Raw genomic sequence first — 69,977 nt, forward strand, 5'->3', positions numbered from 1 at the left:
GCCTCTTCCCAAAGGGATCCAGGGACTAAGAGCCACTCAGGTAGGGAAAAGCAGGGGGTTATATAGGGATCTCGAAGGGTGGGACAGAGCACTAGGGCCAATGGGATGAGTGCACAGGGGTGGAGTGAGGGGGAACGCCCAGTGGGATACATTCAATCTGCATATAGCAGCAAGGCATGCTGGGAGAAGCCTTTTCCCTCACCCTAACAAGGGTGGTTATAACCCGAGGGGTTTTTCCTCCAGGGGAGCGCTGTCAACTTCTTCCCTGTTGGCCCACCTGCCTCCACAGCGCGTGAGCCATTGCGGCGAGCGAAGGGGAGATGCCGGACGCGGCTGCCCACCTGCCCTTCTACTACGGCAGCATCGCGCGCGCGGAGGCCGAGGAGCACCTGAAGCTGGCGGGGATGGCGGACGGGCTGTTCCTGCTGCGGCAGTGCCTGCGCAGCCTGGGCGGCTACGTGCTGTCCATGGTGTGCGACCTGCAGTTCTACCACTACCCCATCGAGCGCCAGCTCAACGGCACCTACGCCATCCTGGGGGGCAAGGCGCACTGCGGCCCCGAGGAGCTCTGCGAGTTCTACTCCAAGGATGCCGACGGGCTCTGCTGCCCCCTGCGCAAGCCCTGCAATCGCCCCAGCGGGGTGGAGCCCCAGCCCGGCGTCTTCGACAGCATGAGGGACAACATGGTGCGGGAATACGTGCGGCAGACCTGGAAACTGGAGGTACTGGGGCTTTCCAGGGGTGGGGTGGTGTGGATTCTTTTCCCTTTCCTTCCCTTTCCCTTTCCCTTTCCCTTTCCCTTTCCCTTTCCCTTTCCTTTCCTTCTCTTTTTTTTTTTTTTTTTTTTTTTTTTTTTTTTTTTTTTTTCCAGGGTCAGAATTAATTGCGCAAGACAGTATTTCTTGTTGGGACCCAGATGTTTATTAGTTCTTATCTATTTTACAGTCTCACACACCCTGAGTTCTGCAGCACTTCACTCTAACAAACTAAAAACTGGAACCCCATCTCTCTCTACAAGGCCTTTTAAGGATAAACTGTCCAATTAAGAAATGACACCTAAATTATTTTCACTTTTAACCCAATAACCAACCACCCATGGCCCGCAATGTGGACTTTTTTATCCAATTACACAAAACCACCCATGGCCCGCAATGAAGAAGGTGGTGGAGAAGAAGGACCAGCCTCCGCCCTAAAACCTCCATCTTGCTTTATATATATTACTAGATTCTAAAACCTCACACTCTATGTTTTCCAGGCTGCAATTACACACTTCTATTCAAACTCCACAGCCACAATCCCAGTTCTATCATTCCATTTTGGAAGCCTTCTCCACGGCCTCAGGTCAGATGCAGTGTTCTCCTGGGGGTCAGTGCCTGGCAGCACAGAACGTCTGAAACACTCAGCAGCCAGGGTTCCAGCAGGGTGGGAACTGTGATCCCTGTGGTGCTGTCGTGTCCCACTTGCAGCACAGCAGAGTAAGGTTCCTCTCCTTGGAGGGTGCTGGCACTGTGAGGGGTTTGAATCCCGCTCTTTCCCAGTTTCTTCTTCACACACTGCTCTAAACATCTTCCCAAGCCTTCAGACCTATCCTTGGAACAGCTGGAGCTCACTTTGAAGGCCTTCCCCCAAGCGTCCTTCTCCTCTGCAGCCCATAGAATGCTTCCTGCCTTAGACCAGAGCTCTGATCCCAAAAGCCAACAACCCATCCCAAAAGTCAACCACCCATCTCAAACCCCAACAAACCCATCCCAAATCCCAACAAACCCATCCCAGAACTAAACAAACCCATCCCAACCCCCAACAAACCCATCCCAGATCTAAACAAACCCATCCCAAAACCCAACCACAGAGCTCCAGAGGCACATAAAGATAAGACCCCCATGCCATGGATGTGTCCCTGGCGCTGCTGGCAGCAGATTCTCCATCCCAATCCTGGGATTGGCTCATTTGGTCAGATCATGGTGCTAATAAAGCCAAGGTTTTGGGTTCCATCCCCATATGGGCCCATTTAATAATTGGACTTGATGATCCTTGTGGGTCCCTTCCAACTCAGAAGCCATATGGGCCCATTTACTTAATAATTGGACTTGATGATCCTTGTGGGTCCCTTCCAACTCAGAATATTCTGTGACTTCTGGGCACATCTCTCCATATGTGAGGTGCTTGTGCCTCCAAACATTGTGCTGAAGATGAAATTAAACCAGACTTAGACTTTTGCTCTGGTCTTTTTCACTCTTTGGAGTGGAATTTTTGCCTCTCTGGAGGGTTTTTTTTTCCAGTGAAGCTTTTACCCATGAGACCAAGGCAAGGGGCACTGGATCAGGTCTGTGTGTTATTTAAACTTAAAAATAGCTACAAACAGGTTATTGCATTTTATTGCAAAGTGGAATATCTACAATATATGCATAAATCAAAACTCTAAATGGTCCCACTGGCAGCCATTTCTTTCTGTCTGCTGCCAGCTTGGCTTCTCATACACTTTCAGGGGTCATTTTGTTGTTTCCTTGGCAGGGGCTGCCCAGGGAGGTTTGGAGATCCCATCCCTGGAGGTGTCCACTCAGTGCTCTGGGCTGAGGACAAACTGGATATGGGGCACAGCTTGGCCTCAATGATCTTGGAGATCTTTTTCAACCTAAGTAATTCTGGGATTTTATATTTTCTTTTAAGTCCTCAGAGAAATGTGGCTCAGGCAGTGTCCTTATGGAGCCTTTCTACAGAAGCTTTCTAAATTTGGCCTATTTACACCAAATGTGTTTGACAGAATGAGGTATTTTATAGGGTGAACGAGGTGTTTTGTAGGGTTTCTATAGCCGAATGAGGTGTTCTGTGCTAAATGAGGTATTTTCTAGCAGAATTCTCTCCCAGAACCGGGGATTCTGTAGGGTTTCCCCCAGAGGAGATCGGTGGCCACCTGCAGATAGCACAAAGGACATCGCCACCTCCTGGCAAAGGGACAGTAACGGTTTAACACCGACGTGGGCCCGGGGAAAGGAACTCAGGGTCCCTCCCCAGTGGCTGCCAGACTGCACCGACCTTGCCAAGTCCTGGTGCCTGTGGGTGGTGGGCAGCCAGGAGGGCAGGGGCACCAGAAAGGTCGTGCTCTCAAGAAAATCATGGAGTGATGGAATATCCTGAGCTGGAAGGGACCCTCAGGGATGCTCAGCCCAGCCCCTGTCCCTGCACAGCCACCCCAACAAGCCCACCCTGAGCACCCCTGTCCAAATGCTCCTGCAGCTCTGGCAGCCTTGGGGCCAGGACCATTCCCTGGGCAGCCTGGGCAGTGCCAGCACCCTCGGGGGCAAGAACCTTTCCCTGAGCTCCATGCCAAGCCCTGGCACAGCTCCAGCCCTTGCTGGCCTCCTGTCCCTGGCCCAGAGCAGAGCTCAGCCCCTGCCCCTCTGCCTCCCCTGGGGAGGAGCTGCAGCCCCCGAGGAGCCTCCCCTCAGTCTCCTGTGCTCCAGCTGAACGAGCCAAGTGCCCTCAGCCGCTCCTCAGAGCCTTCCCCAGCTCCGTGTCCCTCCTTTGGGCACTCTCCAACAGCTTTGGATCCTTCTGATCTCGTGGTGCCCAAAGTGCCCCCAGCCCTGGAGGTGAGGCTGCCCCAGTGCAGAGCAGAGTGGGACAGTCCCTCCCTGGCCTGGTGCCCCCCAGGACAGGGCGGCCCTTTGGGCTGCCAGGACACCGATCCAACTTGCCACCAACCAGGAACACGAGGCTGAATGACACCCCACAAGCCCAGCATTAAGATTCCCCACATAAAGGTGGTGCTTTCTCTCTTCCCTCACCAAAGTCAAAGGGCTTAGCTTGGTTTAAAGGATTAGGTCAGTTGAGATAAACCAGGAATTCTGCTCTGCAGCAGAACAGAATTCAGCTGCTCTTGGGTCTCAGTTAATCACGAGCCATTCCAAGTTTCCTGTGTCATGTGCCCCCAGTGAGCTGTGCTGAAGCCATCAGCAGAACAGCAGGATGGCAGGAGGTCTCTTTCCCTGCTCTTTCCCAGGGGGATGCCCTGGAACAGGCCATCATCAGCCAGGCTCCCCAGGTGGAGAAGCTCGTGGCCACCACAGCCCATGAGAGGATGCCCTGGTACCACGGCAACATCAGCCGGGAGGAGGCGGAACGGAGGCTCTACTCAGGGGCACAGCCTGACGGGAAATTCCTGTGAGTATCCAAACCCTGCTCCATCCTGGCATCCCTGGATTTTTGACCATTTCCCACCCCGCTGCCCTGCTGTTACTGGTTTCACGGGACAGAGGAAGTGTAGCTGAATTTTCTCAGAGTGGTTACAGATATTTCAGAGGTGGGCTGAGCCCCAAATCTGTTCTTCCTCACACGGGGCACCACTGTGTGGATTCTTTGGGGGTTTTCCTTCTGTTAAGGTGGGGATTAAGTGTGTGAGAAAGTATTTTTTGTTTGGACTTAGAAGTTTATTAGTTCTTATTTATATTATAATTTCATAAACTGAGTTTTGTAGTACTTAACAAGCTTAAAATGGAGGTGTATCTATCTCTATACAAGGCCTTTTAAGGATAAACTGTCCAATTAAGAAATGACACCTAAATTATTTTTACTTTTAACTTAATAACTAACTACTCATTACTTGTAATGTGGACTTTTTGTTTAATTACATAATACTACTCAAACTCATTAAGAAGAAAGTGAAGAAGAAGGATTAGCTTCTGCTTTAAACCTTCTATCTTGCTTTATATATATTACTATATTCTAAAACCTTCAACTCTAAGTTTCCCAGCCTGTGATATCACACACTTCTATTCAAACTCCACACCCACAATCCCAGTTCTATGATTCCATTTTGGAAGCCTTCTCCACAGCCTCAGGTCAAATGCAATGTTCTCCTGGGGGTCAGTGCCTGGCAGCACAGAAAGTCTGAAATTCTCAGCAGCCAGGGTTCCAACATCTGTCCTGCCATGAAGAATCAGTCTAGAGTTTTATTTGTTTCTCATATTTCAATAGCTCTATAAAGTTTGGTTGCTGCTGCACAGGATGAGGGGGAAGATATTAAACACTGACAGGCTGGCAATGTAAGGCCCAGAAAACACAGGAGAAAGTTTTGCTCTGCATCTCTGCCCTGATGAGACAGCCTTAAAATAATTTAATTCCCTCCTGGATGAGTTAAGGAAAGAAAGAATTAGCTGGAGAACAGTTCATCAGGAGCTGGAGCGATAGGACAAGTGGGAATGGTTTGAAACTAAGAGTAGGTTTAGATGGGATCTTGGGCAGGAATTGTTCCCTGTGAGGGTGGGCAGGCCCTGGCACAGGGTGCCCAGAGCAGCTGTGGCTGCCCCTGGATCCCTGGCAGTGCCCAAGGCCAGGCTGGACAGGGCTTGGAGCAGCCTGGCACAGTGGAAGGAACTGGCACTGGGTGACCTTTAAAGTCTTTTCAAACCAAAATGATTTTGAGATTCTCTGGTTCTATGAGAGGGGCAAAAAACTGGAGGTGAAGGGTCCCTCCTCAGCCTCTGCAGAGGGTGTTGGGAGGGTGACAATTCCAATGAACCCAGCTTTAGGCTTTTGGTCAGGTCTGCCTTAATCTTTGGAGTGGAGTTTTGGCCTCTGTGGAGGTTTTTGCCTTAATGGAGTGGTTTTTTGCCTGAAGTAGCAGGTACTGGATCAGGTCTGTTATTTAAACTTAAAAACAGCTTCAGACAGCCTCTTGCATTTTATTTTGGACTGGAATATATATAATTTATATATAATATAGATAACTTTATATGTAATATGTAATATGTAATAAATATATAATATAAAACATATAATTAACATATAATATATAATATATAATATAAATTTTAAACAGGGATGCAGGAACACCTCTCCATGTACACATGCCCACTCACCACTGACAATCCTCAGAGTAAAACCAAGAGCTGCTTTCAATACTTTATTAATAATTTTCCTTCCTGCTAGGCTGAGAGAAAAGAAGGAGAACCGTGCCTATGCCCTGTCCCTGGTCTATGGCAAGACCGTGTATCACTACCGGGTGGATCATGATAAATCTGGGAAATATTCCATTCCTGAGGGCACCAAATTCGACACACTCTGGCAGGTACCAAGAAATTGAGGCACCTTTTCCTTGCTTTGAAGCTTCACCAAATCCCTCAAAATCATCAGGATAAATAAACCACTCTAATGCAATTTTTTTTAGTGTCAGAGAGTCAGGAATGATTTCATTCCTGGCCAGGGTTTGTGTGCATGGCTGACAAAATTCTGGCCCTCCACACAGACCCCAATCCAAAACGTTGTTTCTTGATTATAGATTTATATTTATATAAAATTATATAAAATATAAATATCTATTTTTATACATAAATAGATAATATATTTATTCATACATTTATACAGTTATTACATAATTATATATTTTTATATTAAATTATATATTTTATATAAAATATATTTATAGAAAATTATTTTATTTATTATACTTATTTATACAGAAAAATAAATGAATGTTCATTGGTTCTAAATGACATCATAACACCATGGTTGTGGTTTGATCCCCACCACTTAATAATTAATAATCATCACTATTGATCCTCAGGGGTCCTTTCCAACTCAGAATATTCCATGATTCTGTGCTAATTTTCTTTAATTAATTAGTATTCTATCCTCTATTGATTATTAATTTCCCTTTTTCTGCTAATTAGACCACATTTTTAATCTTTTTAAAACTAAAAAATATTTTTTCTTTTTTTTCTATAGCAGGGACTCTCCAATGTTTAAACTGAATCTTTTTTAGTCTCTTCTTTTTCTTCTTCTTTCTCCAAAGTCTCCTTGTGGTCCATAAATTCTGCATTCCAGGTGTCCAACCTCAATCCCTCTTCCTCTCCCAGGCTTTATTCATTGGGGTATAGCAGAGTTAGTTTATCAAAACTTAAAATTCCAGCAATTTTCCCCAGCTGTGCTCCTGCAAAAGTAGCTCATGACAACCTTGTTCTATGCTGGCTGAGAGTAATTGCAGAATAACACAATATTTATAATTAATACATATATTTGTTGGGATTAATTAATTAAAACCAGTCATTTAAGAGTTAAACCATTAACTAAAATTATGCAGGGAGTGGATGCCAGAGCTTCCTCCTGGCTAGAGCTGTCTGAGGGACAACAACCCCACTTTTGCTGAATTTTCTGAAATCCCAGAGCTGTTTTCACTTGGAATTTTATTGAAAACAAAGATTTTGGGGTATTTTATGGTGGCAGAGCAGTGCCAGGCTCCCAAATGCAGCTGAAATCTGAGCCAGCCAGGAGGAGAAGGGAAAGCCTGGTGTCCCTGGGCTGGGCTGGGCTGGCTGTCCCCAGGCTGAGTGATGTCCCCTCTGTGCTGGATGCAGTGGTGCTGCCACCCAAAACTGCCTGGGATCCACAGAACAAACCCCAGAATGCCTCTGGGAAAAAGGATCTGCTTTATCTTAGGATTTATCCCACACAGCAGGGCCCAAACCCCTTCCTGGCTGGCACAACAATCCCACTGCACTGAACATGCCCTGCTCAGACTGCAGATTTTGTCTTCCTTGGGCCTTATCGAATTCCCCAAGTTCTTCCCAGCTCTGGCCCAGGGATGCAATCACACTCTGGGACATCCCTAAGTGCACACACAGAAGACAGAAACAGTCTGGTCCCTGACTGCCATAAATCTGAGTGGATTCATTGCCTTAAGCCACAAAAGATAGTAGTAATAATAATAATAATAATAATAATAATAATAATAATAATAATAATAATTACTAGTATATTAACAATATATATTATATTATTGATATATTTATATAATATATATAATATAATAATAACATGAAATTACTGTTTTATATAATATATATAATATTAAGATATAATATATATTATCTATAATATATAAATGTATTACTTATATATCACAATATTAATATAAATACATATTCTATATTATATATTATAAGATATAATATATATTATATTATAATATCTATTATATTATATTACAATTTTTTTTTTTTTCTCCTCACAATAATCTCTTTTTCCTTCCATCCCCTTCCCAGTTGGTGGAGTACTTAAAACTCAAACCAGATGGGCTGATTTTCTACCTGAGGGAAGCCTGCCCCAACCCCAACATGCCAGGTGAGCTGACACCTCTCAGTGCCACTCCTGGCCTTGGTTTGACATCAACTGGTGCCAGGTGGAGCAGTGCCAGCCCAAATTTCCCTTCCTGTGCCCAGCCCTGGTGGGGGCAGTGACCCTCTGCCAAATGGGGCCAGTGTCCCGTGGTGTTGTCACTTGCCAGGTTGGCCTGAGGTGGCCCAAAGTGGGGGGAGTCAGTGGCCAAATGGATTTGGCGCCCAACGGATGGATTTGAAGCGTGACCTGCTTTTTAGGCAGCAGGAAAATCTGTGTCCTGCAAGGCTGGGCCCTGCTGGCTCTCTGAACACTCAAAACCAGGGGCCACTTTGGGTCCACGTGTCACAAATGTCACTTGAGACCCGGGCCTGTCCTGGGGCACAGCTCAGCCAGTCTCTGCCCCTGAACCCATGGGGTTCTCCAGTGCTGGCACTTTACCTGAGAAAATTTGGGAATAACAGCCAGATCCAGACACATTTCCACAACTTTTTAGGCTAAAGCTGGGGAAATTTTCCTTTGGGGGTTGGCGGGGATGGGATCAGACCCACAGGGTCCTTCAAGGACCGATGCTCTTTCCCTGCTTGGAGCAAACTGCTGATAACAAACTGCTGATAACAAATTCCTGACAACAAATTCCTAATAACAAATCCTCTCTCTTGTTTTGCAGCCTCTGCAGCACCAGCTCCACCCACCCACCCCTCCGTGAGTGTAAGTTTGGGGGAGGCTTTGTTTCATTGGGAACTCAGTGGTTTTGATATTGCTGCATTTCAAGCTTGGCTGATCAAACCCTGCTCTTCAAACCCTGCTTTTGTCTAAAAGCTCGGGAACTGCACTGGACTTTATTAAGCCCAGCTGGGATGTTGTTCCCTTTCCAGCTTGGATGGGGGTGGGGAATAGTTGGGCACAGCCCTTGGTAGAGCTGAGAAGGGTTTCCATTCATCCAGAGCTCCTTGCAACATGTGGGCCTGTCCTTGGGGAGCCCTCCATCCCTGCCCTGCTGGCCAGGCAGCAGCGAGGAAGCCGTGCTGGGATTCTGGGAATGCTCAGCCCTGCTGCTCCCACTGGCCCCCAGCCAGGGCTTTGTGCTCACCCTGCCCGGGGGAATGTCCCTGCTCAGCCCCTGAGTGCTGGGCTGGGCTGAAAGCAGAGGATTTGGGGATCCCAGGGGCGCTGAGCGAGGCCTGAGGGCTCACCCATCACCTCAGCGGGCTTTCAGAACCCACAGTGGCCTCCAGGGTGCTGGGCACTGCCCAGGCTCCTCAGCTGTTGAAGAGTGCCCAAAGGAGGGACACGGAGCTGGGGAAGGCTCTGAGGAGCGGCTCAGTTCTTCCCAAGCTCTTCTTCCAGCTCAGGGGTTCTGTGGCTCTGGCATTCCAAGCTGTGCCACCCTGTGGCTCTGCTCTGGGACAGTGGCTGCACAGTGTCCCTGTGTGCTCACAAGGCCACTTTTCCTGTGCTGGCTGCGACCTGAGCTGCCTCCCCTTCCTGGCTCACTGCAAACTGAGTCCTGGCTGGGATGGGGACAGCAGAGGGGACAGAGAGCCCTCACCTTGCACAGTCCTGGAGAGGATGCTGTGCTCAGGGTCCCTGGCCCCAATCCCTGCTGGAAGTGGACTGGAACAGGAAAGTTGCCTCCAGACCACTCCAGTGTCAGCCCACCTCAGAGGGATCACCAGCTGGGGCTGTGTTGGAGTGCAGTTTCCCTGTCCCTTTCCCCTCCATTTGCAACTGAATCAATTTCTCCTTTATCCACTTTCTCCTCATTTCTTTTCCAGAGAAACCTGGGCCCTCTCAATGCAGATGGATACACCCCAGACCCTGTTGGTGAGCACCTACAGAGCCCTCTCCTCCTCACAGGGGACAGGACTGGGATATTCCAGGAGCCCACAGGTTCCCTGGAGCCCTGCTACAAAGTCCCTTTCTTACAAAAGCACCCAGGAGCACCCCAGACATTTTGGGGCCCTGCACCCACACTGGGCTCCCAGGAAATCAAGCCCTACCCCATGCCTTGCCTTACCCAGGAAGTAAAGCCCTGTTCTATCCCCATTTTTCACTAAAATTTACATTTTTCACTAAAATTTACATTTTTTGGTGGATTCAGCTGAATTTCAGTGGGGTAAAGCCCTGCCAAGGCTGGCAGGGCAGTTGTGTGGAGTGGCAATGCTCAGACCCCTCTCCTCATCCCACCTCTTTCAGCAACCAGGACTGTATCAATGAAGGATGACCCCCAGCCAGAGGAATAATGTGCAATGACTCCAAGATTCAAAAGGCTGAACAATTGCTTTGTTCAAAGCAATTGAACAAATTAAACTATACTATATTATAGTATATATTAAGCTATACTATATTATATTACACTCTATACTATACTAAACTATACTACTAAAGAAAAATCCATGACCCTCACCAGACAGTGACGACACAGCTTTGGCCTAATTGGTCAATCAATCCAAACAACCATCACCAGAGTCCAATCAACAAATTACTTTGGGGAAACAATCTCCATAACCCATTCCACATGTGCCAAACAACAGCAGCAGCAAATAGAAATAAGAATTGTTTTCTCTTCTTTATCTGAGCTTTCTCTCTGTGTTCCCTGGGAGAAATCCTGGGAAGGTTTTGCCTGTTGCTCTCTGTGAAGAGAGCTGTGGCCACAGGACTGGGAGGGGCCCCGGGTTGTGAAAGGAAGGGAGATGCCCAGGAGGGACCAGAAATGCTGGATTTGAAGGTGAATTGGCCAAAAAGAGCAGAGAAACCCTTCCCAATCCATGAGGGACAGTGGGATGGGGAAGGGCAGGTTTATAACCTAGTGCTCCTCTTGGGAAGGGGCAGGAAAATCCCGCCTGCTGCCCATGGATACCAGCGTCTATGAGAGCCCCTACAGCGACCCCGAGGAGCTGAAGGACAAGAAGCTGTTCCTGAAGAGGGATCACCTGATGATTGATGAGGTGGAGCTGGGTGCAGGAAACTTTGGCTGTGTCAAGAAGGGAGTTTACAAAATGAGGAAGTGAGTGAGGGTGCTGGGGAAGGGGGAGGAGAGGGACCTGGCTGGGCTTGAGGTGTCCCCAGCTGTCCTGTTGGTCACTAGATGGGCCCCAAAGTGACAATGGAGGGGATTAGATGTGATCTGGGAGGTCAGGGGTGATGGATGTGATGGTTGAGGTACCACCCCTGGAAGTGTTCAGAAGATGAGCAGGTTTTGTGGTGGGGTTTAGTGGGAATGGTGGTGTTCAGTCAGGGGTTGGACTTGATGGTCTTGCAGGTCTTTTCCAACCCCAACAATCCCAGGATATTATGGCATGAAGCTGTAATTCCATGGCTTCCCATGGATTTTCACTGACAGCTGCATTGCCCTGGGTGTGTAATTCCACATTCCCAGGCACAGAGTTGCCACTTCCAAAGGGACTTGCTGGGCTCAGAGGAAAACTCCACATTCCTGAGGTCACCTCTGTCTTTGTCAGGCCAAAGCAGTGACACTGAAGAGTAGTGCCACCCTTGGCTCTGTTGCTGGTTGTCTGTGATGGTCGTTACCTACTTGTGCCTCAGTTTCCTCCTGGAAACATGACACTGATGACCCAGATCTCAGTGTGGGAGGGGAGGTGCCTCCAGATCAGGGATGACAACTTCAGGCTACACCCACAAGGGTGAGGTGACCTTTCCTCTCCATTCTGGGACATTCTGGGATGGCTGTGCTCAGCCCATCCCACGGCTGTTCCCCCTTGCAGGAAGCAGATCGACGTGGCCATCAAGGTGCTGAAGAGCAACAACGAGAAGACAGTGAAGGATGAGATGATGAAGGAAGCACAGATCATGCACCAGCTGGACAACCCCTACATTGTGAGAATGATCGGGGTGTGCGAGGCCGAGTCGCTGATGCTCGTGATGGAGATGGCTTCTGGAGGGCCCCTCAACAGGTTCTTGGCTTCCAAGAAGTGAGTGTTGGATAAAACGTGGCTGATTTTCTGTGTTTCTTCTCAAAATCTACTTCAAAAGCCCACCCTTGTGTCACCATTGATCAGAGATGACACGTAGTCAGATCAGAAGGCAAAGTGGCAAAAAAGCCTTGTTTAGTTCATCCTATCTTTTATAGCTTAGTTTGCTACAGGTGGACCTGATTGGTCGTTTAATCAATACAATTCATATGATTGCTTACAAGTAGGTGTCTTGTTAATTAGCCAATCTTATGAGAAAAACCAGAAAAACAGATTAATAGAAAAACACCACCTGCAGGTTGTTTTTAATATTTGGCTGTCATTGTTTATCTCCAGTTCCCTAAGTCTTTCCAGGCCGATTCTGGGAAAACTTATCTAGCTTTCTCCCTCTGACCAGGCTGTCACATCCACATCCTTGTAGGTGCAGGAAAGCTGAAAAGATCAGAAAGAAATCTTTCATGTGAGGCTCCAGGGGCTGATGCTTCTGAGCAGAGATCTCCATGCTCATTCTGCCTTGCAGCTGGAAAAGTCAGAGGAGACCACAGCAGGTCCTTTATGACTGAGACCTCCTTTCACCCTCCCCAGGGATGAGATTACAACAAGCAACATCGTGGAGCTGATGCACCAGGTGTCCATGGGCATGAAGTACCTGGAGGAGAAGAACTTTGTCCACAGGGACCTGGCAGCAAGGAATGTCCTGCTGGTCAACCAGCACTATGCCAAGATCAGTGACTTTGGGCTCTCCAAGGCTCTGGGAGCTGATGACAGCTACTACAAGGTGGGTGTGAGCACAGCAAAGGGTCTGGAGCAGGAGCCCTCCTGGCTGGGAGAATGAGACCCCCAGAGACCTTGAGGATCTGGGCTGTTCATGGACCCCTGTGCAGAACACCAGGCTCTGCCTCACTGCTGTGACATCAAAGGGGCTTTGCAGAGCTCTGGTGACAAGGAGGATGCAGAGGCAGCCAGGGGGATGAGAGTAGCCAGAGAGAAGAAGTGATGAAGAGTGAGCCAGGGCTGATCTTCCCAGCACTACTCAAGTAAAGGAGAGACCCAACCTGGAATTCTGTGTCCAGCTCGGGGGTCCCCAGCACAAGAAAGACAAGGACCTCTTGGAATGAGTCCAGACAAGGCCACTAAATTGGTCACAGGGCTGGAGCCCCTCTGCTCTGGAGCCAGGCTGGCAGAGCTGGGGGTGCTCACCTGGACAAGAGAAGGCTCCAGGGAGAGCTCAGAGCCCCTTGCAGGGCCTGAAGGGGCTCCAGGAGAGCTGCAGAGGGACTGGGGACAAGGCCTGGAGGGACAGGACACAGGGAATGGCTGCCACTGCCAGAGGGCAGGGCTGGATGGGATATTGGGCAGGAATTGTTCCCTGGCAGGGTGGGCAGGCCCTGGCACAGGGGGCCCAGAGCAGCTGTGGCTGCCCCTGGATCCCTGGCAGTGCCCAAGGCCAGGCTGGACAGGGCTGGGAGCAGCCTGGGACAGTGGGAGGTGTCCCTGCCATGGCAGGGGTGGCACTGGATGGGCTTTAAGGTCCCTTCCAGCCCAAACCATTCCATGATTCCATGGTTTAACTGAGTCCTGGGGGCGGGTGGCACTGTGGGCATTCAGCACCTGCACAACAGGACAGCAGGGCCTGGACTGGGCTTAGGAGCTCCCATTTCAGGTGATTTTTTCAGCAATGAGAGATTTGACACAAACACCCAGCAGAACTGAGGTGCAGCTCCCATCACTCCATGTCTCAGGCTGCAAATGTCCCTCCTTGCTCTGCTGCAGGCCAGGACAGCAGGGAAGTGGCCCTTGAAGTGGTACGCCCCTGAGTGCATCCTCTTCCACAAGTTCTCCAGCAAGAGCGATGTCTGGAGCTACGGTGTGACCATGTGGGAGGCCTTCAGCTTCGGGCAGAAACCCTACAAGGTGAGGCAGAGCTGGGTCTGTCACCCATGGGTGTCACAGCCCCGCTCCACTTTGGGAAAGGCACAAATGAGGGTGGATCCTGCAGCTTTCATTTTAAGACAGAAGATCCTGCAGTGTTCATTTTAAGAGAGAAGAAATAGAAAACAAATGGAATTAATTTGGGTTTGAGTCAAAGCAGAGTTTTTTGATCCTTCTCTTTGATCTTTCTGCTCACTTGAGAGATAAAAAAAACACTTCTCATCCACTGCTGGGCCCGTGCTTGGGTGGGGTGGGCAAGCTGAGTGGGATGGAATTAGTAGGACAGGAGGGATGGGGTGAGTAGGGTGGGTGAGATGGGATCTGCATGTGGGTGGGATGGAATTGACGGGATGGACAGGATGGGATCTGCAGAATGCATGGGATGGGATGGGATGGGATGGGATCTGCAGGTGGCCTGGCCACAGCATGGGACACCAGTTCTGGCTGCTGAGGTGGGAACAGTCACTGCCAGGTGTGGGGGATATGGGACCAAAGCTCCACCCCAAGCCCAGCTCTAACCCATCTCCTCTAGCCCTGCTGCCAGCTCTGAACACATTAATCCCCTTCCCCTTGCTCCCATCCCAGAAAATGAAGGGCCCTGAGGTGATCAGCTTCATAGAGCAGGGCAAGCGCATGGACTGTCCCCAGGAGTGCCCAGCAGAGATGTACTCCCTGATGCAGCAGTGCTGGACATACAGGTGAGCATTTCACCACGGTGTCAGCTCCACCAGAGTCACCAAATCCCAGAATGGGATTGGAAATTTGGGTTGGAGAAGATCTTAAAGCCCATCCAGTCCAACACCCTGCCATGGGCAGGAACACCTTCACCACACTGTTTACATGCTGACAACAAAAAGCAAATGGTGTCTCCTGCCTTTGTTTGTGATGATTCCCCAGCCCAAGATGATTTTTTTATCAGACCCCCCCATCTGCCTGTGCCAATCCTGGAAGATCCCCAAGGCTCGGTGTCTTTGACCCTCTCTGTCCCTGAAAAGTCTCAGCTGCCTCCTGAGCCCTGGCACAGCAGGCTGCTGCTCTCCCCCAGGGTCTCTGTGTGTCCTCTCAGCACATCAGGCCAGCTTTGTCCTCTCTGATGACTTTATTTGCTTCTCTCTGCCCTTGCAGATGGGAAGAACGTCCAGGATTTGTGGCTGTGGAAAACACCATCCGCTCCTACTACTACAGCATTGCTGCCAAGCCCGAAAATGGGCCAGACACAGGGGACAGGCCTAAAGCAGCTCTTCCTTGAGACTCCTTCTCTGCTCCTCCACCTGCCCTGAATGGACCTGGAAAGGCTCTTTGTGAAGTTTTGCTTTAATCTCTCAAACTCTCCTCAGCAGCTGCGGAACTGAGGATGAGGAAGACGTTGGTGTCCCCACGGACAGAGACACCTGGCTGTGCCCCCCAGCTCCTCCAGCCTGACGCAGCCCAGGAGCACAGACTGAGTCCTTCCCACCCAGTTCCAAAGTTGTCCTAAGACCCCAGAGCTTTGCACCTCCCAGTCTCACTGAGGATGAACTGTGTTGGCTCCAGAAAATCTGGATTTTTCCAGATGCCTTAACAAACAATGCTTTCCCAGGAAGCCACCAAGTGCACGTTGGGGTTTGCATGGGGTGGGACACAGCACAGGGAGCCACCTGTGGTGGCCTTTTCCCTTTGAATTAGGGCAAGAAGCATCTGGTTTGCAACTGGGATGGGGAGGAGCGGTGGGACAGAGCTGATCCCAGTGGTTTGTACCCCTGCAACCCTGGCCAGCACAGAGCAGGTGTCATCCAGCCCTCCAAGGTGGCTCCCAAACAATTCCAGGACCAATCCCTCAGCTCCTGGATCTCACCTGGCCCCTCTGTGCTGATAAAGTGTTGTTTTTCAAGCTTAAAAACTGGTCATCCTATAAATAAACTATTCCATGTTCTGAACATTCCATGGCTTGGATCACTGAACTTTGAGAAATGCTGGCAATGCTTCAGGCTTGTTACCAAAAACCCCCAAACCCATTGGGATAACAGAATCCTCCAATGCTGCATTTTTAGTGTTAGAAAATTGCTTTATTCTCAGCTCTGGGTGTGGATGGGGCTGACAAAATCCCAGCCTCCACACAGCCCCCGATCCAAAACCTCCTCACCTTTTTATACATTTTTAGCAAACAAAGCAGTGAATGTTCATTGCAGCATATCAAGGTTAGCTCAACAAACTTTACAGTTTTAGTTGTTTTTCCAGCCTGTGTTCCCACAAAATGAGCTTTGCTATATGCTAAGAGTAATTTAAGAATAACACATTGTCTATAATTAATATATTCGTTATGATTAACAACTAAAGCTTATTTTAATAATTTTATCATTTCCAACAGGCTGACAAGAAAATAAATGTAATTTCTCTCTATTAAGCCAGGATGTCCCTCCTTGATGCTCCCCTTGCTCAATCTGGCAAACTTTGGGCTGGTTTTGCTGCACAGCTGGAAGGTTTTTGACATGTTTTCTTGCAAAAATAAAAAGATTGCTCAGCTGGGTCTGCAGTGGATCCCAGCTGCCCCCAGTACCGAGGTGGGGGCTGTGCTGCAGAGGACAGAGAGATCTGAAGGCTGGGACAGCGGAGGAAGGAGGAGGTGGGAGCCCTGCGACGAAGAGAACACGAATTTATCTCTCACCATCTCCTGGTAGTTAAAGCCACAGAGCAGCTCCCCCCCAGAACCTTGTCCTGGGGGAAAACAAACAGCCTCAGGCCAAGGCTTAGCCAAAAGCCTCGGTGAGAGTGGGATTTGGGCTGAAAACAAAGTTCTGGGGAGCATTTAGATAATTAACCTTATCAACATCTGAATTAACCTCTATCCCAGCAGTCACTGAGCCAGGTTTGGTGACATACAAGTCCTACATTTCCTTGCTTAGACAGAAGCCTCCAGATCCACCAACTCTTCACATGGTATTTTCTCTTTCAACCCCATCAACTTGTCCAGAATGTTGAACTCTGGGTATATTATCCCTCCCAGCAGAGAGGAAAACAGTTATCCAGGAGAACCTGCCTTGTTCCTCTTTGTTCAGTCACTTAGTGCAGAGACAGGAAAAAATTCTCCTCTCTGTCCTGTTTTCCTCCCAGAGAAAGCAGCTCTTTAGCTGGAAAAGAGAAGGCTCAATGTGTTTACTACTTGAAAGCCACTGCCAAAACATTTTGTTTAGACTTTGTTTTCAAAACAAATCCATTTTCTGGTTTGAAATGGTTTCTTGCAATAAATTTTCAGTTCACTGGACACTGCTTTTTAATTTTTTTTTTAATTTTTTTAACAGGAAAGGAAAGCACCAGAGAAGTATTCCCAGAGAAACTTCTGCTTTAGCTGGAGACAGCTTTGAGTTTATCCACACCCTAACAGACAGGACATAAATCCCTTGGGATTATTCCAGAGAAACAGGGGAAAGGGTTTATCCTGCCTGGGCTGGGGATGGTTTGGGTTGGAAGCTGTCTGTTCCAAGAGCATTGGAAAATACCAGGAGTTGCTGGAAGGGAAAAAAGGAGTGAGACAAGGAGGACCTGAAATCACAGGGCTCCTGTGAATCTTTGTGATTCCTGCTTTTGGGATGTGCAGGGTCTGACAGTCACCCCTGGTGAGAATTTCCTTGGAATTGAGGCCCTGATCATCTCCACTCTGCCATTCCAGAGGGACTCAGCCCCCTCAGTGGGAACATCTCCAGGTCTCCAGGCTCTGCAACCTCTCTCTCCCATCCACAGCAGGGATTTATCCAGCCCTGCCTCTCTCCCTGCTGCAGGTGGAACACCCTGCTGGACCTGCAGCCCCTTCCCTCTCTGATCCCAGGGGTCTGGGCTTGGAGAAGAGCTGTGTCACTGATAAAGGCAGCAGCTGGAGAGCACAGACTCGGAGCTGGTGCTCTTCCAGAAACTTCCCCTAACCTTTCTTTTCCTTTTCCTTTTCCTTTTCCTTTTCCTTTTCCTTTTCCTTTTCCTTTCCTTTTTCCTTTCCTCCCCTCCCCTCATCCATCTAGCTATTTTACCCAAATCTTTGGAATTTTCCACTCTCTGTGTTGTGAGGGTTGGGATGAACTTCCCTTCCTGAGCACCCACAGCGGTAAAGTGACCGTGCTGGCACCCATCTGATCATCACTGTTGACACCTCATCACATCCCCCAGCCTGATCTAGCTCATCCCAACCCATCTTATCACCAGCACACCTATCTTATCACCAGCACACCTATCTTATCACCAGGACCCCTATCCTATCATCAGAACAAGCTGGTTATCAGTTGTACACAGCACAAGCACAAAGTGACCTTTCCATCCCTCTCAGGTTTTGTTCAGCAGCACAAAAATGGGACCAAAACCAGCTCTGGGCTCCCTGACTTCTGTTTCAGAGCCCTGAGGAATTCACTGAACCCACAGACAGGAGATTTTCCTAGTAATTTTCCCTTCACCCACTGGGCTGTTCCCTCCTTGGCCAGCAGTGAATGTCTGGCAACCATGAAGGCACAGAGCGCTTTGGGTCTGCCAAAAATGCACCTCCAAATCTCACATCTCTCCATGGAATTCAGGTGAACCTCTGATCCTACACTGTCCCCTCCTCACCCTGCAGGACAGGAGATCCTGTTCCTAAATCCATCAGAAGGACGTGAGGCAGGGAGGGTCTGACTTCTCAGGGGTTGTCAGTGGCCTGGAAGAAAATCTCCCATCCACCTTTGTTTGTTTTCCTACTTTCCCTCCCTTTTTATATTCCAAGGCTTTTCTAGCTCAGAGCAGCCAAACCACACCCAACACAACCAGTGCATCCATGGACTGAGCCATGGCTACCTCTGCTCTGCTCCCAGGAGATCCCACCTGGAATTCTCTGCACGGTTCTGGTGCTCCCAGCATGAGAAGGACACAGAACTGTCCTTGGAACCAGTCCAGAGGAAGCCACAGAGCTGACAAGGGGACTGGAGCACCTCTGGGTGATGGGGACACACTGGGACACTGCTGGCAGGTCCTGCAGCGAGCCAGGAGGTGCAGGGAGCATCGATGACACCCATGTCACAAAGACAGGTTATTTGTGTCCCTAACTGCCACCAGCCAGCAGAGACAGTGTCAGTGGTTTCAGCAGCTGATTCTCTGGGCTGGTTCTTGGGGCCATCACCAATGAGCTTTGGCCACTGGATGTGCCCAGGGGACAGGGCCTGGTGTCCCCCTGGCCTCCTCAAGGCCTCTGCTCTGCTGAGGAGGCACTTTTGGGGCCTTGTTCTTACAACCTGGAGGATTTGTGGGTACCCAGGAATTTGGCTCTTGATCCGAGGTCCCCTTGGGTCTCATCCTGCTTCTCTCCTCCACTTCTGGGCTCTCCCCTCTGTGACCTTCAAGTCTTCCTCCTGTGACCTCCAACTCTCCCTACCTGTGACCTCCAACTCTCCCTATCTGTCATCTCCAACTCTCCCTACCTGTGACCTCCAACCCTCCCTCCTCTGACCTTCAGCTCTCCCTCCTCTGACCCCCAGCCTGGCTTTGTGACTCTGGGCCAGCCTGAGGGATCCTCAAACTGAGCAGGGTGTCAACAGGTTAAAAAATGCCTTCAATAAATAAATTTTGCTGTTGAATCAATTGATTAAATTAATCTACAAAGTCATTGCTGACAGAACTGCTTCTCTTTGCTGCCCTGGCTCATCCATCAGCTGGGAAATGCTGTGGCCACAGCTCCAGGGTGTGTGTGGGGGATTGAGCTGGCAGGGCTTGAGGGCCCATCTGAGGACCTGGCCAGGCCTTGCTTTGTTTCCACCAAAAGCTCTGATGGCATAAAAACTTTCCCCAGAACTCTTCGGTTGGGCCTTGTCAGCGTTCTCAGGTGGAAAACTCTTCTGCTGGAAAATTCCTGTCCAACCCAAGTCATTTATTCCTGGGGTCAGGGAGTGGGTGTAGAGCACGGTCCTGGCAGGGCTGTGGCACTCCCCACATCCTTTGATGTGATGGAAACAGGGATGTGGTGGAGCAGATCCTTCCCCTGACCTACAAAATCCACGTGCCACATCATCCTGGGCAAGATTTTGGCCATGTGCCACTGAATTTTGGGTACAGACTGGAATGACAAATAGTCAACAGCCCTTGACCTAAAAAAGAATTTAAAAATCCTGTAGAGGTGAGAAGCATCTGAGGTGTGTTGATATCTCCTTATCTTCTCCCAGGGATGGGATGAGAGGAAATGGCCTCAAGCTGCTCCAGGTGAGGTTTAGATTGAATATTAGGTGGAATTTCTTCCATGGAAAGGTGGTCAGGCACTGGAAGGGTCTGCCCAGGGCAGAGGTGGAGTCTCCATCCCTGCAAGTGCTCAAAAAACCTTTGAGTGTGGCACTTGGGGACACAGATTAGTGGTGCTGTTGGGTTGACGTTGGACTTGATGATCTTGAAAGTCTTTTCCAAACTTAATTCCATGATCCTCTGTGTAATTCTGTGATCCTCTGATTTATCCCTCTGCCTTTCTTGCTCCCAGAGCTGTGATTCCAGAAATTCACAGTTAATCCTTTGGGAAATGGCCTCTTTGTTGCACAGCAACGCCTCAATGTAAAAGAAACATTTACATTAATAAATATTAATAAATTAATAAATGATTTAATAACTAATTTGGTAATTTGCAGGTTTTAATACATTTTGCTCTACTGTAGCAAATCTCACAGAAAATGATGAATTTATTTGCTGTTAAGAAGCACCTTAATAGCAGAGACACCTTCAGGAAGGAACTCAAGGTGTCTGTGGTAAAAATGTAAGGGAATCACAAAAATAAGGGACTGACAGAAATAAGGGAATCACAAAATCTCCTATCTTGCTCCAGCTTTTTAAATTGAAAATTTAGCTGGTAGATGTTCACCAAATTAAAAGGAAAAATAAAAATACTGATTGGAAAAAAAAAGTGGTTGCAATGATTAATAAAAGATAAAACATCTCCTCCAACCAATGGAAAAGGAGAAAATATTTTGTTTCATGTGTTTTTCTTCTACAAAGAAGAGAAAAAAAGGATGGAAAAAGTGTCTGATGCACCAAAACTGGGTTAAAAACAGACGCAGGAAGGCAGATATCGAATTCTGCCAGCAGATCCCCAAATTCAGCACCCATTTTCCTAAATGTGAAGCAGCAAACACTCAGCAAAGAGGAAAAAATACTGTAGAGAAGTCTGAGAGCTGCTATTTAGGGCAGCCTGTTTAACACCCCAGGGCTGTGCTGGCACAGTCAGAAAAATCACAACTGAACTGACACTGGGAGGAGCTGCAAAGACACAGCAAAGGTGGAAAAGAGACAGAGCAGCTGCTGAGAAAGAGCAGAAATAATGACACGGACTCAGGTACTGAAAGTGGAACAAAAGGAGGAATTTTTGGGGTAGAATATAAAAATCCACTCACAGACAGAGTAGGGAATTGAGCGAAGGGCAGTGGAGCCTCTGCACAGGGAATATTTCAGAGATTATTCCAAATATAAACTACAGGAAGTAGGTTTTAAAGGGAATATTGAATTTTATTTTGCCATGTTTACTTCTGATTTCATGTCAAATCATCTGGTTTATCTCTGTTATTTCAACTTTAGAAATGAACAAAAAAATCTGTCCTCTAGGATTTCTTAATTGGCTTTTCTAATCCAAGGGTTTGGTTGTAGCCCCTAATCAAGAATTCTTCATTAGGATTTAGGGATTTTTGACTTCTTTTCTCTGGTAGTAGAACAGGCAAAGGCCTTTCCCCTGAACTGGGTCACATTTGCCTCCAAATCCAACCTGTTTTGCTCTCAGGGATCAGAGCCCATAGAGGATGGAGAAATCCAGCTGGACAGGGTAGAAATGAGAGCTCACTCTGCTGGAGAAGGACACTCCTTCCACAGTTGTCCCTTTGTCCCTGGGACCAAGATGGAGCAAGAGGCCCCAACACAGCCCCAGGCTCAGGAAAACCAATGTAAGGGAAAATCAGGTTCACAAGCAGAGTTAAATGGAGAGGGAATGAAGTGATGGGAATTTGTGGAGGTCATTCTTCCCAGCAAGTCAATGGAAGGAGGATGTCAGTGTTCCTTTGGAGCAGTTTCCAAAGGACAATGTCACTTACGGCAGATTTAATCCTCTTTTTCCCTTCTGGTTTTTTTGGGTTGGAGCCTTCAGAGTGGGGAATGACATCCCTGGGGCTGCTGAGAATAGTCAGGTGTGTCCTGGTGTGTGGAGGAAAGGTTTTGTGTGTCTGAAGTCACACAGGGCTGCGTGTCCTGCACACAGGGACAGAGCTGGGACTCTGCTGGCATGACTGGTTATTATGGAATCATGGAATGGTTTGGGCTGGAAGGGACCTTAAAGTTTATCCCATTCCATGGGATACCATGGCAGGGACACCTTCCACTGTCGCAGGCTGCTCCAAACTCCCTCCAGCCTGGCCTTGGGCACTGCCAGGGATCCAGGGGCAGCCACAGCTGCTCTGGGCACCCTGTGCCAAGGGCCTGCCCACCCTCACACTGTTTGTGCCCCTTCCTGCAGCACCTTCATTCCTGTTTCCCCAAACCCACAACATCCCTTCTGCTGGGGAACAGCCAAGGGGACTCTCTGGGAATCCTGTGGGTAGGAATAACCCAGGGGAAAACCCTCTGCTCCCAAAGCTGCTGCAGTCAGGGAGCCACGGGGCTCTTGTGCTGCCCCAGTCCCTGTCCAGAGGTGGAAGGGAATCATCCTCCAGTGAGTAACCACAGAGTAAAGTGCTGGCACGGCCCAGCCCTGGGGTGACACTGCAGATGTCACTGTGGTTTCATCCCAGGAGCTGCTGCCAGCCCTCAAACAATGGCTCAGGCATGACAGAAGGGAACAGGGAGCTTTCCAGCCCCTCAGGCCAGCTATTCCCCAGGGATGGGTCCTGCCAAAATCCTGAGCAGACTGTGCATGCCAGCAAATCCATCCCAATTCCAAACCCCTCCAATGTGGAAGAGGTTTTACAGCCACTTCTGGGAGCCAGAGAGAAGTTTGATATGAGGATCCATGTTTACCCTGAAAGAATTTTCTACCAAGGTCATTGACAAAGAAACCAAGAAAGAAAGAAGGATGAATAAGAGAAACCTGCAACTATTCCAACAAGCACTTTGTTTGTCTCCCATGACCAGTGAGTAAAGTCTAAACTTAGGAGTGTTGTAGGAATATACAAAAAGCATGCATGCTCTAATAAAAACAGTTTAAAGCCTTCTGAAAATGGAGTGTGTTGCTTTGTATTATCTCTGTCTCAACTACAACACTCTGAGAGCACAGGAGTGGGAACCCAGCTCAGTGTTGGATCATCCCTGCAGCCCTAACCCAAATCCCCTTCCCCAGCTGTGTGGATGTTGAAGGTCCCCCTCCAGTTCTGGCTGAGTTTCCTTTTCTCCTATAGCAGCAACTTCCAGAGTTTTTCTTACAGAACAGGCTTTGCTTCATTTAGGATAAAATGCTATTAAAGCCCTGCAGGAATTGGCAGGATGGGCTGAGGAGCTGCAGACAGGCTCTATTCTTCTGGGCAGCTGGGGTGGGTGAGCACTGAAAATGCCATTGTGGCATTTCCTAGTCCCTCCCAAAACACAAATAATGCCTTCTTAACTCAGTGAAATGTTACAATAAAGGTAAAAAATTATAAAGCCCAGCTGAGCTGAACTCAAGCTGGTGGCAGAGCGGTGATTTGGTTTTGCAGGTTCAGGGCAAAGATGGTGAAGGAAGGTGAAGGTGTGGAGAAGAACAGAGGGAGGAAAGCCCCTGGTGCTGGGCTGTGGTGGGCCCTGTGGGCACTGAGTGAGCTGAGGGTTTGAAGATGAGGTTCAGATGCCACATCTCAGCAGGAAAGGTGAGACCTTGTCATAGCTGAGACAGAGACAATACAAAGCAGCACACTCCATTTTCAGAAGGCTTCAAACTGTTTTTATTAGAGCACGCATGCTTTTTATACATTCCTACAAAACTCATAAGTTTAGACTTTACTCACTGGTCAGGAAAGACAATAAAGTGCTCATTAGAATAGACATTTCCAGGTTTCTCTTATTTCTCCTTCTTTCTTTCTTGGTTTCTGTGTCAATGACCTTGGTAGAAAATTCTTTCAGGGTAAACATGGATCCTCATATCAAACTTCTCTCTGGCTCCCAGAAGTGGCTGTAAAACCTCTTCCACAAGACCTGCCCTTGACAAGGAGCATCTGAGCCCTGCCTTGAGTTAGGAGGGGAAACAGAGCAGGACCAAACGATCTGAACCACAAAAATCCCCTGGGGGAGGTGGGAGATGTTTCTGCAGAGAAAATCTGGTGGTGCCACCACTTTGTGGAGCTGCTTTGAAATTCTCAGCTCCTGGCAATGATTTTGTCAACAGAAAACAGAAAAACTGTTTTGGGTTTGGAGAATTTTTCTTTGCAGCCTTTGGAGGGTTTCTTCAAACAATACATCTGGGAAGTAAAGGGTATTTTGGGTTTTTTTTGGCTGTGATGTTTTGATTGTCCAAGCTGGAAACCACTGGGAGAGGGAGAACAACTGAGGGTGGTTCCCCAACTGCTGTTACGAAATTCAGTTTGAATTGAAAATTGAGGATTGCTGTGGAAAAATCTCCTTGGTGAAAATTCACATTTCTGTGGAAAACCTGTTTTGAACAAATTTTTTTTTTTTTCATTACAGACTGCCCAGTGATGAAGTTACCTGATCCCTGAAAATCTGAAATGCAGGAAATCTCCTTTTACAGCTGGATGTCATGGGCTCATCCCTGTTCCCTGCACTTCCGTAAAATCACTGTATTTCCTTAAAAATGCTTTTTATTCCTCTTTTCACAACAATCCATTTTAAATGTTGAATTTCAACTCCAGTTTTTGGAACCAGCAAGGATCTTTATGTCACAATCTCATTCTTCCACACATAAAAACCATTTCTTGCAAAACTGGCATTTTCTGAAGGAAAATTTCTATATTGCCAGACCAAAAAATACTCAAAAAAAACCCAAAGCCAAAACAAACCAAACCACCCTTAAAGCATTACATTAAATTATACTGTATTGTTTTATATTATATTACAAATAAAAATATGACAGGATGTGTTTCTTCTTCTCAAGATAAAAATCTAAAATAGATCAGAACCTTGCAGAAGTTTGTTTCTCTCCATCCATGAGAAGGGCAATCTTACAGGATCTTTCCAAATGGAGAAACCTTTTAGGAAGAGATATCTAAAATTCAGTGCAACCACGAGTCTCCCAATTCCCATTTTTGGGAGCAGTAAGAGAGAACAGTTACCTCTAGAGCCCAGCCCTGATTTCCTGGGAAAAAGGATTCTCTCTCTTCCTTACTCACACTCATCCTGTCAGAACCAGTGTAAAATAAAACAGAATAAAGTAAAATAACAAAGAATCAGCCGACACCCATGGCTGTGAATGAAACTGGAATCTCTGCAGAGATTTGGATCAGGTATTGGGCAGGAATTGTTCCCTGGGAGGGTGGGCAGGCCCTGGCACAGGGTGCCCAGAGCAGCTGTGGCTGCCCCTGTGATGAAGCTCCTTGTGAAGGCTGCCCTAGAACAGAGACTGGACAGAGATAAAGAATAAAACAGGGATTTATTAAAAGGCCTCAATGGATCCACCTTGGGCAGCACAAGAGCCCAGCCAGGGCTGCACCCAAGATGAACCAAAATGGTCACAAAATGCACGAGCGCTCACAAGGTCTCTCACTTTGATCAGTTCTGCTCCATTTGCAGATTGGAGTTCATTGCCCAATTCCAGCTCCAGCCCATGCAGTCCCATCCTTGTTTTTCTCTCTTCATTCTACATTGTTTGTGCTCTTGTGCCTGAGATTTGGACCATCTGTCCTTGGTCCCCAGCTAGAGCAGGAATTGTTTTGTCTCCCTGCTCTGTGCAGAGCTCACCATGCCCTGATATGGACCCAGACCCACACACTAAAGCAGCACAGAATCTGAAAAATAGAAAAGCTCAAACCTGAGGCATCACCTGGATCCCTGGCAGTGCCCAAGGCCAGGCTGGACCGGGCTTGGAGCAGCCTGGGACAGTGGAAGGTGTCCCTGCCATGGCACTGCATCGGCATTAAGGTCCCTCCAACCCAAACCATCCCACGATTCTATGATCAATCCAGGGAGGCTGATCATTATTACCTGGCAGATTTTTCCTTGCTGCTCCTGCCCTGGCAGCACCAGGATCTTCTCAGTTATTTTATATCCTGCAGGAATGCAGGGATGGAAGAGCTGTCAGAAGTGTAAAACCTGTGCACACCTGAGGACAAGGAGCTGGCTCTGCTGAGTGCTGGGTGCAGTGCAGAGAAGAAATCCCCCCGGGGCTTTGCTGCCCCTTTCCCTCTTTGTGCCCCTGCCAGGACCCTCTGACACCTGCTGGGCACCAAACAGGACCTGGGCTGCACCCAGAGTGGGCTGGAAAAAAAAAGTGGAATATTTCATACTTGGTTTGAATAGTCCCAGTTGCAGAGGAAGTTTTTATTCACAGAATCATGGAATGGTTTGGGTTGGGAGGGAACTTAGGGATCATCCAGTGCCACCCCTGCCATGGCAGGGACACTTCAACTGTCCCAGGCTGCTCCAAGCCCTGTCCAGCCTGGCCTTGGGCATTGCCAGGGATCCAGGGGCAGCCACAGCTGCTCTGGACCAGGGAGAAGTGCTGTGACCCTGTGAGCTGAGGAATTCAGAGGGGGAATTTAATTAATTGAAATCAATTCATCAAGTGGGGCTGTCTTTAGCGCAGATTTGCTGTGTTCCAACAGTTCATTTGTCAACAATGAAACATCTCAAAACCTCAACCAACCCTATTTGTTCATGCCACTCTGTGTTCCCAATCTTGCTTAAATTAAAACTCAAATTGAGATTTATTTTATTTTTATGGCTGCATCCACCAAACCCTTCTCACCTTCCTCCTCTTCCTCTCCGTGTCCCACCCCATGGCGGTCCCGTGCCACCCTCAGGGTGCCGCTGTCACCTCCCTGGGGGCTCCTCACCCTCTCGTAGGTGACTCCAACCCGGCACAGAGTCCTCCCCTCGCCGCCTGCTGCCTGCAGATGTTGACGGGAAGCTCGAAAGCAGCGCGGCTGCTGCAGGAGCCACCTGCCACCCCCGCTCTGTCCCCGCGTGTCACCGCCTCTTACGTAACGCGACATCGCTGCAGCTTCCCCGCGGCTGCTCGTGCAGAAACAAACAACAACAACCAAAAAGTGATTTAAAAAAAAAAAAAAAAGAAAAAAAGCCAAAAAAGGACCCAAGGCCATGTGTGGGGGTGCGGGGCTGTCACAGGGGCGGGAGGTGAGGGACACTTGGGGACACGTCCCCGTCTCGCCCTGCCCGGGTGGTTGCAGGGCTTGGTGGCATCCTCGAGGTAAGTCCTGCCAGGTGGGGCTGGGGAGTTCCTGGGATTGGGGCTTTTCCAGGTGGGGGAAAGGAGGAAACCACTCCTGGGTTTGTCCCCAGAGCCCCGGGGCTCTGCTGGGATGGGGCTGGCTCGTGGCAGGAAAATCGCTGCTTTTCAAATGTTTAAAAATGTTTTAAAATTTGAAAATATTAAAATTATATTTATATTTATATTTTACATGGTATATTTTTAATATTATATTTTATATTTTATATATTTTATATTTTATATTTTAATGTTTTATTCAATATTTAAATACTGACATTTCATATTTTTCATATTTTTCTTTCTTTTAAAATATATTTCTATTATCCCCGCGCTTTTTCCTTTCCATATTTTGAAGACTTTTTCTAACCTCTTTTTTTTCTTTTCTTCTTTCTCACGTCTTTCTTTTTTTTCCTCTTTCCTTTTTTCTCTTTACTTTTCCACCCTCCTTTTCTCTCTCCCCCCTCTTTTTATTAGCTCTTTGCATTCTCTGCTTTTCCCCACCTGTCCCTGAATTTCTGTCTCTAAACTGGCACCCAGCACCCCCCTTCCCTGCTGACACCTGGATGCACAAATATTCACTGTTCTGCCATGTCCAATATCTCCCTCCCTAATTCCTTTTCCCATCCTCAGATGGAAATGCTGATATTTGTAGATTTTTTTGTATTATTCCATTTTGTTTTCCTCATTGTCAAAGTTGGACACATTTGCTGCCTCTTCTTTCCACTGTGCTTATTTGAGCAGCCAGCATTGTTTCGGATTTCAAGGAATTTGGACATTAAATAATTAAAATAATTAAACAATTAAAGAATTACTCTGTTGATAAAAAACCTGCAAAAATTACATTTTTTGGGTCTTCCCAGACTAAAAAGTCTTAACTGGGCAGCTACCCAAAGGTTGGAGCCTTTAGTTCCACAGGTGACAAAAGCCCTTGGTTGTAGCAGAGGGAATAAAAGACTTAAATTTTTAAAATATATAAATTTTATTAATTCTAGGCCATTCTACAGTAGAATTTGATTGTGCTCTGGCTTCTCACTGGCTGGATTTATTGGGGGCAGCCAAGGATTTGTTGGGATAAAGGAAATATGGTTCCTAAGAGTCCAACATGCCAGTTATCCTTATTAGAGCCCTGTTCATAATAATTTTTGCAATAATTAATTATAGGGTGACTTCCATGCCAGCACAAGTGGAAGAACCTGCAGATATGAGGCAGAAAATATGGATTTCTCCAATTTCTGGCATTTCTGGTTGCCAAATGCAGCAGGTTTCACTTCAAAAACACTGCTTTCAAAATTCAGGCGTCTTTAAGGTGCCTCAGAACTTCAGTTCTCTTAGAAAGAGTCTAAACCCTCAACTGTGCCCAGAAAATATTCCAATCCAATCTGAATTTCTTTACAGTGTGCCCTTAAAAGTTAAATTCAAATGATACTGGGGTAGGAAATCAAATGTGAAGAACTTTTGGTTTTGTTTTGTTTTGTTTGTGGGGTCGGGTTTTTGCTGTTGTTTTCTGCCCGTCAGGTTTTTAAGGCTCCACATTTTTCTTTAATCAAAAGGTAAGATTTCTATAATGAGGCACATTAAGCTCACAGAGGCTTCCAGAAAAACAGCAGATATTGGGAAAATCTTATAAATTCCAGATATTTTTCCTGAGCAGCTGTAAAACGTCTTCGAAACAACGACACTGGGTCCCAGCCCTGCTCTTGGGGTTCCTGCTCTGATTTATCCTGAGGCAGAAACCTCTAGAACACAGGCCCAATTTCTGCTGTTCACAAACTTTTTCTCACTCTAATGAATTAATTAATAATTGATCTTCCAGCTTGCCTTGGCTGTAGGGGTGTTTTCACTGGATTTGTTTGAGGGGGGCTCTTACTGTGCTACCACACCAGTGTGGCCTCATCAGCTGAGGGTGAAGTGTCCCCTTAAATTTGGATTTTGGGGAGTTGGGGACTCATCCCAACTCCTGCGGGTCCCTCAGACCTAAAAGATGGGGTGGGTGAATTTTTTTTGGTGAATAACATGCCCTGAGTCTGCTGAAATTGGCGCCAGGTGACAGCTCCCTCCTTTTCCAAAGCTGTGCAATAATTCAGGTAATTGAGTCAGGGGATATGTAATTAATAACAGAAAAACAGGTAAGGGGTGATTAATGGCAGAAAATCAGGTAAGGTGGAGTTAAGAGCAGATTTTGCCTTTGTGTCTTGAAATGAAAAAGTATCTTTATTTTCTTGTGGAGTCAAGAAACTCCTCCTGCTTCCACCTTGTGCATTTTTACTGTGATTCTTAATATTGCAGTAACTGGAATATTGCAAAGATTGGAATAAGCAGGGGATGGAAGAGAGAGTTCATTGTTTTTTGCATTTTTCTGTGATGGCCTGGCTGTTTATTTCTGCTGTTTGGGTGCAAACCTGGAAGGAGTTGAGCAGCTTTAGTGGAAACACTCCAGATTTAGCTGGAGTGCACTTTCAGACAAAACCCAAATACTAATTTAGAGCCTTGACTTTATTTAGCCAGCATTTTGAGACTGATAAAGCCCTGATAAGGATTTTGCTGCCTTGGGCACAGAGGAACCAAGATTTGGGGTTGAAATGAGCGGTTTCAGCTTTCGTGGGTTGCCAGCAGCTCTGTGTGTTACGGAAACTCAGCAGCACTGACTGTGCCTGAAAAATCTTCAGAAGTTTCATTTATTTCCTGTGATAGCAGAGTGAAAGGGAAACCTCTGAGAGAAAATCTTGATATTAGCAATTAATGAGTGAGAGATGTGGTCAGGCTGGGCTGAGTGTGCCTTTGGTACGTGCACCAGTGGAGGAGGCCTGGCAGCCTCCAGGCCAGGCTGGTGGGGATGATTTGCTTCCTTTCAAAAGGAAAAATAAAACTTTGAGAGCACTTCAGGTCCTGTGATAGGATTTCTGCAAAAGAACTCAAGGATTGGAGTGTTCCTGCTGGGAAATTGTCATAAAATCACAGAATCTCAGACTGGTTTGTATTGAAAGGGACCTTAAAGCCCATCCAGTGCCACCCCTGCTATGTCAGGGACACCTTCACCATCCCAGGTTGCTCCAAGCCCTGTGCAACCTGGCCTTGGGCACTTCTAGGAATCCAGGGGCAGCCACAGTTTGTAACTATAAGGAGACAATGACAAAGATGCCATGTGCAGAAATTCGTGATCCTTGAGTTGCTCCAGTCCCCATCTGCTGAATATTCTGCACATCTCAGTGGGAATGGTCTGGAACATACGGGGAAGCAATGAAGGGAGTTTTATTTAGGTCCTGCAGAAACTCTTGCAAATGGGACCCTCTAGCCTTGAGTTCTGGAAGTGCTTCTGCTGGCTTAGGCACAGGAGAAGACTGGGAGAAAGAGAGGGAGAGCTGGACTTGGTTTCAGTTTGTCTCCTCAAAGCTAAATAATTTCTTAGGGCTGGGTTTGCAAAATCCCATGGGATCCACTGCCTGTGTGTGTCTCTGGGGCTCAGGGATAAAGTCAGAGCCTGGTTCAGTTTGGTAAATCAGAAGTAATTTACAGCTGCTGCTCTGAGGAACCACACAAGGAGCAGGAGGATGGGGATCCTAGAAGTTTCATGGGTCGTACAAAATATTTTGGGTTGGGCATTGTGAAAGAGACTAATGGAAAGATGAAAGAAGGAATTGGGAATATCAAATGTAGGAGTAGGCTCTTTCCTGACTTGTGATTGCTGGATAGATTTGGAAAATGAGGGGAAGTCCTTGTTTTTATAAGGATTTGTTCTGCTTTTCCTCTGGAAGTGTTGTCATGGACTTGGTGACAGTGGCACCTTTTCAGCTGCTGCAGAGCAGGGGGATTTTGTCATTTGCAAATGATAAAAAATGACCAAAAGGACAGAATTCCACTCTGCTTTTAAAATAGGGATTTCTTGTGCCCTCAAGACCTGCTGGCCACGTATGGTTGCACCTCCAAAAGAGTAGAAATGTGGTCAATTATTTCCTGATGGGTCTTGACTTCTGAATTGGAGTTCTTGGGATTTCCAAGACAGAATCCCCTGAGTTGTCAAGGCCGATGGCAGTTCTTGCTTGAGCCAGCATTTCTGGCCTTATCTCAGGGAAAAAAACTCTTAGGCTGTGCATAATTTAACTTTCAGTTTAGGCCTCCTGGATTTCAGGACCTGCAGTGACGTTCTGTGGGGAGGAAGGGACTTACCTTGGGCTCGTGGCCGCCTCTCACTTCTTCCTCCTGCCGAGGCATCACCGTAACCTGTGGGGCAACCTTCAGATAATAATGAGCTTTATCTCTGCCCATCGATCTTTATTCTTTAAAAAACCCTATTGTGACAGCAGTTTTGGTCACATTCAGTATGAAGCAGATGGAATTTTCCATCCCTCTGGGTAGGCAGAGAAGGGAGGAGGGCGGAAGCCGGGCTGCACTTGCCGCGCATCGCTTGTGGGCATCCAACTGCTCCTCCAAGGAGCTCCTTCAGCTCCTGGGCTCCTTCTCTTCTCCTCCCATCGTGAGAGTGAAGATCCAGTGCCAGGAAAAGCTTTCCTGCAGTGTCATCAAGGTAAATGCAGCCACACCCTGCAGGTTCCTTCTGCAGCCTCAGAGTGGCTGCTGGAAATATCCAGGAATTGTCAAGTTTATCCCTGCCCTCTGTGAGGGGCACAAAGGCTTTGTGTGCTCTTTCCTTTCTCACAGATGATATCAGAGATGATATTATAGATGATATTTTGAAGGAGATGGGTCTGATATGGAGGGGCTGCTCCTGCAGCCTGGTCTCTGTGATTGTGCTCGAGTGCGATCTCAGTGAGGGGCAGTGTCAGGAGTTCCTGGCCAGGTTGGGTTGGTTGGCATTAGTCAGCTGAGGGGAATTCCAGCCTCTCTCAGCAGTGTTTGATGTGAATGAAAGAGCTCAGATATCTCAAATAAATGGCCAGGGGAAAAAGAATAATTCCATTATTCGTGTTCTGTGTTCCAGGGCCAGGGTCCAACAAATGGGTGCTGAAGTTGAAGGAGCAACTAAAGATGCTTGTAAAATGCTCCATAGTGTCCAGATTGTTTTTTCTGACATAATTGGCTTCCAAGGAGAATTTTAGTTCTTTAAAAAAATAAGCATTAATTATATGAAAGTACCGAGATCTGAATTGTTTTGAGTTTTTATAGAATCACAGAATGATGGAATGGTTTGGGCTGGAAGGGACCTTAAATTCCATCTCGTTCCACCCCTGCCGTGGCAGGGACGCCTTCCACTGTGCCAGACTGCACCAAACCCTGTCCAGCCTGGCCTTGGGCACGGCCAGGGATCCAGGGGCAGCCACAGCTGCTCTGGGCACCCTGTGCCAGGGCCTGCCCACCCTCACAGGGAACAATTCCTGCCCATTTTCCCATCCAGCCCTGCCCTCTGGCAGTGGGAGCCATTCCCTGTGTCCTGTCCATCCATCCCTTGGAAATATTATCTCTCCATCTTTCTTGGAGCTCCTTCATGTCCTGGAAGGCCACTATTAGTTTACCTTCTCTTCTCCAGGCTGAACATTCCCATTTCTGTCAGCCTTTCCTCCCAGAGCTGCTCCACCCCTCTGATCATCCTGGTACCTTCTCTGGACTCACTCCAGCAGCTCCAGGTCCATCCCATCCTGGAGACTCCAGAGTCATTTCAGTTTTTGGCTGAAACACTTGAATCTCTGATTCCACTACTTCTAAACTGCCCCAGAATCAATACTATCCATCCAAACGGTGAAATAAAACGGAGGAATAAAAAAGATTTCTTGAAAGTCCTTTCCCAGAAGAAAAAAAAACAACCCACATTTATGAATATCTTGCATTGAACCAGGGTGGGAACGGTCAGATTTCTTGGGCAGAGAAGCAACTGAAATGGAGCAAACACTGTGAAAAGTTCATTATTTTCTGATTCTGTGATTATTCAGCAGCTCTCACTGAGGCATTTGCAGACCAAGAAATGCAAAACTTGGCCACTTGTAAATGTTCAGCAGCACCTTGGGGCTTTTCAGCATTTTGCAGCCTTATGGTCTGTCACAGACCCACAGTCAAATTTAGAGGTCAGATTGTTCCAGCCTGAGGAATATCTGAGCAGCTTTTGAGGCTTCTTACCCCGAGCAAAGCAGCCTCAGAGCTGTGGGCTTGGACCACAGGGCCTGGGGAATCAAGGAAGCAGCTGCTTTGGTATCTTATGGTGGCTTCCCTGGGTTCCCAGGCTTTAAACTCTCTTACCTCAAGACCAAAAAGACAAAATTAATTGTACTGAGTTTCCAACAAACAACCTGTTGTGATTAGGCTGTGGAGATGCTGGTTTAATAGCTTAGAGCTTAAAATTTTAGCACATCAGGAAGTTCATCGTGTCCTTTTGACTTGGAATCTGTAGAGGAAAAGGTGATTTTGGGAATTTCAGCATCCATGGTTGTAATAGTAATAATAATGAATAGTAATTGTAATTTGATCCGGAGAATCCTTCTGGGATCTTGAAATCTAAACTTCCAAGAAAGGAATGCAAAGCTTGAGTGATTTTAGAAAAGCTGAAGGTGAAAATGCCTAATTTTGGAAATTAAATGCCCTGCAATCCATTGCCAGGCCTGCAGCAATATGTAACACTTGGAACCAACAATCATTTGGTGTTTTCAAAATAGACATGCAGCAAATTGGGGCTTTGCCACACTGGGGTTGTTTCTGAGTCAGTTTTGGTTTGAGTTTGAGTTTAAAGCTTCCAGTCCTTCGGCAGTGGCTGCCACAGGTCATTGGGTTCTGTTTTTTGCTCCTTTTGTGCCTCTTTTCATGGCCATACCACGTTATTTCCCACTGAGATATAAGAAGTGAGTAATAGGTGTTCCTCAACAACTCCTGTTAACCACTGTGCTGTGTGAATGTCAAATGCTCAGGAATATGAGTAATTAGAGTGGAGCTCTTTTATCTTGAACAGGCTGGGAGCTTTAAAGAGCACCCTGAGATACCACCAAACCACAGGGTTAATTTTTTTCTTACTACTCAGGTGAAGAAGCAGCAGCAGCAGCAGGGATAAAAACTTGTTTGCTGCTTGCAGTGTTTGCACAGCACACTGTCCTCAGGAGAAGTTTTCAGAGGTTTCTGATGTAAATCAGCAACTGGGCCTCATCTTATCACTGTAAGTTCTCATATCAGTGAAAAATATCAGAGTTATCTCATTTTATCAGAGCAAATTCTCAATAAGTCCTGTGGGTTTGATATTGATGTGCTGGAGTGACTTGAGATTAAGAGTTGAATTTTGATTTAGTTTAGGATGAGATAATTTAAAAGATAAAAATTAGGCAGCTCTCAAGCTCCTTTATATTGATTAGAAGCAAGGGCAACTTGGCTCAAACTGTGAGATTTAAACCCCAGATTCCAGATTCTGAGACCAGTTTAATAAAGGTAAATTCCACTGATGTTCCCATGGATTGGTGCTTATATATCCAGGTGGTGAAGCCAGTGGGATCAGGAAATTGGGAATGAAAATTTGATCCAAAGATTATCTGTGGGGCAGTGAATTTCATAATGGAATTGGGTGTTTTATGAAAAACCACTGGAAGTTTCCTTCCCTCTGCTTGTTAAAATCTGAATTTTCACTTCAGAGCCAAGACTAGAAATCTCCAACACAGGGAAGTTCTGCCAAGTCACTCTGTGCCCTTTTATATTACATTGATTGTCCTATTTAATTAAAATATATGTAGGCTTATGCTTGGATTTTTATTTTTGATGTTTTAGTGATGAATGCTCCTCTTGGCTGTGCTTTTAAATGAGATTTCAAACACCAAATTTTTATTGATTGTTGTAGATGTAATCATTTTATATAAGAATAAACAGGTGCAAAAATTTAAGAAAAATTTTGCAATTTAAAGAAGCCATCGAAAGATGTAGCAAAATTTAGAGTTACACATTAAAAATGGGGGAAACTGAGAGTAATAATAAAATAATAAAACAGGGATTGAATTTTGTATTTGATCCATGTCATCCTTTCTAAGCCCACTGTAAAAACCATGACTGTGATTCAGTTGTATATCAATAACCACTCGCTGCTGAACAAGGCTTGATCTTTGTCCTTTTTTTGCTGACTACATTGTCCTGAGGCAAAGAACTCCAAATTTTAGTTGTTCTGTATGAAGATTCCCTTTGTTTCTTTGTGATCCACTATGTGACAATCTCAGTTAATTTTCTTTACTCCTGAAAAATAATGAGTTAAAATTTTTGTTTGGAGAAACTGTTCTGGTTGCCCTTCGCAGGGTTTTAGTTTTACTGCGTCCTTGAAACAAAAAGAATAATCTGAGGGTTGAGGGCTTGCCTTGGGCTTGAAGCAAAGGGAGATTTAGAAGCTGATTTCGGGGCGGTTTGATTGTGTATCAGCTCAGGGCGCAGCACTGAATCAGTTCCGCTGAGATACTGAGTTTTTCCTGGAGGGTTTTGCACACTCTTCTGGAAAGTCCAACTCATCAGAGTCCCTTCTGATCTGTGGCTCAGGGGGGAGATAAGGGAAAGAAGGGGAGATAGCGCTGAACCCTACAAGGGCCTTCTTTTAGTGGGAGGAAAAGTTTTTACCAAAAATGAGGATCTTTTGAGCAGGGCGGCAGAGAGCAAATGCAAACCCTTGAGTACAGCATGTCCTCACCCTCACAGAGGTGCACATTAAACCAGGGCACTGCACATTTAGCCCTTCCCAGCTGATCAGAGGCATCGCAGAAGTGATTAGGATGGGTTTTACTGCTTATCTTCACGCATTTAACAGTCTTGATATAAAAAACAAACCTTGCTTTCGGCCTGCTCAGAGGTGAAGCACAAAGGCTGCTCTCTAGGGAAGCAGAGCTTCTGAGAGAAGCTCTGTCTGAACAGAACCAGCAGATTTAGTGCAAAAAAGAGGTGAAAACCAAAGAAACAGCATAATTTTTCAAATATTTTGGTGCTTTCTGTCCGGGATGCAGATAACACAGAGCTCGGCCTATATTCAAGCAAGACACTGGTAAATCTCTTTCATACATCCAGCTGCAGAAACAACAGGCACCAAAGCACCTTAGAAACTCTTGGTTGCATAATTCACCTGACCAAATTGCTCTAATGTCACTGTAAATATTAATATTTCCACTGGGCCCTGTGGGGACGGGCTCGGTGTCACTTTGTGCTCTCCGCTGGTGCAGGCCACGCTCGCTAGTAGCCCCGAGGCTCGTGTGGGCATTGGTGTGAATTTGTGGGCTGCAGATAAAAATAACAGGTAGAGGTGAGACTCTGTGGCCTAAACCCTGATGCTTTCACACACTGGCCCAGCTCAGGCTTCATTCCTTGACCTTAAAAGGCCAGATCCTGCCTATGATAAGAGCTTCTTCCCCTACCTCCCACTTCACACCCAGCCTCCTTCCCGGCCTTCCCCACCTCCAAGGAAGTGGAAATGTTTGATTCTTCCCTTTCCTCCTGGGTTCAACCCTCATTGCTCACTATTTCACGTCCATGTGCCTCAAGTGTTGAGTTCTGAAGGAAATTCCCACCTTGGCACCCTTGCTTGGAGTGTGAGGGGTTGGATTCATGTGGGAAAAGTTAAAAAAAATTGATTTTCAGGAAGGTTCTTTGCTCAAGCTCTGTCTCACAAATGCCTGTTTTGGGTTCCTTTCCCCCCCATGCTTCCCAGGCTGACTGAACAGGGAATATTGGGAACAGTAATCCTGAAATTTCCCATAGGATCCCCTTGTGATGGGCACCAGGAGCAAAGGAAGGATGGTGAGAGAACAACCTGCTCTGCCCACTGTGGGAGAGGAGTTTACTCAGTGAAAAAAACATCTGCAGGTCTTTGACTCATTCAACAAACAACTCATGTCACCTCCAAACCTGAAACACTCCTGCTAAGTGATTAAGCCCTGAAAAAACTGCATTTCTGCCTCCTGACACTGTGAAAAAGCACAAATCCATTTGCTGAAAGTCTCCTTTTGATGCTTTTAGGTCAGCAGTAATTTTGATCGCAAGCTGGAGGAATTACCCCAAACTTATTCATGCTAAAGGACATTCTTTGTTTTGGTCTGTTTTTGTTCATTATGCTCAGAACCTTTGTGTACTCTTTGAGATCTCCAGGGTTTAGGGAGAAATTAAAATAAATGTATTCCAAATGTATTTAATTACAAAATCCCACTGATTTGTGCAGAGACCACTTTGGTGGGACTTATCCTGTTTAAACCAGAAGAAAACTCTGGTCACACTGGACAAACTGGGAGAGTGAATAGATGTGGATTGGTCTGATTTGCAGGTCTGAGTTGTGCAGAGGTCACTGGTAATTACAACTGGCCAGTTCTGAAGGTTTCTTAACCTGCATAAATAAAGATTTCATCTACAAGCAGTGGAACACTGAATCAAAGGCCTTGAACAACATTTTAGGGTCAGTGCTCACCTTTCTGCTGTACAATATTTGTGTAACTCTGTGTATGTTTGACGGAGTTAATTTAATCCATTCTCACATTGTTTGATCCTCAAAATCCTCCAGAGATCTTTCCTGCTTCATTTGTTGGGTTCTTGGGATACCTTAAAAAGAGATCTGATTTTCTGAAATATCTTTAAATGGACACTGAGTAGATTAAGCTGGGATATTGGGCAGGAATTGTTCCCTGGCAGGGTGGGCAGGCCCTGGCACAGGGTGCCCAGAGCAGCTGTGGCTGCCCCTGGATCCCTGGCAGTGCCCAAGGCCAGGCTGGACATGAACAGAATTTTAGGGTCAGTGCTCACCTTTCTGCTGTACAATATTTGTGTAACTCTGTGTATGTTTGATGTAGTTAATTTAATCCATTCTCACATTGTTTGATCCTCAAAATCCTCCAGATGGAAAGCAGGAAAGATCTTTTGGGTTCTTGGGATACCTTAAAAAGAGATCTGATTTTCTGAAATATCTTTAAATGGACACTGAGTAGATTAAGCTGGGATATTGGGCAGGAATTGTTCCCTGGCAGGGTGGGCAGGCCCTGGCACAGGGTGCCCAGAGCAGCTGTGGCTGCCCCTGGATCCCTGGCAGTGCCCAAGGCCAGGATGGACACTGGGGCTTGGAGCAGCTTGGGACAGTGGGAGGTGTCCCTGCCATGGCAGGGCTGGCACTGGATGGGCTTTGAGATCCCTTCCACACAAATCATTCCGTGATAGCAAAGATGTTCTGTAACCCTGCTTCAGCACCTACCCCAAATCCGTGACTGAGGTAAATCAGTTCTTCTCCCTGTGCCTTCCTTATCTCCCAAGCAGAGCTAACGACTCTTATTTCTGCTGTAAGGCAGCTTGAGATGAGTAGGAGATCACTACTAATTTTTATCATCTTGATTGAAGTTACTTAGATAAAATGTGACAGTTCACTGATGAAATGTGTGGGTTTTCTCAGTCATGCACAGTTTTTGGACATCCTGGGTAAGATGTGATTGATTGATTGATTGATTGATTAATTGATTGATTGATATGCTAACACATCAGAACCTGAATATTTTGAAAATATTACAGAATCTGAGTATTTTGAAAAGGTGGCTCCAAGACGAGAGAAATAGGTGGGAGAAGCTGTCCTCATTCACGTGTGTGTCACAGAGTGTCTTGGTTTGAAAAGACAGGTATCTGCTATGGAAGGAAGGAGCCTGCCTTGAAATGGAAAATGTAAACCCCCTTCCTCTGAATTATTGCAATTTTGAAATTAAGGGGCTCTCAGGCAAAGATATAGGAGTAGTAATAACAGTTCTTTATTACAGAAGAAAATTTTTACAAAGGTAAAAAATGCAGTAATACAAAACAACACTGACAGATTCAGAATAGGAGCTGACAAGCTGTGTGTGAGGGTGGTGGCACAGCCCCATCCCACGGTGGCTCCGCCCTCCTGCAGTGCCAGCTGTGGTTCTGCTGGAGCAGGGATCCTGCACAAGGCTGGAGTTTTCCTCTGAAGCTCCAGGGCTGCTGGAGATGGGCCTGCTCTTCCTCTGGGAATGCAGGGCAGAAGAAAGCTGCTCCTCTGGGAATGCAGTGGGCAAAGGCTGCTGGGGTGTTCCAGGCTCAGATTGTATCCAGGTAGGAATGCTTGGCTCCTGCCCTGGGCAGAGCATCTCCCCATGGGATGCTGGAATTTGATCAGCCCTGCAGGGACACTCAGTGGCCATGGACAGCAGAGATCTCCTGGAGGGAGGGTTGGCTGTGGGAGAGATAAAGAAAACTGCCCCATGAACAGAAGGGAACTGCCCCACCTCTAACAGATAGGAATAGAATACACACCCCATTTCCAACCTAAGACACAGAGACAAAAAAGAACCCCATTCCGATATTAATTTACCCAATGGCACTAATTAACAGCACCATTAGAGGTAACTAATGAATGTTCTCATTCCAACAGAACCCCAGCTGCCTTCTCCACCACCATGGAGAACTTCCTGGCCCCTCAGAGCGAGCTGCTGCTGCGGCGGGGCCGGGCCCAGCTGCTCCTGGGGAAGGCGGGCGGACACTCCCGGCGGAAGAGGGAATTCATGCCGGACGACAAGAAGGACACCATGTACTGGGAGAAGAGGCGCAAGAACAACGAGGCCGCCAAGCGCTCGCGGGAGAAGCGGCGCCTCAACGACGTGGCCATGGAGAGCCAGCTGGCAGCGCTGATCCGCGAGAACGCCGTGCTCAGGACCGAGCTGCTGTCCCTCAAGCTGCGCTTCGGGCTCCTCAGCCCCGCACCCAGCCCCTACCAGAGCCGCCCCCTCGGGCTCTACCTCAGGGGGCACCGGGCAGCCTCACCCCTGCTGGGTGTGGAGCCCTTTGCTGGTGACTCCTGCTGCCCTGCCCAGAAGAGTTTTGTGCCCAAGGTGCTAGAACCGGCTGAGTTTCCTTGCAAAACCTTCAACCCCTCCACAAACATCCTTGACTGCGGCTCCAAACCCGCTCCCATGGACGCACGTGGCCTCCAGCAACCCAAAAGATTTGAGGAATCCTTCAGCCCCAAAAGGTTTGATGCATCCTTCAGCCCCACAGTTTGCTCCCCATTCCTCAGCTACCCCTTCCCAGACAAACACCCCTTCCCCTGCCCTTGGCTGGGCAGCGCCTGCTTCTTGTGCCCATCGCCTGGCATGGCTGAGGTCAGGAAGGAGAGCAGCACCGTGGTGTCGGATGAAGATGACGAGCAACAAGTGCCCAAAACTTCTCCTGTGCCTTCCCGCAGCCTGCCCTGCCCCTCGGAAGAGCAGCTGAAGGGCCGGAGCTTTGCTGCCCTCCCGCACAAGCTCCGGATTAAGAGCAAAGCCCTGGGCACTCTGGAGGAGACTGGGCTGGACTCACACTGAGGCAGCACAGGAACAGCTGCTGTGGGGCCAGAGTGAGACATTCCAAGGGAACAAAGGGTTTGGAAGGACAAGGTGAGAGGGAAATCTCTTTTTGTCCAAAGATGGACATAATTTTCCCTGCTCTGTGTAGATGCTGAGGGAGTTTCTGGGGCTGCATCACTACAGCACAACTGCAGCTGGCCAGGACCCTGTGGTCACCCCCTGGTCTCACTGGTGGCTCTGCTACCACAGCAAGCTCAAACTGGAGGTGTGAAGGGGCAGGAAGAGGCCAAAACAGGGGAGATGGTCACACAATGTGACACCACTACATCTGGTGGAGTTATCAACTACTGTAGTGACCTTTGCTTCATCACCGCCTTCATCCTCACCAACGTGCCTGAAGTCAGAATTACCTGACACAGGAAACAAGTTTCAGACCCCTCAGCTGTCTGGAGAAAATAGAAAGGGGTTGTGACTCTGGGAATGTGGATTTACACTGACAAGAAATGAAAGCAGGACCTCCTGCACTATATTCCAGTTTACCATCATTTATCTCCAGAGAGAACAAAGTCTTTCTCTGTCTCCAGACATGCTGTGGTCCAGAAGAGTTCATTTATCTTTGCAACTGTTATTATGGAAGACAAAATATTATTTTATTATTATTATTGAAATACAAAAATATTTTAGTTTTGCTTATTTCTTTAAAAAAGGCATTTTCAAACCTGATCTTTGTGTATTTGGCAACCCATTATCAAACAGGCACAAGCTGCACATGGTGTTTGTATTCCTGCATCTGCTGGGACCCAGTCCCTGTCCATCCTGACTTCTGCCTGCTTGTCCTTTGGGAAAGCCTCAGGGAGAGCAGCCTCCTGCAGGGCTCTGGAGCCTGCTTGGAACTGTTCCTCAGTTTTCAAGCCAAAGAGAATTCTCAGGGATGCACTCCAGGTACAGCTGTGACTTCCTCTCCTCAGATCTTTCCTGCTTTGTCTCTTTTCCCAAGAAAAGGATGATCCTGCAGTTCTGATGGTGCTGTGTCTGTCAGCCCCAAACATTTTTTGACATGTTGGGCAAGACCGATCCAATCTGATGATTCCATCAGCCCCAGTCTGATGGAAGAAGATCTCAAAGTGAAAAAACAACTTCAAGCTGTTTTCCTCTGCCCCAACCACACATTTTCAGTCTGTGTCCCATGTTCCAAAAGACAGAAGAGCTCCAGGGCTCTGCTGGGAACCAGAGCTGACAGTAGAGCTCAATATCCCGGCTCAGATCCCCTGAGAGTCTCCACCTCACAAGGTCCAGCTCAAGGGATTCTCCTGTTCCTTTGTGTGTCTGTCCCTCTGTCCCCTCAGGTGAGACCCCAGAGCTGCCCCAGCCCTGGGGCCCCGCACAGGGAGGAGCTGGCGCTGCTGCAGAAAATCCAGAGGAATCACAGGATGATCAGAGGGATGGAGCAGCTCTGCTGGGAGTAAAGGCTGGGAGGGCTGGGATTCAGAAAAAACCCTGGGATGACCTCACTGTGGCCTTCCAGGGCCTGAAGGAGCCTGCAGGAAACATGGAAAGAGACAATTCACAAGGACATGGGAATGGCTTCCACTGCCAGAGGGCAGAGCTGGATGGGATATTGGGCAGGAATTGTTCCCTGGCACGGTGGGCAGGCCCTGGCACAGGGTGCCCAGAGCAGCTGTGGCTGCCCCTGGATCCCTGGCAGTGCCCAAGGCCAGGTTGGACAGGGCTGGGAGTGACCTGGGAGAGTGGGAGGTGTCCCTGCCATGGCAGGGGTGGCACTGCGTGGGCTTTAAGGTCTCTCCAACCCAAACCATCCCATGATCCATGAAAATTTTAGGCTCTGGAAAATAAGGACAATTGACAAGAGTGTTTTTCTAGGAATAATTTCATAGCCAATGAAGGAATGCAACAATAATAGGACCTTGCAAAAGGACAGCCCACACTGCCTGACAGAGGATGGAACAATCCCTCAAACTGGTTTGGAAAAGAGGGCACTGAGTGGGAGCCCTCCACAAGGGATCTGAACTGGAGGGGGGACCAACAGGTACCAAATAAAACTCTGTTTGCAAGAGCTGCAAAAGGTGTCTTGGTTTGACTGTTGGGACTGGATCTGCATCTTTGCCCCTCAGGAGAAGCCAGCATGATAAATCCATCCAGTGAGAACAAGTGGGAACAAGCACAGAGCTGTGGGCACTCATTCCTCTGTCCACAGAGCTGTTTTTCTTCTGTCAGTGCCCAAGTTCCCACAGCAGGACCCCAGCTCCCAGCACAGACCCTCCAGCACTGGGATGTAGGGCTCTGTCCCGGCTCACCACTGTTTATAGGGACACCCCACAAGGGCCAGGATTAGTGCAGAGAAATGGGCAGAGCTTCTGGCACAGCTGCCAGGACACAAGGGGGGCTCTCCTGTACCCCTGGCATGAGGGGAAACCAGAGCTGCAGCCACTGTTCAGGGTGAAACACGAGGCAGTGATGCTCTGCAGATTAAAGGAAACCACACGTGGTTCCATTTCCTGCCCCATTCCGGCTGTCCCCTCTTCCCCTCACAAGTGGCAGGGACAGCCCACAGAAAGGAGGAGGCACAGAAACGATTTTACTGAAAGAAATCACCTCCCTCCTATTCCTGCTGTTCCCAGTCCCGGGGGGAATCAGGATTTTTCCCTGCTGGGCTGGCTCTGTGTGCTTGCCAAGAATTTGGGATGCAGCAAGGGGGTGGGAGAGAGCTCAGTTTAATCTGTAGGATGGATTTGAAGTTCACATGTTGCCTCCAGGACTTGCTGTCCCTCCTAACCCTGCTGCACCCCCTAATCCTGCTCTCCCTCCTAACCCTGCTGTCCATCCTAACCCTACTGCACATTCTAATTCTACTGTCTCTCCTAATCCTGCCGTCTCTCAGTCTCTCCTAACCCTCCTCTCCTAATCCCTCCTGCCTTCGGCCCAGTGATTGAACCCAGAGAAATTTAACCCTGCAAGTGCCCAAAGGTGATTTTTTTGTGGGGTGTTAAGAATGCTGAAGAAATGAGTAACATTTCCTGTCTGCTGTGTCCCTGGTCTCACACAAACCAGAGGCCAAACCCAGTTTGGAGTTGGGGCTGGTGGCACTGGGAGCTGTTGGGTACCTGTGGAGGCAGTGGGAGGCTGGGACAGCAGCAGGAAAAGCAGCAGAAGATGCCAGCCCTGGTCCCACATCTGTTCCCACCCCTGCTCCCCTCTTTCCTGTGCTCGAGGTTTTCCTTTCCTCCCCTCCAGGGTCACTCACCTGGAGGAGATGCAGGTGGAGATGGTTCTTCCCCTCCTTCCACGCCTTCACTGCTCCTTTGCTGCTTTGCCCTAGAAAATTTCCTGCATGGAGAATATCCATCCATCTATCCACCCATCTATCCATCCATCCATCCATCCATCCATCCATCCATCCATCCATCCATCCCCATCCGTTATCCCATGTTCCACATCCAGTAATATCCTCAGGAAAGAGCCATTGTACCAATTCTGAGGCTGGGCTGGAAGTGAGCTGAGCTATTCCTGCCTCTGCTTAGGCTTAGTTAATTCTTTAATTAGTCTTTGTTCCAAAGTCATTTCAGGCAGTTTTCAAGCTGATTAATTACTGGGCTGTGCATTATAGAATAAAAATTCCTCTGTGTATCCTAAGAGGGGGAGACAAGGGAGATATTTCCTCTTTGGAAAATGATTCCAGTATTTTTTGTCTGCCAGGACAGGGAGGTTCTGCCTTTGCCTGGCAGGAGGTACCTGAGAGGGACATGCTGCAGACACCTAAATGTATTTCCAGGGACATGGAGAATGGGAGCAGGAGAAAATTGCTCAGTGCTTTCACACCTCAGAACGAGCTGGCACCCAGGGAAAGTGGACAGAGGCTCTGCAAAAACTGCAGATGGAGGGATTTTTCTCGTGCAGCTCGTGACTCAACCCTGCAGCAAGGGACCATGGGGGTCAAAAAAAACAAGGAGAGGATTTCAGGAAGGATTCATTTGCCAGGAGGAACTGGAGACTGAGCTGGGGGAGACTGGCTCAGGGGAGCTGGGGGTGGGTGATGCTGCCTGCTGCTGCTCTCCCTGGGGTTTGCTGAGCACCTCCCAGCTTTGGGGACAAGTCCAGCTGGAGCCAAAGCCTCATCCAAATGCTTCTCCATGCCTGTGCCTCAGAAAAGGGAATTTCTCTGTCGCCAGAAACAGTGAACTCCAAAAACCCCAACAAATCCCACCCATTTCAGGCACTGTGTGTCACACACTGCAGAGCTGGGCTGGGAGATGAGAAAAGAGCCCTCCCTTCAGAGTGTGAGTTAATGCTGACCTTTAGCTTAGGCTCAGGCCCCAAACTGAATCATTGCTGAGGCACAAAACGTCAGCAATGACTTGTGGAAAGAGGTGCTGCCCTCACAGTGCCATGCTCACATACAGGGGAACCCCTGGGACAGCAAAGCTGATTCAAAAATAAATTTTAAATTTAATTTTGGTTCTATTTCTAGCTTTATAAAATAATATGAAGGGAAAATTCCAAACCATACTGTACAAGCAGCATTAACTATCTGAAAATGAGCTGCACTCTGCATTGCATCCTGGCCCCTCTCACCCAGGAGAGCAGACACTGTTCAGATCAAACTGAATTTCCCCATTCCCATCCCAGAGAATCCTTTCCATTTAATGTTTCATCACTCCTAGAAGCATTTCTAGAGAAGTGGGTTGGTCTTTTTGTGGAAAAGAAAATAATCATCATGCCCTGGGTTGGTGTTTGCACCGTCAAGTCCCAGGGAAGCTCGGCAGGGTCAGGCCTGACCTGCAGCTCAGGGAGAGCTCTTGGGGTCCCTGCAGGGCAGAGGGTTGGGGTTCTTCCCAAATCCAGCCTGGGGGGTTTGCAGAGGGAAGGGGCTGGTTGAGCAGGAGTGGGGAGGAAATGCAGCATCATTTCTCTGAGTGATGCTGCATTTGACCCTGGCGTGAGCCACAGCCTCTGGACTGGGGTTTAGGCTGGGCTTTGCTGTTTCCTACACAGAGATCGTGTGGGGTTTGGCTGAGGACTGCCCACAGGCAGCTTTTCTGCCCCTTATCTCCTGCTGGCCTTATCAGCTGCTCCCTGCCTGCTGGGCCAGCTCTGCTGGTCCTGTCCCTTTCCTGCTGAGCCTTGTCCCCCACTATATCTCCCTCGTCTTGAAGGAATTTAATAAACTAAGTTGTTAATCTTCATTTACTTCATTTACTTAATGAAGTAAACAATTAATACTATTTCTCTTACACTGACCAATTTGTTAACTAACATTCAAAGTGTAAGACATACAGCTCTACAAAACAAAACTATTAATTTTCTTTTCTTAGTACATAGACACAAATATAAAGACTTTGGTAAAATATATTGTATGAATCTCTGCAACCATTCAGTATCTATACATAAGAACATACAGCAATTACAAGGAAATATAACCAAACTCAAAGTCAAAAGAGATCATCATTAAATAATCTATTTGATTAACTAAGCCTTACACCAATTTAAAGAAAACTTTAAAGAATAAACATATATGTACTAATTGTCATCATAGTTATCATAATATTTATACCTTATCTACTTCAGTGTATCCAACAGAAGTTCAACAAAACAGTCAAAACAGTATTCATAATTCAAACAAGAGGGAGAGATGTGATATATATATATACCTTTCAATCATATTTCAAACAAGATGGGGAGACAGAGAGATAGATAGATAGATAGATAGATAGATAGATAGATAGACAGACAGATATTATATATATTCTCCTTCACACCCTCCCCATTTGAAAATCCCCTCCTTTGTGCAAATTGGTCCCAGTTCCCTGCCTGGCTCAGTCACCCCAGGACTGATCAGGCACTGTCTGGAAAAGTGTTGGGAAAAGCTGGGGTTTGGAGGGTATACTAAAGGTATTTAGAGGGGGTTTTAAGGGTAGTGGAGGATTTTTATGTGCCCACCCATATCCCTGTTGTTGGAAGGGACAGAACTTGAGGATCAGCACCTCTGGAGCTGCTGAGTGCAGAGGAAATTGCACAGGGCAATGTTTTTGTGCCTGTTGGACTTCCAGGGCTGGAGATGTGCACAACCGTGGAACTCTTGGCCTGATTTATCCAATGGGGATTTTGTGATGATAAACCTCAAAATGTCTGTGAGGTCCATCTGTCCTTCCACAGCAGGGTCAGGCTGGGACGGAGCTGAGGTCACCCCCTGACCATCCCCTGGGATGACCTCAGCCTCCTGTGTCCCCTCAACTGCAGCTCCATCCTTTGGCTTACAAAAAGGAAAAAGCAGATTTTGCAATTTGGTGCAAAAAGCTGGGAGTTGCTGCCTAAATTCCTTATTCCCCCAAATCCTTTTCCATGTGCAGTCATTCACAGCAAGGTGTTGGGATGAAGGGATTATTTGGGCTATTTTGGGTGCAGGACACACAGATTTATGGAGCTGCCTTCCAGCTTCAATCTTTCTCTTATCACATCTTAAAACTTCCTGTTGCAGAAAACAAAGAGAAACAGAGAGGTCTCTCCAGGAACCTGCTGAATACTGCAACCAAGTTATTCATCCCAGGCCAGGTTTGTGGTCTCAGTTCTCCTGAAGACCACAAGCTCTCATTTCTCACAGCTTTACTCAAACCTGATGAGCGTTAAAACATCAGAGGGAGCAACTCCCCGACCTCAAAACTGTTCAGAGAGCAGCACTCCAGGGCGAATTGAGCTGGCCTGGTTCTGATTTTGTTCTTTTCAGGTACTGAAAATCGTCACAGCTGGGAGGTGTTCGGGCTGGGTGGGGCAAAGGAACAGCTAAAAACTGCTCCCAGCTCAACCTTGGTCCCCAAACCTCTCACAAGGTGGCCCAAGTGTCCCCACCCAATTTCTCGTCAGCCCTGGTGCAGCCCGGGCTCGCTGGAGCAGACACAGCCCCAGTGCCCTGCTCAGGAGTGGTTTTTTCCTGACTTTCCCCCTCTCTGTTTTGCAGGAGGTTGTGGTAGAGCTGTGCTGAGCTCCCCAGACCTCGCTCAGGATTGTGTAGTCTTTACTTCTGCTTTTTTTTTTCTGCCCAAACTCCCTCAGTTATTGATGGCTTGGCCTGAAATGTGACCCAAGTCTACCTACAACCCCAAATTCACTTTTATGGGTAAAAGTCCCCCAAGTCTCTCCAGAATTCTTGGTTTACTGTCTTTAAACCTGGGAATTGTTTGCTCTTCCTGCTGGTTTATCCCTCCCTTTCCACAGACCCAGAGCTCCAGGGCTGGCTCAGCCCTGGTGCATGCAGAGATCAACACCCCCCCCCACATCTGGTGCACAGCTGGAAGGGTCACAGAGGTGTGGGGGACAATTGGATGCTTGAGGGTTGGATTTTAAGGGACTTTAAGGTCCCTTCCAACTTTTCTATGTGCAAGTGCTGCTCTGGCCCAACAAAGCCCAGCTTTTGGGAAGTCAAGCTTTATTCTCTGCACCCTGGGAGAAAGGGAAGTGCTGCCCAGGCAGAGGGGAAGATTTTCCTTACAGATGGAGCAGTGGCAAGAGGTGTGAGAAGTTTGTTGTGTCTCTGAGCAGGAGAGACACCCCCATGTTCCCCACAGCCACCAAACCCTGCAGAGGAGGCTCTGCTGGTCAGGAATTTGAGCTCCAGGATTGTCCCTTCCCATGGCAGGGATGCCCTGATCTTCCCTCTGCTCTGCCATCTCTGTTTGGTTCCCATGTCAGAAATTCTGAATATTGCTGACACAAAATCGCTGCTTCAGCTGCCAGAGGTTGCTCTTCTGGAAGAGATCAGAGGAAAAAAATTAAGGCTGTTATTGATCCCCCCAGATTTCCTCCGGAATGCAGCCACAGGATGTCAGAGCAGCCATCCAGATGTGGCCTCCTGGTCACCTCCAGCTCCAGATGTGCTGCCTCTGCTCTCTTTGCTCCCCAGCTGAAGGGCAGGAAAATCCTTCCTAGGAAGTTTTCCTGCTCTTCAGCAATTAGAGCTGCCCAGGGAATTCCTTTTTTCCTCCCTGGCAGGTGAAAGAGGCATGATCTGATCCTGCTTTTCCTATTGTCAGCATTTCCCTCCCTCCACCCTGCTGAATGTCAAAGATTTTGATTTTAAGTTGCACTTTTGGGTCTTATTTCTGTGACCAAAATGAAAGGAGAGGAATCTCTGTATTGGAATTTACTTGAAAAAATTGGGGGTTTTCTTCAGGATGAAATAACCTTTCTAGGAAATGTTTGGAGGTGATGGGCATGATTTTATTAATTCCCTAATGCCCTTGGAGCAAATGGAAATGCATCCATGGGAGACACAGCTGAGTGGCACCAGGACTCATCCCCAGTCTGATCTGCTCCCACAAATTAGACAAAATTAGAAAGTTTTAATACAACACAAGCAATTTTCCTACATGTTCCTGCATTTCCCTGTGGCATAAACAATTTTCCTGAATTCCTCAGTGTTTGAGAGTTGTGGGTAAAAAAAGCTTGAAAATGAGGAGAAAAAGGAAGAGCAAAACACAAATCCAGAGGGGAATGGAAATGCTGTTGCATTATTTATGCCATGCCTTGAAGGAACAGGGGCAATATAATCCTTTTTGGTGAGCACCACTGTGAAATCTCAAATTTCAGCATGGAAGAGAAGTAGGGGAGTTGTGTTTGAGCCCTGAAATTCTGCACAACTGCACAGGGACAGAAAAAGAGCCCTGGTGGCCACAGGTCTGTCACTCAATGATTCATTGTGGGAGCAGCACAACCACAGGGCTGAAGTTCCTGAGCCCCTCACTGTGGGAACAAGGACTCTCCCAGCCAAACTGGGCAGAATCTGGGAGATTTCAGTTAAAAGCTGCTGTTTTCTCAGTGGTTGGAGGATGCTGGTGGTGCTCAAAGGATGTTGAGTGTGGCTGCCCTGGGGAGGGGCTGAGGTGGGACCTGTCACAGCACCTCACTGACCACATCCCCACAGCTTGGATGTCACCTGGGAGATCGGATTCACCTCCTGTAAACACTCTGGGGTTGGGTTTCATTTAGTACCATTTATTATCTATGATTATTTCATTTCTGAATCTCAATCCAAGCCCAGTTGCCCCTTGCAGTTCACTGCTCTTCAGCCTTTGCTGCCAAAGTTCAGAAGCCAAGCTGGATTTAGGCGGCAAATATTGATGCTCTGCCCTGCCTGGGGCTATGAAATCAAGCACTGTAAGATTGAAATTATTTAATTTTTAATAATCTTTTTGACCCAAATCCTAACGAGCTGGGGATTGCTCCATTGGGTGGGACAGGGGAGTCTTTGGGGACATTTGGTGACAAGTGCTGGGAGCTGAGCCTCTCACAGCAGCTTCCTCTATCATTTTCTGAGACACTTGGCCCTAAAGCAGCAGTTGAGAACTCTCAGTGAGTCAGGCACTTTCATCAGAAAAAACCCTATTTTTGTTCTTAATGCCTTTGAAGCAGAGGCTGCAACTTCAGCATTAAATTTGATCACTAAATCCTCTAATTCCAAACAAACAGGGAGCTGGATGCCCAGAGAGTGGGAGTGGGAGGATGAGGAGCAGCACAGAGATTCCTCTCGGCCCGGGGGGTTTGCACATCCCCCTCCACCCCTGCTCCTCCCTCGGGAAGCAGAGCTGGGATATGAGAAGTTGCACAATTCCCTTCGGTATCCCTGGTGTGAGAAATGATACTCACTTCCAAAAATGTAAAAGGTTTATTAAAACCTTATCAAAAATACAACAGAAGACTGAATAGAGAAAATATTACGGCGCCAGGAGCAGAGGATTTTTCCCACCATGTGCTCACCCACATAATGGAGGTTTTGCCTTTTAACCTTTTAGCTCCTCCCAAAGTTCTGTCCATTGGCTCCTTCTTCACTGTCCAGTGGAGGAGATCACTTCCTTAAACCTCAATTGGAGGTCAGGTGCTGCCATGGTAACAATCCCACCCTCCCAAATATCCCAACCCCAGGCCCCCCCCTGAGAACAACACAAGGCGGGGTAAAACACAACTATAAATCTATAAAACTTCTCTTAACACGTATACAGGATATTTGCCTTTTAATTGTGAGAGTCAAGTATCACATTACTCATCTATCACACAGGGATCCTCCACCTGGGGTTTTCTCCACCTTCCCCAAGCACCTTTTGTCCTTCCCCAGGCTCAGCCCCCTGGTCCTGCCTGGCCCTGGGGAGCTGCTGGCTGCAGGAGAAGGCTCAGCCTCATCCCACTTCTCCTGAATTGCTGCAGGTTTGGTACAGGATGTGAACAGGAACTTTCATTTCCCCTGAACAGGGGCGCTCCGACTGGGTGGAAAATTGGGGCAGAGGCTCCCAGTAGCCACCCCCAGCTGGTGCTGGAGCCTGACTGGGAGAAGCCTGTCCCCCAGTGATTCAACCCCAAGAGATTTAACCCTGGAGATGCCTAAAAGTGACTTTTTGTGGGGTGTTCAGAATGCTGAAGAAATGAGCAACATTTCCTGGACAGGACAGCCTGTGGGTCACAGAGCCCTTGTTCTCCAGACCTGCCTCAGCCCCTGAACTGGAAACAATGGGAAAGTTGGGATGCCAGAAGAGTTAAAATAATCCACAGAATCCCAGGATATCCTGAGCTGGAAGGGACCCTCAGGGATCAAATCCAGCCCCTGTCCCTGCCCAGCCACCCCAACAAGCCCACCCTGAGCACCCCTGGCAGCGCTGTCCAAACGCTCCTGCAGCTCTGGCAGCCTTGGGGCCGGGACCATTCCCTGGGCAGCCTGGGCAGTGCCAGCACCCTCAGGGGCAAGAACCTTTCCCTGAGCTCCATGCCAAGCCCTGGCACAGCTCCAGCCCTTCCTGGCCTCCTGTCCCTGCTCACACCAGAGCTGGGGAGCTTCAGCTCCAGCCACATCTCCGGGAGAATTGGCCCAGGAAGGACAAGAAATGAGGCTGATGTCCAAGTCCTGGGTGCCACAGGGAGATTTTGGTGCTGGAAAACCTGTGGCAGCACAGGGATGGGGCGTGGGGCGTGTGGATGGAGCAGCTCCTGGCATGTGACAGCCACAGGCCCTCAATGGGGAAACTCGAGTGGTTTTAGCAAGTGGGGAGCATGGGGAGGAAAAAACCTTGAAAATGAGGAGAAAAAGGAACAGCAAAACACAAACCCAGAAGGGAATGGAAATGCATTATTTATGCCATGCCTTGAAGGAACAGGGGCAATATAATCCTTTTTGGTGAGCACCACTGTGAAATCTCAAATTTCAGCATGGAAAAGAAGTAAGGGGAGTTGTGTTTGAGCCCCAAAATTCTGTACAACTTCACAGGGACAGAAAAAGAGCCCCAGAGTCCGTGAGTGAAAGGGAAGAAAGTGGAAATGCTGCATTTAAAGGTTAACACTTGTCCTGGGAGAGAGGAGGTGAGTGTCTGTGCTCTGAAACAGCAGCTGCTGACGCCGGTGTCTCACAGCTCTTTCTTAAAAGACCTATTATGTCCCTTTTTTTTCCACTGCAGTTGCTCACAGCCCTGTTGAGGAGGGAGCCTGATGTGCATCATTGTGAGATCTCCGGTCGTCACCACCTTCCCAGTGCGGTAACATTAATTCACACCTCCCACACACTCTGCCTTTCTCTAATACAGCAGCAACAACCTGGCATGGAGAGTGAGATTACAGCAGAAAAAGACTTTCCACTGAATTACCTCAGTGTTTTGAGTGACCTCAAAAATCACACCATGCCTTTGTCCCCACTCTCTCCCGTCCCTGTTGGACTGGGGGTTTTGCATCCTACTAAAAACATACCCAGTGTATCTGTGAGTGAGGAGTGAAGGGCTCTGAGCGCCGAGAGTGCCCCTGGCCCTGCAGGCTCTGAACCAGGAGGTGCTGCAGGGGGACGTGTTTAGGGTGTGTTTGCTTTTTATCACCAAAAAGGACTCCGAGTAACCTGGGAGCTGCTGTCAGCTCAGAGCTGGACCAGTCCCTGCGGCACAAAGGTGCTGCTGTCCCTGATTGAAGCTGAGCACCAGCCCCTGGCATCCTGCTGGCCTGTGCCAATCCCCCAGCCCCTAACATCCTGCTGGGCTGTGCCCAGCTCCCCCAACCCCTGGCATCCTACTGGGCTGTGCCCATGTCCCCAAATTCCCATCTGTACAATGTCACCCATTGATGTGCAGGGACCCAGAGCACTGCTGGAACCCTGGCTGCTGGGAATTTCAGACTTTCTGTGCTGCCAGGCACTGACCCCCAGGAGAACACTGCATTTGACCTGAGGCTGTGGAGAAGGCTTCCAAAATGGAATGATAGAGCTGGGATTGTGGCTGTGGAGTTCGAATAGAAGTGTGTGATATCACAGGCTGGGAAACTTAGAGTTTAGGGGTTTAGAATATAGTAGTAGATATAAAGCAAGATGGAGGTTTTAGGGCGGAGGTTGGTCCTTCTTCTTCACCTTCTTCTCCTTCTTCTTCTTCTCCTTTTTCTTCTTCTCCTTCTTCTTCTCCTTCTTCTTCACCTTCTTCTTCATGGGTTGGGTGGTTTTGTGTAATTGGATAAAAAAGTCCACATTGTGGGCCATGGGTTGTTGGTTGTTGGGTTAAAAGTGAAAATAATTTAGGTGTCATTTCTTAATTGGAGAGTTTATCCTTAAAAGGCCTTGTAGAGAGAGATGGGGCTCCATTTTTAGTTTGTTAGAGTGCAGTGCTGTAGAACTCTGGGTTTGTGAAACTGTGACGTAGATCAGAACTAATAAACATCTGAGTCCCAACAAGAAATACCATCCTGTGATTTAATCCCAACCCTAGCAAAAAGAAGTTAAGACTCAACAGAGCACCAGGTGGGTGTTTCTGTGCAGGTTTCACCACAGGAGCTGCCCCAGTGCTGGCACAGGGGACAGGGCACCAGGCACAGAGGTCTGGGAGGGCTCTGACTCTGCTTTAATTCACAGTCCCCGTAGCAATCACTGCTGCCATGAAAGCTCTTCCCAAACTCCCAAAGGAGCCATCCTTTTCCATGGGAAAGGCAAGATAAAGAGCTGGTGGAGGTGTTTGATCACCTGCAGTGCTGGCAGTGCCCAGGCAGCCACAGGGGATGTGACAGAGTGGGCAGAGCAGCTGCTCCAAGAGCACTCCCAGCTCGTGGGGATGGAGAGGAGAAAGCAGAGATGAACTCCCTGCTCCTGCCTCCATCCCCACAGTGCACTGGGGGTGGATCCAGGGAAAGGAGCTGCTGCAGCTGCAGCAGAAGGAAAAAAGGGGATTTGCAGGGCTGCAGCTGTGCCAGCTGTGCTGTGGCTGCAGCTGTGCCCGCTCAGGGCTGTGGTCACAGCAGGGATGACCAAGGCACAAGAAGAGCCTGGACCATGATAAGCCTTTACCAGAAAAAGGAAGAGCCTGAAAAACAAAGGTGTGATTCCTCAGCTGACACCAGGGATGCACAGTAACACCCTGGCGTGTGCCTGGTCCCCTGCAGCTCACAGGAAATAAATTGCAGCTCTTTGCTCCACGGGGCTGTGGTTTGTGTGACAGTGTCACAGCTCAGCCACGGGGACAGCCCTGGGCAGGCAGCACCAGGGGCTGTGTGGGGCTGTGTCACCGTCACATTTTCTGGAAAAATCCCTTTGTCAGGATTCTCTCCTGGGAAGCTGAGAAGCCTCAGAGAAAAATGAAAACAATAATTATGTCATTTGCTTCTCCGGTGTTTTACTGCTTTGGAATGTGGTTTGGACATTGTTTACCAACAGGTGCATGCTTCATTGGTTTCATGTGAATTGTTTTTACTTAATGACCAGTCACTGTCGAGCTTTGTCAGAGTTCTGGAGAGAATCACCAGTTTTTCATTATTATCTTTTAGCCTTCTGTCTGTATCCTTTCTGTATTCTTTAGTATAGTTTAGTATAGTTTTAGTATAGCATTCTTTAATATAATATAGATAATAAAATAATTAATTAGCCTTCTAAGAACATGGGGTCAGATTCCTTCCTTTCCTTCCAACAGTAGGGGTCTCAGAAAATACCACAGGGCTGGATGTGGCTCTGGGGGATCCCAGGAGCTGCTGCTTCCTCCAGAGAGCTCACATTGGGGTTGGCTTTGTAAGGAGAGAATAACTGCTTTTCTCTGGAAGTTTCAGGGGGAATGAAGTGATCACTTGAAGTCTATTTGAGAACTGAACACTCTTTGCTAGTCAGAAATCCCTGGGAAAGTATCCTGCCAGATGCCTCCAGCATCCCTGACCCCTCCTCCCCGCATCCCTCTGGCCTCCCTCCCGCATCCCTCCCACATTCCTGCAGCCTCCCCTCTGCCCTCTGCCCTGTCCCTGTGACACCCCTGCCCCATCCCACGGCCCTGCCACAATTCCCTGCAGTGCCCAAGGCCTTTCCTGGCTCCTGGGCCAGCTCTGGGAATGCTTCCCGTGCTCTGGAAGAGGTGTCCAGCTGCTGTGGAGCTGCCAGGGTCACCCCAGAGTCTGCGTGCTCCTGGGCCATTGGAGCAGGGCAGGGACTGGGGAGCCCCATCCCAGTGTCCCTGCAGGGCTGGGCCAGCACAATTCCCTAGGCCAGCACAATTCCCTGGGGCAGGAGCACATCCCCTGGGGTTGGAATCCCCCATGGAATCCACTGGGAGTGGGGTGTCCCCAAGGGCCCTGTGACATCACCTGGGTCCGGGTGGGGTCAGTGGCAGCCCTGCCCTGGCAACCCCGGTGTTGTGGGGTCCCTGGGGGCACCTCTGCCCTGCCCCAGAGGGGTCTCACTCCCTGCAGGGAGCAGCACGTCCCCTGAGATCCTGCTGGACACTGTCCAGGGGCTGCACTGACCGCCCACTGCCACCAAGTGGCCCTGCCTGAGTCACAGGTACCACCTTGCTGGGGGATTGGCATGGCTGAGCTGCCCCGGCTGAGCACAGGTAGGTGTTCCATGGGCTGCTTGGCATCGTAGAGGTGGCACGAAACTTTGCAGGTGGCACCAAGCCATGCAGGTGACACCAAACCCTGCAGGTGACTCCAAGCCATGGAGCTGACATCAAACCCTGCAGAGGACACCAAACCCTGCAGGTGGCACCAAATCCTACAGGTGACACCAAGCCATGCAGGTGGCACCAAACCCTGCAGGGTACATCAAACTCTTCAAGTGACACCAAGCCATGGAAGTGACACCAAGCCATGCAGGTGACACCAAAGCTTGCCAGTAAATTCAGTGGTTGCCACTGACAAAATGATGTATTTGCTGCTAAAACAGGCAGTTCCCAAATTAAATTCCTGGCTGGGCATGGTGGAGATCTCCTGGCTGCCGATGAGGCTCCCAGTGGGGAAATGCCAATGAGAAACAATTAGATTAATTAACTATTTAGAGGAAGGACTGAGGGGGGTGAGCAGGAAGGATGAGCTCTTGCCTATGGAGCTGTAAATTCCAGCTGGGGCTGGGTGGTCTGGACCCTGCTCTGGACAAGCAGCTCAGGTTGCCCCTGTTCTCTGTGTGAAAGGTGGGACAGGATGGACTTGTGGCCCTGGGAAGTGGTGCTGGGCTGGTGCTGAGAGCAGGAGGTGGCAGACGTGTCTGAGTGTGTGATTCCCTGAAGGGGGGCAGGTGCTGAGGCCCTTCCAACTCTCCCAGTGCAAGCCAGCTTTTCATCTTCACTCGTGGCTTTTTGAGAGTGAGAAACTCCCCAGGGGAGAGGGGAACCAGGGGGAAGGAAACTGAGGCACAGCAGGGACAGTCAGCTGAAGATCCAGGGCTGCCAAGGCAGGAGCTGCTGCTCTGATGGCACAAAGCTGTGCCAGGGCTTGGCATGGAGCTCAGGGAAAGGTTCTTGCCCCCGAGGGTGCTGGCACTGCCCAGGCTGCCCAGGGAATGGTCCCGGCCCCAAGGCTGCCAGAGCTGCAGGAGCGTTTGGACAGCGCTGCCAGGGGTGCTCAGGGTGGGCTTGTTGGGGTGGCTGTGCAGGGACAGGGGCTGGGCTGAGCATCCCTGGGGGTCTAATTCTGGATTTTATGACTTTCTTATAAAATCTTCCTGGATTTTGTGATTCTCAGCCCTGCTTGGTCACTCAGCTTTTCTTGGCCAGACTGGGAGCTGGGAATTCCTTCCCCCTCCCAACGTCCCTGTCACTGGGTGGCAGCCACGCTCAGGACACTCAGGGTGACAGGGACACTGCAGAGGTGTTTTGCAAGAGCTCCGAGAGCTTTTAATCGATGTTTGCTGACATAATTGGTGCTCCAAGCCCTTTGTTGGAGCTAGCAAACAGATTCTAATCCTCTGCAGAGAACTCTGAGCCGGGGTGAACTGGTTGGACCTGCCCTGGAGGAGCTTGGCTTTGAAAGCAAAACCCACTTTGGTTGCGTGGAAACGTTGCCTGCAGTGGGAGGATTAATGACTAATCGTGGGTTTTGTTAATTCTAATTGAATGCTTTCACTTTCAGGGAGTTCTTTTAATTATAGGATCAAATAGTTGCAGAGAAACAGCCCTGAGTCTTGTGCTCCATGGAAACTGGGGCATGAATTGAGGGTTTTGGGGCAATTCTGGCTGGGTGAGAGGGGCAGGAAAAGGTGCTGAACTCTAAAAACAGATCCTGTGCTGTGGAGTGGGAGCTGAGGAGCAAAACCTCCAGGATTTCTGCAGAGTTTCTGATTTGGGATGATAAAAATGCTACAGAGGAAGCACAACTTCATGGCAGTAAAACATGGCATTTATTGAACTGAAATCAGCAGCAATCTCAAAAAACACAGCCTAGATGTGTCACACTCAGATTTAACAAGGTATCTTTACATCATAACGTTATAATTATAAATAGATGAAATATTCAAATTAATTTAAGGTATTTACATTTTTCAAGCTCAGTGGTGAAAAAGCTAAAATCTAGGTGGGATTTCTAAGTCTACAACAGTCAGTCCCCAAAAATCTCTAAATTAGTATAATTTTTTTCAGAAAACTGACATTAACACTGAAGGGCTTTGCAAACTGCAGCTCCTGGTAGTTTTTATTTTCCTTTGGTTGTGTAACATTTATATAAAATTTATATTTCTATAAAACACTGCAGTGCTTAAAAAAAATATTTTCCTCAGCACCTGCACTGTTGGCAGTTTCCTGGAGTATGAAAAGAATCATGGCAATAGTGCAAAGATTTGTCTCAAGGTGAGAGAAAACGCTGAAATAATTTATAAAAGAAATATTTTCTATGTTTTATAGCTATTTTTCCTTCATCAGTGGACGAAAAGGTCTGGGAAGACCAAGATGAGGTGTCAGTGAACCTTCCCTGTGCTGGGGTGGGGGAAGTACAACCCATACAGGCCCTGCTGCACCTGGTACAGGTGGGACTTTCTCCTCAGGCAGGAGAGGACCTGGTGGGAAAAGAACAAAAATTAATGGGAAAATAACAAAATTAATGGGAAAAGACCAAAATAATGGGGAAATAACAAAATTAATGGGAAAAAAAAGAACAAAAATTAATGGGAAAATAACAAAATTAATGGCAAAAAACACTGAATCCATGCTCTGCCCATCATTAGGTGTCCCCAAATCACACTGCCAGGTGGGAAGGGAGGGATTTGGGGAATAAAAATCCCAAAATTCCTAAAGCTGTGAGGCAGCTCTGCAGCAGAGGGGTTTCCTCCCCTAAATCCTGCTGGCTGTAATTTTGTCTCCTGAACCTCCCTGCTCTCTGTAGGTTTAGCTCTTCTCCTCAGCTGGTGCAAAGCAATGTTTTCAAGCAGTGCTTTTAAGGTGTTGTTCCCCATCAAAACACCACCAGAGGTGGGAAGAGGATCTGCTCTGCCTTTTCCAAGGATTTGCAGCTGGAGCATGGCCCTGCCAGGCTGTAGCAGTCTGTGGGTTAAAAGCACTGAAATAATTTATAATTTATATTTATTGTAGTTAAAAAGCACAAAAGTCTCAGTGTTCTCACAGGCTGTTAAAAATGTTGGGTTTGGCACTCCCTCACCTGGAGCCTGCTCATCCTGCAGGTGTTTGGAGAGGGAAGAGGTTTAGGAAATCCTGCAGAGGATTCCCTGTTTCCACCTGTGGATTCCCTAATTCCTGCTCCTTGCCTTGGTGTTGGGCTCGCCTTTATGTTTTTCCCTCTGCAAAAACCCAGTGCCAGCCACCATCCTGCTGCTTTTCTAGAAGGAAAATTCTGCTTCCTTTTCTAAAAATCTGCTCAGCTGACTCTAAATTCCCTTCCCCATTCCCAGTGCTCGGAAGAGCTGGAAGAAAGTGAAGGATTTGGGGTGGTTTTTGCTGTTTCCAGGCACTGGTCCCACTGGGATCCTTGGGAATGTGTCTGTTTGTCCCTCCTGTGGCTCTGCAGGAGTGAAGGGACAGGTGGGACAGCAAAGGGGACACTCACCAGGAAGCACAACAAGAGGAGGAGGACGAAGCCCAGCAGGGTGAAAAGGCAGATGAGGATGATGGCCCAGAACTGAAGCTCTGAAAAGGGAAAAAAAAAGGAGAACATCAGGTTTAGAGACTCTTCCATGTGGGATTGTGAGAGGGAGATCTCACCCTGGCAAAACTCAGAAGTGCTGAACACCCTGTAGGTCAGGGCAAATTACAGAAATTTGGGGAAATGGAGTGAGGGTTCAGGGATCCACAACTTTAAATGTTACTGCAGGGAGCAGAATGCCCCTGATTCCAGGGATGCCCCTGATTCCAGGGATGTTCAGAGTGACAAAGTTCTGGGATGCTGAGAGTGACAAAGTTCTGTCTTAACTGCTTCTGGACTCCTCTGGGGACAGGGACAGGGCTGTCAGCAAAAGCTGTAGGTTTTTTTACCAGAGTGTTTGTGGTGCATGGGAAAGGAACAGTTCAGGGTATTTTTCTTCTCTCTCCTGTTTGCTGTTAGTTCTGGGGTTGTAGCTAAGCTAAACCATATCTGGTCTAGTCTTTTTTTAGAAATACTGCAGTTATCAAAATTTATTGGTGCCAGAGTTTTCAAACAGTTCCCAAACTGCTGCTTTTGCCTGTCCTTCAGTTCCATTCCCCTCAAGCTGGTGGCACCTGATGTTTGCTACCAAGAGCCTTGGATTTTTGGTCTTTTCCATGGGTTTAGTCCCATTCCAAGATATCTGATGCTAATTTATTACAGCTGAAGTATTTACCAGGGTTCAGTTATTTATTAGAGCTCAAGTATTCAGTGGCTGTCGGGTCAATCCTTGCCAAAAAAAACCACTTACCAGATCTTTTGGACTCTGGTTCATCTGTCTTGAGTGGAGAGTAACCTGGAAATGAGGAGTGGGACAGATGAGGAATTGAACTCTGGAGCTGATTTAAACAAAATTAGGAAGAATTCCCCAGAATGTCCCTCCAGGAACTCTCACCTTCCACCACCAGACTCTGCTCCTCCAGCTTGTAGCTGGGGCCCAGCCTGGTGAAGCCCTGGGTCAGGAGTTTCAGCTCCTCAAACACCTCCTGCTCTTGTAAAGTCCCTGAGAGGGGACCCCGGGTGAACTTGCAGGTTGAGGCAACCTCTGTGTGTCCTTTGCCATGGACAGGCCTGGAGGGTGACAGCAGAGAGGAGAGAAAATGGAACAGAGCTCAGCAGAGCAGGGAGAGCTCTGAGGGTTTGGAGCCTCAGGTTTGCAGAGGTCCCAGTGATGTTTTATTGGGATGGGATCACTTTTAGCAGCTTGTTCTGGGTGAGACAGGAACTCCTGCAGCCTTATGAAATCCATCCCCTGATTTAATCCCCAGCAAGGCATTTTTAAGAGGTAAATCAGCTCTGTTTCTAATCAGCTCTATTTCTAAAAGTTAAATCTACTCTGCTGCTTTGTTCCTCCAAAGAGTAGCTGGAGGACCCTCACACAGGCAGGTTTGTCCTCAGTCTGGTCAGTTGTGTGGTCAGTTGGTTTTCCTGCTGTGTGTCAGTGGAACTTGAGCTTATTTGAACACGTTAAATGAGAGAATGAACGTGTTTGCTCTACCCTGGCATTGTTCATGCATGAAAACAGCTCTGCAAGCACCGAAACAAAATCAGCTCTGTTTGGACAGAAACCTTTTGTGGTAAAGGCAAAAGTGAGAATGAAGTGACTCCCATGTGTCACTGAGGGCACAGAAGTTGGCAGGGAGGGGTGGACACCCTAAATGTCTTCCTGAGCCGCTCTTTTGGGGCTTCAAAAAGCACTGGACATACCCAAAGCTCTCCACAGTGCAGCCAACAAACTGGTCCTTCAGGTGGCTGCTCCTGAATACCTCGAGCTGATGGGGAGAAACAAAACAGTTGAGGAAAGCTGAGTTAATTTAACACATGCTTTGGACAGGGAGCTCAAGCTATTGCTGTTCATTTCACCTCTTTCTCAATCTTCTCTTTGTTCTCTTGGTACATCTTGGAGCTGGAGTCCTGCAGTTCAGGCGAGTAGGGAAGGTTGGTGATTCGGAAATTTAATCCGAATTTTTCTTTGCCAGACTCCAGGGGTGTCTTGTGAGTTGCTGCCTCAACTGAGAGTTCCAAGGCTGGAAATGGAGAGGAAAGTTAAATCTAGCAGAGAGAAACAGAGGCTTTCCTACCAAACAGCACTGAGCTGCAGCTTGTTAGCTTGAAGTCTTAGGTTGGCAGAACTTGAGTTTCACTGGGGTCTGACAGGAAACTGCAAATATTCCAGGACATTCATTTCTCTGGGATGCTGCACATTGGGAAAAAAAAGCTGAAGGTCTGTTTAGCTCTAGGTGGTTGAAGTTGTGGTGAACAGTTCACACTTCATTTTCTGATTTTTAATACTGAAAACACCTTAATTTTGAATAACAATTGAATTTTCAACAACACCTTAATATTGCGGAACATCTTAATATTGGATAACACCTTAAGCCATCGGTGACTAGAGGACTGAATGTCTGAATGGCCTAACTCAGAGTCCAGTGATCCAACTTAAAAACAGCTTTATTTGTGCTCTGACAGAGCATTTGGGATATTCTGAGAGTTCTATGGCAAAGTGAGTTATCCATGAGGACACTGGGAAGGGATTTGATCCACGTACTGTCCACTGAGAATTCCTGCAGTCGGTAGCTGCTTCCCAGCCACAGCCCAGTGGTGTTGGAGATCCTGTCCTGGAAAGTCCTTTCAACCACAGCCCTGTTGATTTTGGGGTCAGGCTGGAAGAAGCACTGGCAGTCGACCACGATCGATCCAGGCCTGTGGGCAGAGGGACAGAGGTTTGGAGATAAACAGGAATGGGCAGGAAGCTCCATGTGGGAAGGAGTTTTCTGAAGGAGTTCCTGCTGTTCTGAAGGTTGAGTGGTTTAAAGTAGTGTGTGGAATAAGGGTGGAATGGGCTGGCTGGGGCTTTTCCTTTGGACAGGGACAGGAATTAAAATTTTACCTCTTCTCTAGACAAATTCAGGTTATTTTGTATGAATTCAAGGAAAGAGTAGGACTTTCATTGTGTGGGAGGGTCCCTCGTCCAAGTCTCATTCCATCCTGAGCAGGACACCACAGCTCACTTTTAAAATCTAATGGGGTTCAGGTTGAGAGGAGTGCAGAGGTCACAGGATCACCAGCTCCCAGTAAAGGGATGGAATCTGTAATTCCTGGGATACTCAGAGATCTGAGAGTGCCTTACAGAAGGCCTGACTGAGAAACCCTCCTCCAAAAAATATTCAAACTGGCAAATTCTGGGAAGCCTGGAAATGCCTCCTTAGGGCATCAGTTTCCAACAGGAGAACAGAAGGGAGGAATTCCACAGAGGTCACTGGCACTCAGCCATGGGGGAGCAGTGCCAGGGTGAAGCAATCTTTAAACAAAATCAGGTTTTATCCAGACCTCAGCCCGGTGATCCTGCAGGTCAGGAACTGCTCCTGTAGGTCGCTCTGACGGTACAAGTGATTCATCTGAAATTAAAATGTCACGTTAAATATTAATGAGTTTGGGCACGAGGATGGAGGCTTTAGGGCAGCAGGAGGGACTTGAGCTCTGGGTTATTTTTTGCTGGTTGGATTTCTTGGGGTTTGGGTTTTACTTTGGAATAGGCACCTTCTCATGGTGGGGTCTGACTTCCAACCTGGCAAACATTCCTGCCTTAGGAATGTTTCCTTCCTGAAATTCCTGAAATTCCTTCCAGGAATTTCCAGTGTCCTGTGTGGGATCCAGTGTGGGAGAGCAGTGTCCTGAGTGACATCCCAGCCTCACAGACCCACAGCTCAAAGATAGCAAAACCCACCCAATCAGGGCCTTATCAGGTTGATAAATTGGATTGGTGCTGAAGAGAAAACGTTGGATTCTAGGAATGACTCATGGATGTGCTGACCAGGGATTTACCAGAAGGGATTGGCCTTGGATGCACTTCTGGAGGTGGAAGTGAAATGCTGGGGGTGTGTTCATTTAACAGATCAGTTCTGGCATTTTGCCAGTCCATGTCCTTGGCTGGAGAGAATTTCCTAAGACCACATGGAATCATTGAATTGTCTGGGTTGGAAAGGACCTTAAAGATTCTCCAGTCCCAGTTCCCTGCCATGGGCAGGGATCACACCCAGCAGGTACAACTTAAAACCAAAACTGCATCAAAGGCCAATCTTATCTTTCCGGTTCTAGAAATTTTTGCTCCCAAATGTTGATTTTTTAATTTTTTTTTTTTTTTAATTCTGACATAAATCTTTGGTAGTTGCTTTGAAAACTGACCAGCCAGACATATTCTCAGATACCTCCTTACCTTGTTGGTGATGCTTTCTACTGCTGCTCTATATTCTGGAGACTGGGAGTCAGGGTTGGTGAGGTTTTCATTGACTATTCTAAAGCTCAGTCTGTAGCCCAGGTTGACTGCAGTCAAGAGAGGCTTTTTGGTGGCAGCTGTGTCTGAGAGGGTGAAACCTAAATAAAAAGGTACAGTTAATTTCTTTTTACATCTGTTCATATCATAAAAGCAATATAGATACATCCCTGCTTAGATCACACACTCTAATGTGAAATTCACCAGGAATTTGTCTGATTTAAGGAATGGAAATGCTGCCAGCATGGCAATATCCCGTAGGATTGGTTTTGTCAAACTTAAAGAAAACCAACAAACCAAAGATTCATCAGTGCTCAGGCCCCAGGAATGAGGAATGATCTCCAGGAGATCCCAAAATCCTGTTATCCCCATGGATGCTTACCATTGACATACAGGCTGCTCCTGTCCAGGCTGTAGTGGCCCAGTTTGGTGACATTGTTTGTCATGGTGCTTAGCTCCTGGTAAAGCTTTTCCCTGTCAAACCTGGCCAGACTGGCATTGTAGCTGCACACAGCGTCCACTTTTGTGTCATCCCTGTGCCTTCCAGACCTGGGGACAAATGTCACACATGTCCTTTGGGACACTGCTCTGCTGGCAGAACTTCCTGAGGGGTTTTTAGGGCAGACACCAAACCGTCAGTGCCAATGGGCTCCTGCATCCTTCACCAGGCTCTCCAGAACTGGGGTGATGATATTTAGATACCAAAATTTTACCAACTAAAAAAAATCCTGGCTGGACAGGGAGGTGTCACTGGCTGCTGTTTCCTGGTCTCAGAACAGCCACGAATTGAAGGTGTGTGAGAGTGGGTAAAGAAATGGTTCGTTGCAATTTTAGGAGTATTTTAGGCAGTTTATGTTTAGGTGTTTTAGTATTTCAGACACATTTAGTATTCTTTCAGATGTTTTTAGTGTCTGCAGGGAGGGCTCAGAGCAGGGACCAGGGTCAGTTCTTTGGTGCTGAGGAATGGACAAGAGGAACAAAGAAGGAACAAGGCAGGAACTGATATCCAGGAAGTTCATAAGCATGAGGAAGAACTTCTTCCTTGTGCAGTGACCAGGCACTGGGATAGTTTGTCCAGAAAAGTTGTGCAGAATATCTCCTCACTGGAGATATTCCAGAGCCATCTGGACACAATCCATGTGCTCTCTGGGATGACCCTGCTGGAGCAGGGAGGTGGGACCAGGTGACCCACTGTGGTCCTTCAGACCTGACCCATCCTGTGATTCTGGAATCCCATATCTTACCTGAATCTCATGGCTTTACATCCTGTGTAGGCAGAGTTTATGCTGCTCCTCTTGAAAAGAGGGTCAAGCTGTCAAAAAAAAAAGGACAATCGAGAGCTGGGACTCACATCCTGAGTTTAAAGCAGGTGGATTTAGGTCACCACCAACACCCAAAAGAGGCACATGCAGAGCCAGACTCACATAGTGGTTCATAACTTTCACTGTGGAAAGGAATCTGCGGGAATTTGGGACATCCAGATCGGCAGTGTAGGGGAGGTTGGTCAGGGTGAAGTTAAGAGTGAAATTCCTGGGTGTTGGTTTTGGTGCAGATGTGGTGCTCCGGGCTGTAATCAAAGGGGAGACGGATTAGGAATTTCCTACAGAAAAAAAGCTGTTTTCATTTTCAAAACATTCCTAATCCCAGCACACCTCATGGCTACTCTGAATAATCTCTTCCTCTCTGATTTTCTCAGGGCATTTCTCCTTTGAGTGCTTCCCTTGAAATGAATTTGGCAGAATGAACATGGCAAAATGAATTTGGCAAAATACTTACGGGATCTCTCAGGGGGTTCGTTGTAACCTGGAAAGGAAATGCAAGAGAAAGAGTTATGTAAGAGAGCATCTACTTTGGAGAATGGAAGTGGAGAGGAGGTGATTAAAGGGATGACTTGGGAATGAATCATCAGAACCAGGCCCCAGGGGTGTGAATGTATTAAATAAACAAAGTTTAGGCAGAACAAGGTGCTTTGGAAGAGCAGATACAAAGAGAAAATGTGTGTGCCAATGATTAGTTAAACACTGTGGGACTGGAATCAGGTGAAATGTTCACAGGCAGGTGAATGACTGAGGTCAAGACTAAAATTAAGTTCACTCTTCAATGCAATATAAAAATTAAAATCTTCAAAAATGTCAGCGTGGAAAAGTTTTAAATCTTACACAGAGAAATTATGCAGAAAACTCTAGACCTTCTCCTTAAGGTGACATTTTAACACTGAGGTGATCCCTGAGAGCTAAGGTGGTCCCAAACTGCTCCAGTGCCTGGAGGAGTGGGAAAATCAAACACTCACCATTGACATAGAGGCTCTTGCTGTCCAGGCTGTAGATTCCCAACTTGGTAATGCCATTTGTCATCCTCTTCAGCTCTTGGTAAACCTCAGCTGGGTTAAACTTGGGCACCTGGGAGTCCTTTCCGTAGCTGCAGAGGGTGTCCACTCCTGTGCTATCCCTGTTCTTCCCAGGCCTGAGGAATTTAATATCATGGAGTTTCTGTTAGTTATTAAAATATTTGGGGCATGTTTGTTTATTTTTTTGTTTGTGTTGATGTAATTAAAAAATCCTCCAAATAAATCTGCCCACAGTTCTCAGAGAAGCTGCAGAAATCACTGAGATATGGCCTCACAAAAAAAAGGCTTTGTAAGATAAAGACCATACAAAATGGTGTAGAAGCTTTATTATAATGAAAGCAACTACTTGAAAAAGGAGAACAGTTATTAAAGTGTCAGTCAAATGTAAGGCAATCCATTTGCTGCAGTTCCAAGTGAATCTCTGTGGTTATTGCTCACCTGAATCCTGTCACTTTGCAGCCAGTGAAATGGGGGCCAATGCTGCTCTTCTGAAGCAGGGAGTCAGTCTGGCAAGGAAAAGTCTTTGTGAATACAGGAACCCCAAATTCCTGGGTGATTTCAGTGAAAAGCAACAGAATTTTGGCTTACGTAGTGTTTCATTATTTTCTCAGCGGACCGGAATTTGCGGGAATTTGGTGTCTGCAGGTCTGTGGTGAACATGAGGTTGGTTATGGTGAAGTTCAGGGTGAAGTGCTCCGTGATTGCTCCTGGGCTTTGTGTGGTGATTGATTTTACTGCTGCAAGAGAGAACAGAAATGACAATGACAGTGTAAGAACAGGATAAGACATTGCTGTTATTGGGTTTCTTAGAGAAAAACCCATGTGAACATGATCCCACCCTTCAGACATTTTGCAATGTTACAAACAATGCCAAATCAGCAGAAAAGAAAATCAATGTATGCCTTTAAGTACACTTAACCTGTATTTGGTTTTAAATATACTTACAGGATGGACTGTAAGGAGGTTCATTGTAACCTGAAAAACAAATGGAGAATTTTTTGGAAAATATTCCAAGAAAGTCTCAAAAGGACTAAATACAGAGGATTTTATTACAAGATTGTGGTTACTGAATTCAAGACTTCTAACTTGGTGACTGACAGGGTTTTGCCCTCTAATTTTTGTTCTCTGTTTTGAGAGGTAAATTAAATCTTCTTCATTCTGACTTCAAATGAGTTTGTGTTGACATTGAAGGTTGGACTTGATCTCAGAGGTCTTCTCCAACCATAATGGTTCCATGATTCCAACACAGAATCCCAGAATGGTTTGAGACAGAAAGGACCTTAAAGACCATCCAGTTCCACCTCTCTGCCCTGGACAGGGACAGGTTAATCTAGACCAGGATGCTCAGAGCTCCATCCCACATGGCCTTAAACACCTCCAGGAACGGGGAATTCAAATTTCATTAGAAAAATGCCTTGAGAAGGTCTCATTACCATTGACATAGAGGCTCTGGCTGTTGAGGCTGTAGTGTCCCAGCTCGGTGATGCCATTGGTCATTTTGCTCAGCTCACGGTAAACAGTTCTTCTGTTGAATTTGGGATCTGAAGGTTCATCCCTACAGCTACACATGGCATCTACTCCTGTGTCATCCCTGTTCTTTGTGGACCTAGGAAATGAGGCATTGGTTTAGTTATTGTTGAGAAATCTATCTTAACTTCTAGTATACAAAGAGAGGGATCAGAAAAAACACTAAGACATTGCTACCACATAAGAAAATACCTAGAGATGAATTAGATGCTGAGGAATGTGAATTTTAAGAAGCAGGGAATGGGGACTTTTCCCAGACATGCTCTTACCTGAATGCCATTATTTTGCAGCCGATGTAAGCTGGGCCAATGCTGCTCCTTTGGAGTAGAGGATCAACCTGAAAATTGAATAACAACATAGAAGTAAGCAAAATGTCTCAGTGAAGGTAAGAGATGAGAGATACTGAGAGAACTGTGCCCCAGCAGGGCATTGTTTGCAAGCCTTACATAGTGGTACATGACTTTTTCTGTTGACTTGAATCTCCTGGAACTGGGTTTCTGCAGGTCTGCAGTGAACTGGAGGTTGGTTATTGTGAAGTTCAGGGTGAAGTTCTTTACTGCTGGTGCCAGAGGTTGGGTGCTTTGATCAGCAGCTGTAATGAGAATGGAAAGTTATTGCTTGAAAATATTATTTATGTTCAACATCCCAAGAGGAAACACTCTAGGTAGAATTCCCAGATATTCTAGGTGGCTTCAAGGCTATATAAACTGTGGTTGCCTAACAGGCTCACAAATTCTCTTAATGCTATTTTATAAACCAGCAGTGTTCTTGCTTGATTAATCCAACTTGTTTTGGCTGTTGCTAATTAGCAAAATTTTCCCTCCCCCCCAATTTCTCTTTAATGGTACTTACATAGCTCAGGCTGCACTTCATGATGACCTGTGGGAGGAAAAAAGGGACAGGATTTGAGGAAGTGCCTTACAGTTGGGAAGATTTGGCACACACTAGAATACAGAACATGTCTGAGAGCTCATGTGTAAACATTTCCTAGGAAAGATTGATTTGGTGACTGTCCAGGCATAAATGCAAATTGCCTTGTTGGCAAGGTGCTGCTTTTCTTAGCAGTGCACAGAATTCTCCCTTTATGACGTTGTTTATGTTTAGAGGGAATTTACTGATTCCCTAAATAGAGTTTAGAACCACAGAAGGGTTTGGGGTGGAAGGGAACTTAGAGATCATCAAGTTCCAACAACACTGCCATGGCCAAGAAATCATGTAACTTCTACATGGAAAATTTATGCATGATTTTGTCAAGTGGTGATAAGTTGTAGTGCTGTTCCTTGACCTTGAGAGGTTCATCCCTGTATTTTCCAAGGCATTCATAAATAGAATACTTAAACTTAGTGTAACAGAGAAAGTATAAATGAGAAAGGTAAATTTTACTATCTTAAAAAAACACATAGAAGGAGGTAAATTATGAACATATGTAGAGAGTATGAGAAGGCACTGCAAACCCAGCAAAAAGAAATAGAGATACAGCTGAGTGAAAGAACAAAAAATATGAAAAAAAAAAAAAGAATTACTTAGTGAATGAATCTGAAAAGATAGGAAATGATTTAAGTATAGAAAATGAAGTATAGGAAAATTAAAGAAATCCAAAAGAATTGTCACCGTTGACGTAGAGGCTGTCCTTGTCCAGGCTGTAGGGGCCCAGCTGGGTGATGCCTCTGGTCTTGTTGCTCACTTGGTGGTACAGCCCCACCCTGTCCAAAGGCGCAGCCGAGGCCTCCTTGCTGTAGGTGCACACGGCGTCCACCCGGGTCTCGTCCCTGTGACTGCCCGGCCTGCAAAACACAGGGGCCTCCCTCAGAAATCCTCCTCTGCACATTTTCCCTTCAAGGTTGGAATCTGGACCTTTTATAGTCATTCTAGGGAGGACTTGAGAGTCAATAAAGAATGCAATATGTGCATGTGGGAGGAAGAGCCTCGGAAGACATGAGATCCTCTCAGGAAGGAGGTCATCGAGGGGGAGGTCCCACCCCATAGGCTGGGTACGAAAAGATAATAGATTTTAAACAGCTTGTGGGCCTGACCAGGGGTCCTGCAGGGACTGTTGATCGTGACCCATACCTGAAATCTGTTGTTTCACATCCATGGAAAACAGGGCCAATGCTGCTGTCCTTCAGCAGGCGGTCCAGCTGGCAAGGGAAGAGGTTTCCCAGTTAAGCCATGACCATCTCTCTGCACTTCCTCCAAGATGATGAGGCCAGGGAGGGTACAGCAATGTCCCAGTGCTGGTTCACCTACCATCATGTTCATAACCCTTCGAGTAGCTCTGAACCTGGCTGAGTCAGGATTCTCCAGGTCAGAAATGTAGGGGAGGTTGGTGATGGTGAAGTTGACGGTGAAACGCTCAAGGGCAGCAGCTGGGTGCAACACATACCTGAAGCCTGTTGTTTGACATCCACGGAAAGCAGGGCCAATGCTGCTTTCCTTCAGCATGCGGTCAAGCTGCCAAGGGAAGAGGTTTCCCCGTTAAGCCATGAAGAGCTGTCTGCACTCCATTGAACTTGATCAGTGCAGTGAGGACATGAGTATGTCCCACTGATGGTGGACTTACCATCATGTTCATAACCCTCCAAGTAGCTCTGAACCTGGCCGAGTCAGGATTCTCCAGGTCAGAAGTGTAGGGGAGGTTGGTGATGGTGAAGTTGACGGTGAAACGCTCAAGGGCAGCAGCTTTCGTTGGTGGGTGGGTGGGAGCTGGAAGAAGCACAGATGGGGAAAGAGAAGAGTCAAGAGCTGGGATGTCCAGGCTATTGTGTCGTTGTTGGTGCCTGGGTGGGAGCTGGAAAAAGCACAGATGTGAAGTGACAAGGGGCAAGAGCCAAGGTGTCAGGGATCTGACAGGTCAAGTGCAGAGGTCTCCTGATAGCCCTTGTCTCCATGGGCAAAGACTGGCAGGATCCCAGCCATGATCTGGGATCCCCGAGCTTTAGCCTCTACTGCCTGAGGGAAAACCCCAGCAGAGCACTTGTGCACCTCT

General features: G+C 47.5%; 1 protein-coding gene across 1 annotated transcript; it reads left to right on the forward strand.

Moving 5' to 3' along the window:
* The first annotated feature begins 311 nt into the window (after positions 1-311).
* On the forward strand, positions 312-15,228 carry LOC121342071 (tyrosine-protein kinase ZAP-70). Its single transcript, XM_041416184.1, has 12 exons — positions 312-722; positions 4,001-4,161; positions 5,929-6,067; positions 8,040-8,118; positions 8,783-8,823; positions 9,891-9,939; positions 10,942-11,122; positions 11,841-12,047; positions 12,633-12,825; positions 13,821-13,961; positions 14,565-14,677; positions 15,105-15,228. The coding sequence occupies exons 1-12, from the start codon at positions 321-323 to the stop codon at positions 15,226-15,228; spliced, it is 1,830 nt and encodes a 609-aa protein (XP_041272118.1). The 5' UTR covers positions 312-320.
* The last annotated feature ends 54,749 nt before the right edge of the window (positions 15,229-69,977 follow it).

The sequence above is a fragment of the Onychostruthus taczanowskii genome, unplaced genomic scaffold (genome assembly GCF_017590055.1).
Source record: "Onychostruthus taczanowskii isolate IOZ18803 unplaced genomic scaffold, ASM1759005v1 scaffold106, whole genome shotgun sequence".
NCBI lineage: Eukaryota > Metazoa > Chordata > Aves > Passeriformes > Passeridae > Onychostruthus > Onychostruthus taczanowskii.

Coding starts and splice junctions, on each gene's coding strand:
- LOC121342071 (XM_041416184.1), top strand. CDS start 321: ATGCCGGACGCGGCTGCCCACCTGCCCTTCTACTACGGCAGCATCGCG. Junction 9,940..10,941: donor ATACACCCCAGACCCTGTTG/GTGAGCACCTAC, acceptor CCTCTTGGGAAG/GGGCAGGAAAATCCCGCCTG. Junction 14,678..15,104: donor CAGCAGTGCTGGACATACAG/GTGAGCATTTCA, acceptor CTGCCCTTGCAG/ATGGGAAGAACGTCCAGGAT.